Source organism: Hyperolius riggenbachi, chromosome 4 (genome assembly GCF_040937935.1).
Source record: "Hyperolius riggenbachi isolate aHypRig1 chromosome 4, aHypRig1.pri, whole genome shotgun sequence".
Lineage (NCBI taxonomy): Eukaryota > Metazoa > Chordata > Amphibia > Anura > Hyperoliidae > Hyperolius > Hyperolius riggenbachi.
The window spans coordinates 365,611,211-365,683,299 of record NC_090649.1 but is presented as its reverse complement, the minus strand read 5'-3'; the positions used below and the strand labels follow the sequence as shown (position 1 = coordinate 365,683,299).

At 46.0% G+C, this 72,089-nt stretch overlaps 1 protein-coding gene across 1 annotated transcript; it reads right to left on the bottom strand.

Annotated features, from left to right (window-relative positions):
* Positions 1 to 14,805: 14,805 nt before the first annotated feature.
* LOC137504048 (sulfotransferase 6B1-like) lies at positions 14,806 to 57,044 on the bottom strand. Its single transcript, XM_068231971.1, has 7 exons — positions 56,834 to 57,044; positions 51,486 to 51,595; positions 46,647 to 46,736; positions 43,364 to 43,490; positions 34,134 to 34,228; positions 30,040 to 30,196; positions 14,806 to 14,936 (listed from the first exon to the last, which is right to left on the bottom strand). The coding sequence occupies exons 1-7, from the start codon at positions 57,042 to 57,044 to the stop codon at positions 14,806 to 14,808; spliced, it is 921 nt and encodes a 306-aa protein (XP_068088072.1).
* Positions 57,045 to 72,089: the final 15,045 nt, after the last annotated feature.

Below are 72,089 nucleotides of genomic sequence, written 5' to 3'. Positions count from 1 at the left end.
AAATTTTTCATTTTTATACACTTGCACAGGATTATTGGTTGTGTCAGCTGACATCTCTAGTCAGCTGACACGTAGGTAGGCTTGCTGTGTTGGTGTTAACTGTTTGATTAGTCAGCTGACACTCAGGCAGGGCTATTGCTGATCGGTTGCTGTGTGAGTGAGTGGCTGGCCACTGATTGGATGTAAGGGGTATTTAAACCTGGCTTGTCTGTCTGCTCATTGCCCCTGATAGCTTTTGCTTTGCTTCTAGCTGGGTATACATCTTTGCCTTTGTGGATTGTTACCTGGCATTTGACCCTTGCCTGTTATCTGGATTTCCCTTATCGATGCCTGGACCGACCTTCTGCTTTGTTATCTGACCACTCTGTTTGCTGCCTGGACCAACCTCGGATACCCTATTGAGGGTATCCTAAGAGACTGCCATTACCCTTCTGTACTGCGATATTTCTGATACCCGTGTTTGACCTTGGATTGTTCTGGACTACTTCTGTTTGCCTCTGATTGGCTATAAACTTGCTCTACGTTCAGCTCTTATACTTTACACCCTCAAAGGCCTGGGTGTAACCAAAGTCAGGCAGGTGTTAATTCCTCATCTCCTGTTCAAGCGGGGACGCGCCACAAAAGGTGAAGACGGTGGTGGAGATTGGGGCATAAGAGCTGAGCTGCAATTATAGCTGGTCAAGCCTTAAGGGGCCCATATACTCAGCCGATTTTCTGGCCGACCGATCGATCCCGATCGATTGATCGTTTGCAAATCGGTTGGCCAATCGACCGATCGATGGCCAATTTTGATCGATTTCGATGGATTTCCATCGAACTGGCAGGGTGGAAAATTTAGGTCGATCTGATGAGATTGCTTATCAGTTTGCATTGGCCTTAATGGAGATCTGATGGCAAAAAAATGCCATCAGATCGAATTTCAATAGATTTCAAACTGAAATCTATTGGAATTCTATCCTGGTAAAAAATGTTCTAAAAACGCATCAGATAGATCATCAGATGCATTTCTTATCTATCTGCTGCCAATCTGACGAGTGTATGGGCACCTTTACAGAGGTACTGCCATTTGATACAGCCCTGTACTGTACTGCCAGCATTACTTATTTGTGATCTCTTATCTACACCCCAGGATTGAGTGGATTATTGATCACTGTAATCTATTCCATTCCTGCCTGTGTATGCATCACTGATGTTCAGATAACTCATCATTATTATGTAAGAAATGTAAAGGTACCCATTCAAGTTCTGTCACTCACAGGGATCGGTGTTCGGTCCCTTGGGCAGCAGGTTGAAGCCCAATACTTTACAGGCATGTTGCTAGCCAGCACGCTAGTAATACGTTCTGTTGATATGGAGAGGGAAAGAGGTATAACAGCGAGGCATACAATGAAGTTGAGTGGATGAGGTGAGTAGGAAAACCGTGCCTTTGGCTTGCCCTCTACCAAGATGATCCACCAGAGCTGATTGCTGTCCAACAGAGATCAGAAGCTGCTGTATACACACTAAATTCTAAGCAGAGGTGGACCCGACTGACCCCTTGGCCAAGAAACATCTAGTGAGTGTACAAGGCTTTAGCCATGAGTAGCTGTAGGCACTTGGAGAGAACAAGAATACCCGCCAAACTAATAAAGTGCAGATGCACCAGCTTAGATATATAATATCCATAGTGGTCAAGCCACTTGTAAATGGGAAACATATATAAACAATAGAAATCTAGGAGGTTCTCAGAGCTCTCCTTCCTTATGGGACACGATTAGAAATGTTAACTGGGTTTTTTGAGATACGCTCCTGAATTATTGTACAGTATAGCAATATACTGAATGGTCAATTTATTCAAAGAAGATAGATACAAATACAAAGTTATGCAGTTAAAATGAAAAAATAATAGTAAACAGGAATTCATACACCCTCATACTACACTCTCCCGCGGTGAGACAAAAAAAGGTGTCCTTCCAAAAAACCTTCTGGAAAAAACCTTCTGGAAAAAGAATGTGGTCTTGGAGTTATGAACTAATACGGTTATACTGACTTTGAATATGAATTGGCAAAGATCATTGCTATATCCCTAAGGGCACCGGCCATCTCAATTGTATGATGGTATAGGTAGACAAATAGAGTCTGCAGGGAATGCATCACTATCAATACATTTTACTTATTATGCACCAAAATATCAGCGGACAATCTAAAAATGGCCCAGTATTGGATGGGTGCAGTCTGTGCTAATATGAAAAATGCTTAAGAGCAGTAAAGTTCAATAGTTGTTGTTCTTAACCTCTTGAGAACTACAGTGTTGAACCCCCCTAAAGACCATTTTGCTTAAAAAGGGCCAGTGCAGCTTTAAGGCATTGCTGCAGGGCCGCACAACACAGCACACAAGTGATTCCTCCTCCCTTTTCTCCCCACCAACAGAGCTCTCTGTTGGTGGGGTCTGATCGCTACCCCAGTGTTTGTTTTTTTTATATAAATATTTTTGTATTTATTTTTAAATATATTTCCTTATTTTTTTTCCCCAAACCCGCCCTCCCTCCTCCCGCCAGCCAATCACTGTGATCGACTGACATATGCTTCAGCCTATGACAGCCGATCACCCCTGATCCCCTGGAGGGGACAGCCATGTCACACGGCTGTCCCCAGTGCAGCACTGCCGTAGATCGCAGCGCTGTACAAGGTAATTAGACAGCGGTTTCGCCGTCTAACAGTCTCCGAGTGGCGATCGCCACTGGGAGGCTGAAGGCAGAGCCTACCTAGCGGAGAAGCGCACACATCAGCGCGTGCGATCTCCTGCAAAGCGAGCCCCTAGGACTTAACACCGATCGGCGTTAGGCGGTCCTGGGGCTGCCGCCGTGTCCTCCCCCATCGGCATGACGCAGTCGGCAAGCAGATAAAGGACCACTATCGTAAAAAAAAGTAGGCAGTTAAAATCTGACAGAACCGACAGGTTTTGGGCCAGTCCATCTCTTCATGGGGGATTCTCATGGTTCTGATGGTTTTCTTCATTTTTAACAGCATTTCCTGCACAGCAGTTGCAAAGTCTAACTGACAAAATAGTGTGCAAGTGAATAGGGAGGCTGGTATCTTACTATTTTGGCAGTTAAACTGCTGTTCAGAAAAAGCTGTTGAAAACAAGCAAAACCCTGAGAATCCCCTATAAGGAGATGGGCTGGCCCAAAGCCTGTCGGTTCTGTCAGATTTTAACTGCCTACTTATTTCACGTTAGTGGTCCTTTAAAAACAGTCTAGTGCAATGATTAGCAACAAGTGCGGAGCTTACTACATCCAATTTATTTTAAAATTTGTATCTATCTTCTTTGAATACATTGACCATTCAATATATTGCTGTACTGTATAATAATTCAGAAGCGCATCTCAAAAAAACAAGTATTATTTTACCATTTTAGTGTGAGGAATCACTAGTTTTAGATTGCAGCTGACTAAAAAATTCTTGGAGTTTATATATTTTTCATAATGCAGGCCTAAAACTTTCACCATAAAATTAGAAATGTGTTATACTTGCATTTTTATTAAAAAATATACAGTATTTTAATTAAATAAAATACCATATTTTTCAGACTATAAGATGCTTCTAGGTTTAGGAGACAAAGCACAGGGCAAAAAAATATATACTAAACCTGGTTCATCCATGGTGAAGGGGCATCTTGTGCATTATTCCTCCTTGTGTCTCCCTGTGTCCCCCATGTATCTGCCCTGTTCCCCTTGTGTCCTCCTCTATGCTTTTTTTTGTGTCCCCCTTGTGTCTTCCTCTATGCTCCTTTGTGTCCCCCCTTGTGTCCTCCTCTATGTTTCTTTGTGCCCCCCTGTGTCATCTGTTTGTCCCCTTGTGTCCTCCTCTGCATGGGCACAGTACAGGGAGTCCCCAACATTGTGGGCTGGAGGATCATATTGGCAGGCGTTCACAAGGCAAGAACTCCCTGCATTTTGACTATAAGACGCAGTGACTCTCCCCCCCCCCCCCCCCCCACACACACACACACACAGATTATTATATACTGGCTGTGCTGGGGAACATGTATTTCCCTTCACTGATAGGAAGTAGTAGGTGGAATTGATTAGTAACTCCAGAAAAATAGGGAATACGGTACCCAGCTATCTCTACAGATATTGTATTCTCCATTTTTGTCTACTGAAAAATCATTTTTGTTAGCTTTGGGAGTATATTTATAAATGACTGCTGTTCAAATAACTTATTGACAGTTCTTTCATATCAATTTATGAAAATATGAATGCTCTCCATAAATCTTACAAACGTAATGGCTTTTATCTGTCAATACATTTTGGCAATAGGCTATTTAAAATATCTGATGATCCTATAACCTAAATAATAGGGCTCAACTTCATACATGTATGCATATCATGCACTAGTCTTAGGGGCCTTTCACACTGGGGTGGTGTGGTGCGGTCATTTTACAGCATCCCACCGCAGCCCAATGAAAGTCTACGGTACGGCGCGATGTGACGGAAGTGACTTTTCGTCACATCCCCGATGCGAGGACGGATCTACATTACCGTGCAGTTCTGCAGTGAAGTGCGGCAGACCGTAAGTAATCCAAGTCTATGGCGATGCATGTGTGAAAACCCGCCTCAAGTTTTACGCGTTGCGCATGCACGTTAGCGTATTTTTTGCGGTACACTTCCACGCATGTGGTCGCTTCAGCCACATGAAGTGTCTTCCTCCTTGGCCAGCTGAGAGACGGGGATTACCGCGTACTAATGCAGTAATCCTCGAAGGCCTGTTTTTGGCAGTGCCGTGGCCACACCGCTGCTGCCAACCCGCAGTGTGAAACCATCCTTACTGTTGTTTTTTAAGCATCATATCTACCATAAATTTGTTCTTACTTTTTTCAGAGTGTCTATTGTTCTTCATTTGCTGTCTCATGTTCATCCTTCTACCTATTAGATAGCAACATACACTATGACAATATTATTACAAATAGGGTTGCCAGGTCGGCTGATGGAGAAAACCGGACAGGGGGTGGAGTTAGGGGCGGAGTCAGAAGCGCACTTTTATGTAGAGTGGGGCTAAGCAATGGGCTTTTTAAAAAATGTTTTTTACAGTATTTATATCGCACTGACATCTTCTGCAGCACATTACAGAGTACATAGCCATGTCACTAACTGTCCTCACCAGTACATGCACATAGGAGACCACTTTTCACCAGTAAATGCACATAATAAGAGACCGCTTTTCACCAGTAAATGCACAAGCATTACACGTAGCAACGTCGGGAAGCGCTCCCCAGGCTTCCCCAAATCACCTCGTGCCTCCAGCTTCCCCCGTGTCACCTCTTGTCCTCTCAGCTTCCTCCTGTGTCATTAATGTCCCCTCAGCTTCCTGTGTCATCTTGTTCCCCCCGTCTTCCCTTTATCACCTTGTGTCCCCCCCCCCCTCCTCCAGCTTCCCTGTGTCATCACTCTTGTACCACAGTTTCCCGCAGTGTCATCAATGTCTCCCCAGCTCCCCATGTCATCTCTTGACCCCCCCATCTTCCCTTTGTCATATTGCCCCCCTTCCCCCCCAGCTTCCCGTGTCACCTCTATAGTCCCACAGCTTCCCCGTGTCAACAATGTCCCCTCATCTCCCTGTATCGTTTCTTGGCCCCCGGCTTCCCTATGTCGCCTTGTTCCCTCCAGCTTCCCCGTGCCATCAATGTCCCCCCAGCGCCCCATATCACCTCTTGACCCCCCTACCTCGTCACATTATCCTCCCAGCTCCCCCCTCTTGTCATCTCATGTTTCCCCAGCTTCCCCGTGTCATCAATGCACCCCCCCCTACACACACACACACACTCCCCATGTCCCCTGGGCCCCAGCCATGTCACCTTTAATGTGCCAACTTCCCCCACCCTTGTGCGCCTTTTCCCCGTCTCTCCCCTCCCTCCCTGTGCTCCGTGCCCACTTCTCCATTAACTCACATACATTGCCCCGGGTGCACGTGCCGAACCTCGCCGCTCTCCCGCTCACTGCATGGCGTCCCGACCGTCACTATGTTTACTTCCGGCATGCGCATCTCATGATGTCAAATGCGCATACCGGAAGTAACCATGGTGACGGCCAGGACGCTATGCAGGAGAGCGCCGAGTTCCGGCGCGTGGATCGGGGCTATCATGTGAGTTAATGGAGAAGGAAGCCACGGAGCACAGGGAGGGAAGGAGGGGGGATTCGGGCAGGTACAACTGGCGGCAAGTGGCAAAAGGCATAAAACCGGACATCTTAATTGTCCGGTTTAACATGCCTTTTTGGACAGGACACAGCGGCCAAAAACCGGACTGTCCGGTCTAAAACCGGACACCTGGCAACCCTAATTACAAATGAAATTAGAAAGTATTTCAGCATTGTAGCTACCCTGCTAGAAGGATGCCTCTGGATGATCTAGAGGCTTATTTAATACTCATCTATCCCACCACTGCTCACCAAGATCCTCTTTTCCTTTGTGGCCACGAGCAGAGTTTGATCATCCACAAGGAAATCCTAGGCAGTTGCCCAAGGCCTGGAGAGATTCCAGGGGCCTGGTGGATGCTAGCCACCACCAAATTTTACTTAACAAGCCAAGTAACCATCAGCAGTGGGCAAAAACTGCTAAATTGTCTCAGGCCCCATTTCATCTTAATCCATTTCTGGCCACAGGTACGAGTGCGGCGGCACTACGTAGACAAGTGGTTGTTGAATATGTTCAGAGGATCCCAACACTGGATTGGTGTGGACGAGAATGAAGGAAATCTTTGGATTATCCAGGGGCTTTCCTCTTCTGAGGTAAGTAATTATCTTTTACTGTATTTCTTCTCACAGTTTCCCTTTAAAGTGGACCTGAACTCGGAACGTCCTCTTTGGTCTAAAAGATACACAACAGCATAATAACCTTTAAACAAAAAACATTTTTTTGTTACAGCTCATACAAATCTTAAAATACATTTGCAGTGTTTCTACTTCCTGATTCATGGAGGCAGACATGTTGTTAACATCCTGTGCTTTGAAATGATCTTATCTGCCATTGCAGTCATGTGACACAGGGTAGAGATCAAATTACAGCTTGTGATTAGACACAAATGAAGGGAAATTAAACACGCTAAACTCTCTAAATACATACAGGGTGCATTCCTCTATGTTTTGCTTCTGTCCAGTTCAGGTCCACTTCAAGCAAATAATTCTAATCCAGAGAGCCAAGGTGTGGAGAAATCTGTTCTTTTATTGAATCATAATTATAGTTCACTGCTACACATACAATGGAGATAACCTAACTAGAGATGGCCCGAACTGTTAGTCGGCGGACAGTTCTCGGCAATTTCCGCTGTTTGCGTCTGCAGCGAACATTTGGCGCGTTCGACCCGCCCCCTATACATCATCATTAAGGTAAACTTTGACCCCTTACCTCACAGTCAGCAGACACATGGCAGCCAATCAGCTAGTACCCCCTGCTGAACCTCCCACCTCCCCTGTTAAAAATCAGTTGCGGTGGCCATATTGGATTCAATCTCTGGCTGCAGTTAGTGTTGGGCGAACAGTGTTCGCCACTGTTCGGGTTCTGCAGAACATCACCCTGTTCGGGTGATGTTCGAGTTCGACCGAACACCTGATGGTGTTCGGCCAAACCGTTCGGCCATATGGCCGAACTAAGAGCGCATGGCCGAACGTTCCCCGAACGTTCGGCTAGCGCTGTGATTGGCCGAACGGGTCACGTGGTTCGGACCCGAACGCGCTCTGATTGGCCGAACAGGTCACGTGGTTCGGGTAAATAAATACCCGATCCACGTCATTTCTCCGCCATTTGTCTGTGGGTTTAGCTTTGGGTAGGCAGGCAGGGTAGTTCTCTCTCCAGCCAGGCTAGCCAGGGTCCCCCCAGTCATTGTGTCGCTGCTGGGAACAGTAGTACACCGCTCACCCACACTATATAGCATTGTGTTTACTGCCACTCTGTGTACACCGCTCACCCACCACTGTATAGCATTGTGTTTACTGCCACTCTGTGTCTCTGCTGGGAACAGTAGTACACCGCTCACCCGCCACTGTATAGCATTGTGCTCTGTGTCGCTGCTGGGAATAGTAGTACACCGCTCACCCACCACTGTATAGCATTGTGCTCTGTGTCGCTGCTGGGAACAGTAGTACACCGCTCACCCACCACAGTATAGCATTGTGCTCTGTGTCGCTGCTGGGAATAGTAGTACACCGCTCACCCACTACTGTATAGCATTGTGCTCTGTGTCGCTGCTGGGAATAGTAGTACACCGCTCACCCACCACTGTATAGCATTGTGCTCTGTGTCGCTGCTGGGAATAGTAGTACACCGCTCACCCACCACTGTACAGCATTGTGCTCTGTGTCGCTGCTGGGAACAGTAGTACACCGCTCACCCACCACTGTATAGCATTGTGCTCTGTGTCGCTGCTGGGAACAGTAGTACACCGCTCACCCACCACTGTATAGCATTGTGCTCTGTGTCGCTGCTGGGAACAGTAGTACACCGCTCACCCACCACTGTATAGCATTGTGCTCTGTGTCGCTGCTGGGAATAGTAGTACACAGCTCACCCACCACTGTATAGCATTGTGCTCTGTGTCGCTGCTGGGAACAGTAGTACACCGCTCACCCACCACTGTATAGCATTGTGCTCTGTGTCGCTGCTGGGAATAGTAGTACACCGCTCACCCACCACTGTATAGCATTGTGCTCTGTGTCGCTGCTGGGAATAGTAGTACACCGCTCACCCACCACTGTATAGCATTGTGCTCTGTGTCGCTGCTGGGAATAGTAGTACACCGCTCACCCACCACTGTATAGCATTGTGCTCTGTGTCGCTGCTGGGAACAGTAGTACACCGCTCACCCACCACTGTATAGCATTGTGCTCTGTGTCGCTGTTGGGAATAGTAGTACACCGCTCACCCACCACTGTATAGCATTGTGCTCTGTGTCGCTGCTGGGAATAGTAGTACACCGCTCACCCACCACTGTATAGCATTGTGCTCTGTGTCGCTGCTGGGAATAGTAGTACACCGCTCACCCACCACTGTATAGCATTGTGCTCTGTGTCGCTGCTGGGAATAGTAGTACACTGCTCACCCACCACTGTATAGCATTGTGCTCTGTGTCGCTGCTGGGAATAGTAGTACACCGCTCACCCACCACTGTATAGCATTTCTGTACTGCCACTGTACTGCTGCCAGTCAGCGTGTACTTTAAGAATAAGTGAAATGAAGAAGAAATCCTGTGAAAGAGGGAGGGGCAAGGGAAGAGGTGTTTCCCCTGACGGTTCACGTACAGGCCACAGTGGAGCACCGAAGAAAACCCACTCAATACCGCCCATGTTGTCTAGGAAATCAACCCTCACAAATCCAAAAGAACAGGACCAGATAATTAATTGGATGACCTCTCAAGCGTCCAGCAGTGGGTTAAGCAGCACCAGCACATCACGCACGAGGTCCGAGTCCTCAGCCAGTTACAAGGAGCCAGTGGGCACAAAGCTGACACAACCGGCAGCGACACCACGCACACAACTGCCAAATAACCAGTCCGAAGAATTTCCTCAGGACACAATGGGGTATTCGCAGGAGCTTTTCCCAGCCCAACAAACTTCCACCTTTCAAAGGTCAATGGAACAGCCAGAAATGTTGTGCCCGGATTCACAACCATTTACTGTGGGAAATGCACCGCGCACTGAAATGGAAGGCGAGTCCGAAGAGGACTTTGAAACCCAAATCCCAGAGCAAGTTGGGCAGGAGGGGTTTCAATTGCAGGAGGTCGGCCGAGAAGATCTGGAAGACGACGTTGGAATGAGCTGCGCAGAGGTTGTTCTGGGGAGCTCTACTCCACGACGGCGGCCCACAATCACATATGACGAGTTTGAGGAGATGGAAGAGGAGGGTTTGGACAATGTGGACACAGACCCAGATTTTGTATGTGAAGGAGAACATCGCCATCGTAGCAGCACAGACGAGTCTGTTGAAGAACCCACTGCTGCACGAGTTCGCCTTGTGCCACAAGGTAGGCGGCGCAAAATTTCAGGCACCACAAGCGTGGAAGTTCAAGTGAGACGCAAAAGAGGCGCAAACAGAAATCGCCAGCAAGGCAGGTGCTCCAAAGTATGGCCTTTCTTTGAAGACTGCAGTGAGGATGGTACCATGGTGATTTGCAAGGTGTGCAAGACCCGGGGAAAAATATTAACAACCTCTCCACCACCAGCATGACCCGCCACATGGTATCCAAACATCCCACTCTGTGGGCAAACGCGGCAGGACAGGGTACCAGCAACACTGCCTCCCTTGGGGTCACCAGACTCACCACCAGACCCTCCTTAGCAGCAGCAGTAGCCCAGCCATTGCGTGGTTCACAACAACATTCACAAACATCAGACGACGCTGACACTGTCACTTTCCGGAATAGTGCTCTTGAGGTCTCCCAGTCTTCATCAAACACAACAACCAACAGCCCTTCAGTGTGCAGCCCTACGGTTCAGTTGTCTGTCTCGGAGACGTTTGAGCGCAAGAGGAAATTGCCAGCAAATGACCCCCGGGCCGTGGCACTAACAGCCAGCATAGCCAAGCTTCTGGCCTGCGAAATGCTGCCATATCGAGTGGTGGAGACAAACAGCTTCAAGGGCATGATGTCAGTGGCCATCCCACGGTTCCCAGCCGCTACCACTTTGCGCGCTCTGCAGTGCCTGAGTTGCATGAGCACGTGGTCAGCAAAATAACCCGAAGCTTGAAGAATGCCGTTGCCTGCAAGGTTCACCTCACCACTGACACCTGGACGAGTGCGTTCGGCCAGGGTCGATACATCTCCCTTACCGCGCACTGGGTGAACCTTGTGGAGCCTGGCAGCGATTCCTCACCTGCTACGGCGCGGGTGTTGCCCACGCCGCAAACAGCTGCACCGCCGTCCCTCCCACTGGATAACAACAGCAGCACCTACCTCTCTGACTCCTTCTCCTCCAACGCATCTCAAAGCTGTACCTCATCCGGAAACGCTAACCCAGCAGCAGTAGGATCATGGAAGCAGTGCAGCACAGCTGTTGGCATGCGTCAGCAAGCATTGCTGAAGCTGATCTGCCTTGGGGATAAGCAGCACACAGGGGAGGAAATTTGGAGGGGAATAAAGGAACAGACGGATTTGTGGCTGGCACGGCTGGACCTGAAACCGGGCATGGTTGTGTGTGATAATGGGAGTAATCTCATTCGCGCTTTAAGGTTGGCTAAGCTGACACACATCCCTTGCCTGGTGCACGTGATGAACCTAGTAGTTCAGCGGTTCCTGAGGACATACCCAGGCGTGGCCGATCTTCTGTTGAAGGTGCGACGAGTGGCCAAACATTGTAGAAATTCCAGTACTGCTTCGGGGGCACTCGCCAAGATGCAGGAGCGCTTCAATCTCCCCCACCATCGCTTGCTGTGTGATGTCCCTACGCGCTGGAATTCTACGCTGCACATGCTAGCCCGCTTTTGCGAGCAGAAGAGTGCAGTGGTCCAGTACATGATGGCGCAGTACCGAGGCGCATCCGGACAGCTGCTGTGTTTACTGAAGAAGTTAATGTTGAAAATCAAGGAAACAGCTGTCATGATGCAACTGGGGGAATCTGAAGGAGAAAACGATCAGCGTGATGATACCAACATCAGGCCATCTGCCTCAGGAAACGCTGGCCCCAGCAGCTATGACGAAGAAGAGGAGGAGGAACAGCTGGAGTTGGAGCAGGAATTTCATGCCACCACTGACGAGGGCTAGAGCGGTGCACGTTGGACTTCCACAATTCAGCGCGAATGGTCAGCAGAAGCAGACCAGGAAGAAGGTGACGACTATGATGCATCACAACTATCACAACGCTCACAAGAGGATGATGAGGATTCTGCCAGGACTCTGGCACACATGGCTCAATTCATGCTAGAGTGCATTGAACGCGACCCACGCATTGTGCGCATTCTGGACAACACCAATTACTGGGTTTATACCCTTCTGGATCCACGGTATAAACACAATGTTCCAAAACTGCTTGAAGAAAGAGTCAGACAGGTCAAAATGGAAGAATACCAGCAGGCCCTTGTGGAGACTTTAGAGAGGAGATTGACATACTCCCCCTCCTCTAGCCAGTTGTACGCCGACAGACTGACTTCCGCAAACCCAGGACGACCAGGAGGGCAGCAAACAACACAAGCCGCAGCTAGTGCCCAAAAGGGTATGGTATCAGCAGTGTCCTTGGAGTGGGAAAATTTTCTGACACCCATGCAGCAGCCCACAGAACAGCAAGCGTGCAGATCCACCTCCAACACCGATCGCCTGGAGAAGATGGTCAAGGACTACATGTCAGATGGCGTAGCTGTGTTGAACAATCCATCTGCACCCTTCAACTATTGGGTATCGAAGCTAGACACCTGGCACGAACTGGCAATGTACGCAATAGAGGTGCTGGCTTGCCCGGCAGCCAACGTTATGTCGGAACGCTGTTTCAGTGCTGCCGGAGGCATCGTCACAGATCGCCGTATCCGCCTCTCCACAGAAAATGCAGACCGTCTGACTCAAATTAAAATGAATCAATCCTGGATTGGAAACGACTACGCAACACTCCCGGACCCCAACCAAGTAACATGAACAATGAACATCTGTGATGGGTTCCGGTCCCTGTTTATTGAACCTCTCATCTGTATTACATTTATGACTGCATGGCGACAAAATGCATTGCTATCCGCACGCTTCTTGTCCTCATGCAAGGCCTGGGTTGTTGTGTCTCAAAGCGTGGCCTTCTCCTCCTGCGCCGCCCTCCTCCTGTTCCATCACGTGTGCTGCTGCTGGGTTAGCGTTACCGGTCCCATTTCCTGGAACCTCTTATCTGTATTACATTTAAGACTGCATGGCGACAAAAAGCATGTTACCTGTGCAAAGAAAAATGACATTTTCCGCATTTAAAAGACATTTTATCCTTTGAAACTTTACAATCAATTTTCTCAAAAACTATAAGCTCTTTTTCAAATATTTTTTTTCCTCTTGTACCCACTCCCAAGGTGCACGTACCCTGCAAATTTGGGGTATGTAGCATGTAAGGAAGCTTTACAAAGCACGAAAGTTCGGGTCCCCATTGACTTCCATTATGTTCGGAGTTCGGCGCGAACACCCGAACATCGCGGCCATGTTCGGCGAACGTTCGCGAACCCGAACATCCAGGTGTTCGCCCAACACTAGCTGCAGTGATAGTGAGAGCTGGGTCAGACATGCTGCAGATAGCTAGGAAAAGCATTAGCTAGGCCTGTGTTCTTGTTCCTCACTGACTACTAGCTGAACGCACACCAAATAGCCCTTTTGAGGGATAGTACATCGGTCTACTGTGGGATTTTTTTTGTGTGTGTGTGACACTCCACAGCTCACTGACACCCATAGCAGTGCACACTAATGCTATTTGTTGCCACATTAAGTTGCAGGCACAGAGTACCACTCCAGTACATTATTTTTCACTGTATTCTTATAGTACTGTTGCATTTCTCGGTGTGTGATACTCCACAGCCCACTGACACCCAGAGCTGTGCACACTACTGCTATTGTGGCCACATTAAGTTGCAGGCACAGAGTGCCACTCCAGTGCATTATTTGTAGAAATGTAATGTGATTTCTGTCCTTTAGTGATTGCAACACAGTCCAGATGTTAAACCTCTTGAAACAACTTTTCCATCATTTTTCTGGCAAGAACTTTGTAATAAAATTCGCCTGCCCATTGAAGTCTGTGGCAGTTCGCCGGGTTTGCATGTTCACAAACATTTGCACTTGCGTTCGCGAACCCAAAATTTGATGTTCGGGCCATCTCTAAACCTAACTTCTGGATTAAGATAGGATTGATTGACATTGTAAAGATGTTGTTCTTTATTCCGTGTTATCCATATGACGAAAACATCTGCAAGAATGTCAAGAAAAAAAATCTTATTTTGTATTGTATAATCAGTGTACCAGTTTAATTATTCACTCACTGAATACTTTTTAAGCAACACCTCACTTTGAAAGCAGGAGGTTTGGGTCCCAATGTTTTAGCTATACAACAGTAATATAAAAGCCTGACGCTGTTGCTAAAATAAATTTGGATGTACAGTTAGGGTATTCTTAAAGATTTTAAGGAGTAAGGGTGTGAATTAAATGCTTGAACTGAAGCCATAGGCTTAATGATGATTAGGGTTGGATGTCTAGGTGGATTAATGGATAGTGTAGGGTTAGTTTTATTAGTTGGGGTTTGGAATGTGGTGACAGAAAGTATATTTTCGGGGAAAGGTACATTTTTTTATGGACCTGTGTCCAACTTTTATGCAGTAAAACTCAGAGATGAGTTTTCAATAGAGTCCGTCCCTTCCTCCATCCCTAAACTGTTCCTATGGCTCGGTAGCTCACTCAAAAATGTGGTGAGGAAAAAGTGGTGAAGGGGGGAGAGTATGTGGAAAAAGAGAGAGGTGATATGCTTCCTGGTCTTCAGGAGTGAGGAAAGGTGGGGAAGGATAGCAGGAGGGGACAAAAGGGGATGGAATAGGGGGGAATAAAGAAAGGACTGGGAGAAAAATAATGATGAGAGTAACAGGAGAATTGGTGAGGAGATAAAGGAGAAGAAAAGAATGAGGAAAGGACAAGGATAGGAATAAGAGGTTAGGAGTGAGCATAGTACAAGTGAGAAGGGAGACTTTATATATTGGAAATATTTATGATCCAAACAAAATAGCATGATAAACTGTTAAAATGGTTATCATTGTTGATGTTACTTCAATGATATCTTATTGTTATGCCTGTTAGGAATTTATTTACATATCATTCAAATGTGATTTTTAGTTCTGAAACATCTAGAAACTGCAGTATTTATTGTAGTTGAGTAAATCTCCCAGGTTTGTTCCAGCGAGATACTTTTCAAACTCAGCATCCACTTGTTTGCTCTGTGGTTCAGTGAAAACACTCCTCCAATCTCCAATTTGTCCTGTTCAGATACAAAATAATACTGACAATTAACTGAAACTCCAGGCAAAAAAAAAACAAGAAAAGTTTTGATAAGTGAAGATGATTCATATGTCAACTGTAAGTGTTCACTGGCTCTAAAGATTAAATAAAATTATTCCATCTATTGAAAACTTAATTTACAAATTAACCACTTCACATTCTGGGGTTTTTACCCCTTATGATTCCTGCCAATTTTGGCATTTCAGCTGTATCACTATTGATACAGCATATATACAGTATTTTTTGTATTACTTATGGCATCATTCTGCTCTGCAGCACCCCTCACACTGCTCTCCACCACCCCTTTACACTGCTGCACCCCTTACTCTGCTGTGCCCCCCACACTGTTGCACCACTCACACTGCTCCCAAGCACCCTTCACTCTTCTTCCCAGCCCCCCTCATTCTGCTGCACCCTTTAACTGCTCCTCAGCACCCCTCGCTCTGCTGCACCTCTCACTCTCCTCCACCCCAAGCCTCACTCTGCTGCACCCCTTCCTCTGCACACTGCAACCCTCACTCTGCTGCACCTCTTACTCTGCTCCCCAGCACCCCTCTTGCTGCTCTCCACCACTCCTCACTCTGTTTCACCCCACACTCTGATTCCCAGCACCCTTCACTCTGCTTCACCTGTCACTCTCCTCTACACCATGGCCCATTTGCAATTCCCTTTTTCTCCTGTGTTTTCTCCTAGTGATGTTTTCATAAGCCACCAGCAAGCGAGAAAACATACTCAAAATAATTTTGATAGGATATAAAAAAAAGTTGCAGCACTTGTTTAAAAATAAAAAATATTTGTTGGCTGCGGTAAGGTCCATGAGGTTACTCCTCTCCCCCAATGAATAAAAAAGGACAGATGAGAAAAAAGAGCTCCTGCGCTAAGGAGCTCATTTTTCTAATCTGTACTAATTTTGATAGTAGCTATTCACCTGATTTTTGCTACTTTTTTCAATTGCAGAGGGATCGAAAAAAATTTTTTAATACGTAGTTGGAAATTATCTCCTAGGAGAAAACTCAGCTGTAAAATTTATTTGCATATGGGCCTATGCCTTTGTTATGATCGCTTCTGCAGCGTTTACTGCTGACTGCAGTGGTATTGCAAACCAAGCAGTTCTAATGTCATTACATGCATTTGCTTGCATAGTTTGGTTTGCACTTAAACTAGTTGCTGATTCCATCTGCAGTCGCTCTGAAGTTAATGACAGTTTAATATGCTTTTGTGTAAACAAACATTGTCTGCTGCAGTGGAGGGGCGGTCCCTTTCCTGCAGGCTGCATATCATTGTCTGCCTTTTCCTGCTATCAGCCTGTGATTAATTACCATTCACTTGTGTGGGAATCTGCAGGTCTGCTCCCATTGGATGACCTCAGTATAAAGAACTGCTTCCTGCAATGCCTCATGGGCTATCATAGTCTCAGGCTCTATCTGTTACTCTGCTCGTGCCCCACCTCGTTCCTAGTCCGTGTGGACTGTGCTGACTCCTGCGAAGGGGTCAGCGAGTCCTCCTAGTTCTGCTCTTGTTCTAGAAGTTGTTACTCTGCTTGTCTTGTGTCATATATTGGTTCATCGCCAATATATACGCATACTTGCGCATTTTGTTATTTTCCTTGTATCCGTGTTACGTTGATATATCAGTGTTGCTGATATATACGTACACGAACTGTTTATTTCCTGTGTTCAGTTAGTCAGTTTTCCAGCACGTTTTGGTAGTTTGCGCGTATCGTGAACACCCGTGCTGAGCTAGTTATCCTGTTCCTGGTCCTGTTTGTGGATTGCGTTCATCTCTGCGAAGAGATAACGAATCCTTCTGAATCCTGTTCTGTTACTGTTTGTGGATTGCGTTCATCTCTGCGAAGAGATAGCGAATCCTTCTGAGTCCTGTTCCCTGTATTACTCCAGTCCTAGTCAGCGTTCCTGCTTATGTCATATATCGGTTCATTGCCGATATATACATATGTTAGTCAGACCTTACAAATAGTTTCATTGATAGCTGTAATTGTAATACGCTAGGAAAACATACTTATTGTATATTTATCTGTGTTACGTTCATCTATCTCGATCCTGCTATTTCCTGTCTCTCCTGTCCTGTCTTTGTGAGGCACGCCATCGCCGCAACGCATTGGCTGCCTCATTCCAGTCTGTCTGGTTTTGGACGCTTGCTGTCGCTAAGTAATCGCTAGCTAGCAAGCGTTCATTCTGTCTACCTGTCCTGATCTCCTCAGTCCTGGTTTATGCGCTCAGCGCTACTTTGCGCTGAGACGTTATTACGAAAGTGTTTGTGGCTGTTCAGATCTGCACCGGCTCTGTGCACCACAATCTCCTATTGGAGTCAGTCCTCTCCTCCACTAAACTGGGGATATCCTGATCCCTTGTGCTGGTGTGTGTACCTCCTTCACGTCAGCTTATGTGTTGTATGCTGACTGTGGAGATTACACCTCCAAGCGTGACAGCCTTACCCTGTTGCACCCCTCCCTCCGCTACCAGCAATCCTTCCTCTGCTGCATCTCTCACTCTGCTGCACCCCTCACTCTGCTCCCCAGCACCCCTCACTCTCCTTCCCAGCTCCCCTCACTCTCCTTCCCAGCATACATCACTCTGCTGCACCCCTCACTCTCCTCCACCACAAGCCTCACTCTGTTGCACCCCTCACTCTACTCCCAGAACTCCTCACTCTGTTGCTCCCCTCACTCTCCCCAGCACCCCTTACTCTGCTGCACCCCTCACTCTGCTCCCAGTCCCCAGCACCCTCACTCTGCTCCCCAGCACCCCTCACTCTGCTGCACCTCTCACTCTGCTCCCCAGCACCCCTCACTCTCCTTCCCAGCTCCCCTCACTCTCCTTCCCAGCATACATCACTCTGCTGCACCCCTCACTCTCCTCCACCACAAGCCTCACTCTGTTGCACCCCTCACTCTACTCCCAGAACTCCTCACTCTGTTGCTCCCCTCACTCTCCCCAGCACCCCTTACTCTGCTGCACCCCTCACTCTGCTCCCAGTCCCCAGCACCCTCACTCTGCTCCCCAGCACCCCTCACTCTGCTGCACCTCTCACTCTCCTCTCATCACCGCTCATTCTGCTCCCCAGCACCACTCACTCTGATCAATCTCTCCTCCTTAGCACAGTCAATGTATTTCTTTGGGGGATCCCTGCCTAAATAAATTTTGGGGGTCATGCCTAATTATGTTTGGTACTTTGCATAATTATGTCTGTGGATTTAGGGGATAGTCTGCCTCATTATGCTCGGAAATTTAAGGGGGGGCCTCTCCCCTCTACATCCTTGAACAATTAGTCATCAGCCATCCCGTAAATCCCATAGCATTATAAGGCAGAGTCCTCCTTCAATCCAAGGAATTGATACATAATATGGCAACCGAAATTGTTTTTGTCAAGGGGTGCCTTTATTAAAATGTCAGAGTATTCAAAGTTGCCTTGACCCAGAAATGTTTGAGAATGACTGGACTACCACTGGACAAAAACTTGTCAGAGCTGTTAGATTGATACTCCCTTCTGTGACGTTGACGTAGGAAAAAAAGTTATTCATATTGCATTTCATGTTTGGAGAAATGTACGTTATATGTATTTAATTGAACTGATGACTTTAAAGTGATAAAATTGCTTTAGAAAATTTGTTGAGACTGTATTAAAGTGTATCTGTAGGCAAAAAAGTGGCCCATTTAGATACTTAACTTAGTAGAGAGAAGCCTCTGGATAATCCAATGGCTTCCTTTGTCCCCCTCACCTCCACCGATCAGAAATTAGATCCCCCAAACCTCATCGACAAGGGCTTGTCGAGCAGCATGGAGCCATGCTCCCTCCGGTGAATGAGCGCTGCTGCACTGCACAGATGCAGAATGCGTCACACCTGCGCAGTAGCACAGGTCAGCTCAAACATGGATGGGAGTGGAGTTGCGAGTGCGCTGGATCGGTGGAGTCCAGAAGGATGTGGGATCCAGGGGCTTCCCTCTACCGACTTGTGTATCTGACTTTTTGTTTAAAATACAGGTTTACTTTAAAGTGGATAGTTTAGGAAGATTATATTAAAATGTGTGGCCAGCATTAGAAACTTTGTCAGGTTTTGCTGTCCCTCTATGTCCTCATTGAGGAGACTTCTCTCATACTCCTTGTGGCACACAGGGCTCTCTGGAGTGCGCTGCATATGTATTGCAATAAATAATCCATTTTGGACTTAATAGCACTAGAGATCGCCCGAACGGATCGACCGCAAACTTATTCGCGTGAACTTCAGTGGTTCACGGTGAACCGCGAACTATATGCGAGTTCGACCCACCCCTATACTACATCATTAGGGTCAACTTTGACCCTATACACCACAGTCAGCACACACAGGGTAGCCAATCAGGTTACACTCCCTCCTGGAGCGCCCCCCCCCCCCCCTTATAAAACGCAGGCAGCATCAGCCTTTTCACTCACTCGTGTGGCTGCAGTAATTAGAGAAGGGAGAGAACCTGGAAGCATAGGGAAAGCTTAGTTAGGCTCTTGTGTTAGGTTAGGTTGCTCCTTCTTGATGATACTTATTGCTAAAAAGCACTCCTCATCCTCAACCGCTCTTTTGAGAGCTAATGTTGTTCTTGTGATCTATTTTTTTTTTGTGTGTGTGTGTCCCACAAACACTTTTGTTGCATATACAGCCCTGTCAGTCAGTCGCAGCTGCTAGACCTTGGCCCCTTGGTAATTCCTACTGTGCCACTGCCAGGCCCAGCACATTCAGTGACTACCTGTGTGTGTGACAGCTGCACATTTGTAATACCAATCACTGCATACCCACCTGTTCAGTGCACCTACCTACCTACCTACGTGAGCACACGCACTGTTATATACCAGTCAGTAGCTGCACCTGTTCACAGTACCTGTGTGTGTGACAGCGGCACATTTGTAATACCAATCACTGCATACCCACCTGTTCAGTGCACCTACCTACCTGAGTGCACGCAGTGTCCCTGCACCTGTTTACGATACCTGTGTGTGCGACAGCTGCACATTTGTAATACCAATCACTGCATTCCCACCTGTTCAGTGCACCTACCTATGTGAGCGCACGCAGTGTCACTGCACCTGTTCATGGTACCTGTGTGTGTGTGACAGCTGCACATTTTTTTGTAATACCAATGACTGCATACCCACCTGTTCAGTGCACCTACCTACCTACGTGAGCGCACGCAGTGTTATATACCAGTCAGTCACTGCACCTGTTCACGGTACCTGTGTGTGTGTGACAGCTGCACATTTTTTGTAATACCAATGACTGCATACCCACCTGTTCAGTGCACATACCTACCTACGTGAGCGCACGCAGTGTTATATACCAGTCAGTCACTGCACCTGTTCACGGTACCTGTGTGTGTGACAGCTGCAAATTTGTAATACTAGTCATTGCATAATTGTTCACAGTACCTGTGTGACCGCACGCTGTGTAATATACCTGTCCGTGCATAACTGTTAACTGCACCTGTGTGACAGCTGCACATTGTATTATAATGACAGTCACTGCATACCTTTCACTGCACCTGTGTGACTGCACGTTGTATTAGTCAAATCAGTGCATACCTTTCACTTCACCCCCCCAATATGGACATAACAACAGGCAGAGCCAGAGGCAGAGCCAGAGGCAAGCCACCCGGCAGGTCTGTTTGAGGTCATGCTGACGTGATTTCGTGCGGCCCTGGCCCAAAGTATAGTGCTCTGAAGAAGGCACATCCCATCAACTACCAAGATTGTCAAACACCACATCCGCTGCATTTGACACTTCGCAGGAGTTATTTGGTGGGGAATTAACTGATTCACAGACATTATTGTTACAACAAGATGAAGGCACTAAGCAAGTTACACCACCTCATACGTCTGAGTTAGGCGACACTATGGACGTGAGGTGTGAGGAGGAGGATGCAGTACCTGCTGTTGGTGGCTTAGGCAATCAAAGCTGGGGAGGATGATTATGATGATACGGATGCCACGTGGGATCCTAATAGACAAGATGACCAAGGGGACAGTTCAGAGGGGGAGTCAGAGAAGAGTAGGAGGAGAGAAGTTCCTGAAAGAAGCAGGGGGAGCTCGTCATCAGAAACAGCTGGTGGCAGTGTCCGTCGCCATGTATCACCACCTTTTGACAGCCAGCCAACATGCCCTTCAACATCAGCTGCTGATGCCACCATAGTGCCCACACCCCTGGGCTCAGCGGTGTGGAAATTTTTTTGTGTGTCTGCCTCAGATCAGAGCAATGCCATCTGTTCTCTCTGCCGCCAAAAACTGAGCCGTGGAAAGGCCAACAGCCGCGTAGAGACAACTGCCTTACAAAGGCACATGGAGAAAAGGCACAAACAGCAATGGGAAGACCACCTGAGGAAAAGCAGCACACAGAAGCAAAGCCACTCTCCTTCGCCTCTTCCTCCATCAGGTGCATCAACCTTCAGCCGCTTACTCCTTTGCACCTTCACAATCACAGCCACCCTCCTCCACTCCGCCTCTCACCTTGAGCAGTTCCTGCTGCTCTGCCCACAACAGCAGCCAGGTGTCCGTGAGGGAAATCTTTGAGCGGAAGAAGCCAATGTCTGCCAGTCACCCCCTTGCCCGGCATCTGACAGCTGGCTTGGCGGAACTGTTAGCTCGCCAGCTGTTACCATACCAGCTTGTGGACTCTAGGCTTTTCGAAAATTTGTGGCCATTGGGACACCACAGTGGAAGATACCAGGCCACAATTATTTCTCCAAAGAGGCGATACACAAACTGTAACATGAAGTTTAAAGGCAAGTGGTGTAATCTCTGGCACACAGCGTTGGGTCAAGGGTTCATCTGACCACGGATGCCTGGTCTGCCAAGCACGGCCAGGGCAGGTATATTACTTACACAGCCTATTGGGTCAACCTGGTGACCACTGGCAAGCAGGGAGTACGTGGCTGTGCAGCGGACCTAGTTGTGACACCTCCACGACTTGCAGGCAGGCCTGCTGCCACCTCCTCTCCTCGTGCTACATCCTCTTTGCTGTCGTCGTCCTCCTCCTCCTCGGCTGAATGGCAGTTGAATTCTACTGGTGCTGCGATCTCCTCTCCAGCTACACAGCCCCAGCTCCCCAGGGCCTATGCTGCATGCCAGGTACGACGGTGTCAAGCCATCTTAGACATGTCTTGCCTCACAGCGGAGAGTCACACTGGAGCAGCTCTCCTGGCTGCTCTGAACTAACAGGTGGATCAGTGGCTGACCCCGCACCAACTGGAAATCGGCAACGTGGTGTGTGACAACGGCAGCAATCTCATTTCGGCTTTGAATTTGGGAAAGTTGACACACGTACCCTGCATGGCACATGTGCTGAATCTAATAATTCAGAGAATTGTGTCTAAGTACCCAGGCTTACAGGGCGTCCTGAAGCAGTCCAGGAAGGTGTGTGGGCATTTCAGGCGGTCTTACGCGGCCATGGCATGCTTTGCCGATATTCAGCGGAGAAACAAATTGCCGGTGAGACGCTTGATTTGCGATAGCCTGACTCGTTGGAATTCAATGCTCCTGATGTTCAACCTCCTGCTACAACAGGAGAAAGCCATCAAACAGTATCTCTACAACTACAGTCAAAGGACATGCTCTGGGGAGATGGGGATGTTCTGGCCGAAGTACTGGACACTCATGCAAAATGCCTGCAGGCTCATTCGGATGTTTAAGGAGGTGACAAACCTGGTGTGTCGCAGTGAAGGCGCCATCAGCGACTTGATCCCATATGCTTTCTTCCTGGAGCGTGCCGTGCATAGAGTGGTGGATCAAGCTGTGGAGGAGCGTGAACAGGAACAGGAGGAAGAGTTGTGGGATCAATTCTCAGCAGAAGCAGATGATTCCTCAACACCTGCGGCAGCACAGGGGGGGGAGGAGGAGGAGGTAGAGTCATGTGGGGAAGAGGAGTCAGATGAGGAGAAAGGTGGATTTTTTTGGAGGAGGAAGAGGCGGAAGAACAACCGCAGCAGGTGTCGCAGGGGGCTTGTGCTGGGGGGAGGAGGAGAACTTCACTGACATCACTGAGGAAGAGCAAGAGGAGATGGATAGTACGTCTGCTTCCAACTTTGTGCAGATGGCGTCTTTCATGCTGTCCAGCCTGTTGAGGGACCCCTGTATAAAAAAAACTCAAAGGGGAATGAGCTGTACTGGGTGGCCACGCTACTAGACCCTCGGTATAGGCACAAAGTGGTGGAGATGTTTCCAAATCACCAGAAGGCAGAAAGGATGCAGCACTTGCAGAACAAGCTGGCAACTATGCTTTACAGTGCGTTTAAGGGTGATGTCACAGCACAACGGAATAAAAGTGCCACTGCCAGTAATCCTCCTCCTCCCATGTCCATGCAGACAAGGACAGGATGCTCTAGCTATCTCATGGTGATGTCGGACATGCAGACATTCTTTAGTCCAATGTCTCGCCTTAGCCCTTCCGGGTCCACCCACCATCAATGCCTCGACCATCAGGTAGCAGACTACCTGGCCTTAAGTGTGGATGTAGACACTGTGAGCAGCGATGAACCCCTGGACTACTGGGTGCGCAGGCTTGGCCTGTGGCCAGAACTGTCACAATTTGCCATCCAACTTCTGTCTTGCCCTGCCTCAAGTGTCCTGTCAGAAAGGACCTTCAGCGCAGCTGGAGGCATTATCACTGAGAAGAGAAGTCGCCTAGGTCACAAAAGTGTTCAGTACCTCACCTTTATCAAAATTAATGAGGCATGGAGGGCTACTGCCCACCCAAAGACTAAGTCAGTCCCCACACACAGCATCTCTTCCTGCACGCCGTGTGACCGCCTGCCCCATGACTAAGTCACTCCCCACACAGCATCTCTGCCTGCAGGCCGCTTGACTGCCTTCTCCGCCACCACCAACAGGGTACAGGACTCCAGGCGGATTCCTGAATTTTTAAGGCTGCTGCTAGCAGTGTACATGCCTTCCTAATTTTTCTGCCTGCACTGCAGCTGCAACAACAAAACAAAAGGCATGCGCATGGGTCAATTCCCCCTCATGATCATTACCTTGCCGCGGTGAAGGGGCTTGTGTATCACAATGAAGCAATGACCGACGGCTATATGAGTGTCTCGGGGGGGGGGGGGGGGGGGGCACACCCAAGATAATAAGGTTGTTGCTTCATTGTGGACAGACCAAATTCAAACAGCTGGACAGTCACTGTTCTGTCATTGAGCTACCTCAGCTCGGTGACCATATGGGCTGGAAAGCCGCAATCGCCTGCACTCTCATCATGGTGCGCACCAGTCCAGCACGGCCGTCACTACACAAACAGCTGTGTGCTGTGCAGTGCGTTATACAGCAAGTTTGGTCTGTCAGTGTGAAGCAGTACACTGATTACATGACCTGATTGATGTATCCACATGCAATATGTTTTAAAGCACTTTAGGCCTCAATTTAGCATGCAATGCGATTTCTGCCCTTAAAACGCTGCTGTGCGTCAAATCCAGATTTTTCCTGGGGACTTGTGGTGTGTATCCCACTCCTCCATGCAAAAACTCAGATGTTAGACCCCTTGAAACATCTTTTTCATCACTTTTGTGGCTAGCATAAATGTTTTTAGTTTTCAAAGTTCGCCTCCCCATTGAAGTCTATTGCGGTTCGAAAAGTTTGCGCGAACCGAACTTTTTGCGGAGGTTCACCTTCGAGGTTCGCGAACCTAAGATCGGAGGTTCGAGCCATCTCTAAATAGCACAGCCTTTTGGCACCCAGCAGGATTTTACATAGAGAAAACACAAAGTTCAGTGTAAAAACAAGACCAAAGTGGTAAATTACTTCAGCAAGGACACTGACTGCAACAAATTTTCAAGCATTGTGGAATCAGTCAAATACCTACCTGCTGTTGCGTCTGTTGTGTGTTTTGAGAGACCCTGTTCTGGATTGTGGGACACCCACTAACGACCCTGTTGTAGTATTTCTAGTGGTAATAAACATGGAGAGGTGTGGCTTTGTGGGATCAGAAGTGTAAATCCCATGACCTCCAAAGTTTAAGCAGATATATATAAGCATGATGGAGATTTTGGAGGATGGAACAGTACATTTTTTTACCTATTAGAGTGAAAATGAGTGTGGACCTAGTTTTTATAGTACTGGGAGTGACTATTAGTAAGAGTAACCTATTAGCTGTAAAAAAAAAAAGAAAAAAAAAAGTGTTCAACAGACACCCTTGTGGTTATGATGCTGTTTCCAATACATTTTTAAATACTGTAATCTACACCACAAATGTAATTAAAAAATAATCTTGTTTTTAATTTACCACTTTTATCACTTTTTCCCACAAGTGCGTTTCGAAAAAATATTTGTTAAGTGGCATAGCAATATTGTGACCACGTCCTTTTTTGTGGCCCTTTCTTCAGATGCTGAATTTGCTCTCTATTGGTGCTATAGTGGAAATATTTGCTTCTTTGGGCTTACACCTTTCCTACACTGTATAATGAGGGGAGAAGACACAGTACAACATGTGTGCTGAGGACTATTGCTTGATGTATACATACCACAACAGCTAAGTGATGGGATGAATGTGGTGTTATAAATTACCGCTTACCGCTAAATTACCACTTACTATTTATAATATTCCAGCAAGGACCTGTGACATACTGTTAATATGGCGCAAGGGACATTGCGCTCCGAGTGATAGGCTGAGAGGTGGGTGTCAAAAGTGCCAGGACGAGCCCAGCACATTACATATATACACCTATCCTGAGACCTAAGGTGCATAATCAGACCTAAGTCTGATTATGCAGCTGTGAGCTGCTGCAGCCAGCTTCCATCACGGCGTCAGTTCCTAATTAATTCCGGCTTCCTCCTGTGTCCGCATTGTTGCATGTTGGGACTGGGAGTCGCTGACCTGGAAGCAGTAAGTGGAGTGGACGCCGGGCCTGAAATGATTGATTAGCAGCAGCCATTGTAATCAGCGGCAGTGTGGTGCCCGAGACACACACACTTTCTCCTAGCTGGCCACATGTGTGGGCACTGTGACTCACGCAATGCCTGTGCTGCCTGCGTGACTACGCGCCAAATGGGGGCAACTGGTTTGGGCTAGCTATACTGGGGGCAACTATTCCAGGCTAGCTATACTGGGGCCAACTATTCCAGGCTAGCTATACTGGGAGAAACTATTCTATACTGGGGGCAACTGTTCTAGGCTACTTATACTGCAGGCAACCAGTCCAGGCTACCTATACTGCAGGCAACTATTCCAGGCTACCTATACTGGGGGCAAATATTCCAGGCTACCTATACTGGGGGCAACTATTCCAGGCTACCTATCCTGCAGGCAACTATTCCAGGCTACCTATACTGGGGGATTCTAATCCAGGCTACTTATACTGGGGGCACCAATACCTGGCATTACCTACCATGGCACACTTAGCACGCCGCTCTCACTCCTTTTCTGGGGGAAGGGGATGTCATTTAATACCCAACACTGTGTGTCAAATGCCCTAGGTACACCACTGGCAAGGACATTCTTCTTTGATACTAACATATAACTTTAACCACTTTTTTCACTACTACAGTATATGTATGTCCTCTGTGGTTTCATCCAAGCCACAAGGATCTAGATATACAATTTTTATTTGGGTGACAGCTGTGCACGATCAGGCCCACTCCCGTGTGCACCCCCAGCACTTTAAGTTGTAACACTAATTGGTATAAGGGAGAATAAGGTCCCTTAGCTAATCAGTAACCCCCCCCTCCCCCTCCCTACGAATGAATGATCACCGCTGTAGCCAATAGCAGTGTTCATTCAAACCTCCCTGTTCTGCAGAGATTGTGGCAAAAAAGCTGTGGAGAAAGCCTGTCTCACCTCTCTTGGTTCCATCGGGCGATCATCCTGCAAGAGCCACTGTGCACAGCTTCTTCACTCAGCCCCACACTGCTGCATACACCGGGTCACAGATTGATGACATCATCAAGCTGAGACTTGGGTATTCGGCAGCTGAGTGCAGAGCTGTGCCTATACTGGGGGTGCACATAATGGTGAGGGCACATCTGGCTATCTAAACTTGGGGGGGGATCTAATATTGCGGGCACATCTCGCTACTTATACTGGGGCGACCTACCTAATACTGGGGGAATGTCTATCTATTATGGGGCAGGCAGAATTGGAGGGGGGAGGGGCTAAGTTTGAAATATCTGGTGTTGGAGAATCTTGGCTGACCCTGCCAGGGGAGCATATGGAGACGCTGTTAGGCTTTCAGTGAAAATATTTTAAGGGAGGGGTCAAATGGGGAAATGTAATAGGATAAAATGTAATAATGGCGATGCAGTTAATATTATAATAAAATATACTGTTTAACCATGCCCACTTTAAAACCACACCTTCTTTTCAGACCAGATCTACCGTACATAATACAATTATTAACCTCCCCAATAACCTTTTCTACCTAGTTTTTACAATGAAAAATACTTTTATTATTTTTGAATTTCAAAGTGAAAAGTAAACACTGTAGCAAAAACCCACCTTTATTTCAGAATCAAATATCATCGTAATAAATTGTGACAGGAACATCATTTATGTTTTGTGATAACTGTGAGAAATAGCCAAATAAAATTAGTGGTTTTTATCTACAGTAGCACTATTTATTATTGTACTAGAATTGGTGAAAACGGAGAAATAATGCATTTTTTCTATTTTATCTTTCCTCTGTTTCTGTAATGATCCGCTCAGCTGTCTGCACAGGCAGACAGCTGTTTGACCATTCCTTGAGTCTGAGGGCTGCAGGTCTCTGGAAAAGAGACCTGTCTTTGCTTTGCAGGTTTCAGACTTGCTCTGTCACTGAGGAATTTGCATACACTTGTCATGCAAATTGCCTAGCCGCCTCCTTTGAAGGTTTTCAGTATAAATACCATGTTCTCCCAGGATCCTTTGCTGGTCATGATGGTTTGTTACTGCTAAAACACTCCTGGAGTGTCAGCCTTGCTATTGTTGCTAATAGATTATCTTAGAGTATTTCTGGGAACTGCACTAGGCATTCCTTCTAGTGTAGTCAGGTTGTATTATTTGTATTGCCTTGTTCTCCCTCTCTGTCTCGTTTGCCTTGTCGTCAGCGGCGGTTGACAGGGAATCGTTCTGTCTGTCTGGGAGTGTAGGCCAGAGCTGCGGTTGCTACTGGCTGCTCCATCTGTCTGGATTGCATTCGCACCAGTGGTAGTGGCAGTGCTTCCTTTTGTGTTCTGTCTTAGGGGTGCTAGCCAGAGCTGCGGTTGCTACTGGTTACTCCTTCTGTCTGTCTTGCCGTGTGGATCGCACTCGCTCTGGCGGAAAGAGCAGTGGATCCTGCTAAGCCTATTCCTGTACTCGGATCACACTTGCTCTGGTGGAAAACAGCAGTGGATCCTGCTAGTTCTGTTTCTGTACTTGGATCACACTTGCTCTGGTGGAAAAGAGCAGTGGATCCTGCTAGTTCTGTTTCTGTACTTGGATCACACTTGCTCTGGTGAAAAAGAGCAGTGGATCCTGCTAGCTCTGTTTCTGCACTTGGATCACACTTGCTCTGGTGGAAAAGAGCAGTGGATCCTGCTAGCTCTGTTTCTCTACTTGGTTCACACTTGCTCTGGTGGAAAAGAGCAGTGGATCTTGCTAGCTCTGTTTCTGAACTTGGATCACACTTGCTCTGGTGGAAAAGAGCAGTGGATCCTGCTAGCTCTGTTTCTCTACTTGGTTCACACTTGCTCTGGTGGAAAAGAGCAGTGGATCCTGCTAGCTCTGTTTCTGTACTTGGTTCACACTCGCTCTGGCGGAAAGAGCAGTGGATCCTTTCTGTCCTGTCCCTGAACCCGGATCGCACTCGCTCTGGTGGAAGAGCGGTGGATCTTATCTGACCTATTCCTGTTTTCCGTTCGTCTGTCTGTCTGGAGCAAACGCTTGCGGTTGCCTGAGGTAAGGCAGCCGTTTAGCAAGCGTTCCTGTTATTTGTTCATTTGTGTTCATTCGTTAGTCAGGGTGGCGTGCTTGTCTCTGTTGCGCTTATTGTGCGGAGACCGCACCGTAAACGCGCTTGTCGCTGTTGTGCCCAACGCGCGGTGACCGCATTTAGGTATTGCGTTTGTTATTTTCGTTGTCATTCTCATTGTATGATATGCTGTGCCTTTCACTCTGCTCCTGTGTTTAACCTTTACTCTGTCTTGTGTCACTGTTGGCAATCGCCACTCTTGCGCTTGCATTCCCACTTTGATCTTCGCTGTTGTATGTCGACCGTCGCCGGGTGGCGACTAGATTAGTAGACATACATACATTCTATCTCTGTGCTCTCTCCCTCGAGAGAAACTATCCTGCTCTGTATTGCCCCATTACGTACAATCCTTATCTGGCATCTGTGGCTGTGCAGAGGATCTGTTCATCTGCACTCCACAGCTCCATCTCCCGGCAGGAATTCCCCTCTACAGGAGCATAGCACCATTGCTGGGTCCTCTCCGATTATACGCTTGTGGAGGATTTCCGCAGTGTCAGCGCGCGCATCCTGTGCGCTAACCACGGAAATAATTACACAGTCGTTACAGTTTCCCATTAAAATGTGTAGAAAAGTAGTCTTGGAAATGTGTGTGTGTGCGTGTGTGTGTGTGTGTGTGTGTGTGTGTGTGTACGTATGTATGTATGTATGTATATAAATATATATATATATATATATATATATATATATACATACATACATACATACATACATACATACATACATACATATATACATATATATATATATATATATATATATATATATATATATATATATATACATACATACATATATACATATATATATATATATATATATATATATATATATATATATATATATATATATATATATATATACATACATACATACATATATATATATATATATATATATATATATATATATATATATATATATATATATATATATATATATATATATATACATACATATATATATATATCTCACTTAGGTGTCATAAGTAGGGAAAAAGTTATTGTTGATTAAATAGGGACATAGCTGAACCGTCAAAACTGCTCGGGTCCATAAGGGGAAAACAAAGTCTGGTTGCGATTTGCGAAGTGGTTTTTTAAATAACATCTGTTGAACTTGAACGCTCAATACCTTTTCTAAAAAAAGCATTTCCAAGCTTTCCATGCGTAGCTTCAGATTTCTCTTTCATGGATGTAAAAGATGTCTGCTCTTCCACTAGAGAAATTTGCTCCGGAGACAAAGAGAGTCTGAAGAAATCCGATATTTTTCTCAGCTGTGTTGGAAGATCCTTAGAGTGAAATAAAACTGATGATGAGCCAGGCTTGAACAAAACATTATTTTTTATTTACTATATTTATGAGGCTTAAAATAAAAAAAACGAACAGAAATCCCTTGTTTATGATGTCTCTGACCATGTATTGACACATAGAGACGTCATAGAGACTTCCTTGGCTTCCCACACAGGGTCAGATCGCAGGGTGATCCCAATCAGGATCAGTATTCCCCTATTATAGTGCCAATGAGAAAGTGCATGGATCCATGCACTGCACTGCAGCTTTAGCAATAATTTGATCAGAATTATTTAAACCTCCTGAACCTTCATTGATTTGTAATGGTCGGTGTACTAAAAAGCCACAACATAGAGATGCAGAAAACCAGTGTATTCATTTATATCCAGTGATTAGCCATTGACCAGATAGTACAAAGCCAATGTATTTATTGGGATCTAGTGAATAAACACAGATCAGACTATAATAGCTATTGTTGTTTGGTCTGTGTCTATTCACTGGATTCCAATAAATGTATTGATTTTTAGCATATCGATTTAAAGGGAATCTGAAGTGAAAATAAACTTATGAGATAATGAATGGTATGTGTAGTACAGCTAACAAATAGAACATTAGTAACGAAAAAAAAGAGTCATATTTCCAGTACCGGAAGAGTTAAGAAACATCACTGGTTATCTATACAAATGAGCTTCTCTGAGCTCTTAGACTAATTTAGTCAGAGAGCAGTGCTATTTTCTGAAGCACTTATCTCAACCTGTCTCTCGCTGTTTCTTGTTTGTTTAAGGTTTTTTTCTGCCAGTAAGTTCAAAAGGATTATTAGCTCTGCTCTGTTTTATCATTTAAAATACATATGGCCTCAATTCACTAAGGTTCACTCCTGTCTTTAATAACTCTTCAGAGCTGTTTTACAGTTATCACAATTATATCACCATGGTGATAACTGTAAAACAGCTCAGAAGAGTTATTAAAGACAGGAGTTAACTTTAGTGAATTGAGGCCTTAAATTGTGATTTGTAAACTGCAAATATTAGATAATGATACAATGCTATAGAAAACCAGCTATATAACTGAAAATAAAGATTTATTTGCTACTAATGTTCAATAAATTATCCATACTACACATACAATTCATTATATCATAAGTTCTTTTTTGGCTTCAGTGTCACTTTAAGTTGCAGAACACTCCTTGCAATTCCATATTTCTGGAGTTGCCGGTGCTGGCATCTACCTGGGTCCTGCAGCAATGGAACTGATGTGGGGCTGTGAATGTTTCTCCTGTAAAATCATTTCAGGTCGCAAGTATCCCACCCTCACTGAGCCACAGGATTGCATGCAGACACAAACAGATTTATTTGCAAAATGGACCACTATCACAAAAATGTTAACATTTAAAATACATGTAAACACATACAAATAAGAAGTACATTTCTTCCACAGAGAATGAGCCATAAATTACTTTTCTAGTATCTTGCAGTCAGTTTCAGTTGGTAGTCGTGATCTGATAGGACAGGTTTTGGACTAGCCCATCTCCTCAAGAGGGGTTCTCGAGATTTTCTTTATTTTCAAAAGCACTTAGGCCCGGTTCACACTTGCGGTGGCCCTCCGGAATCGCCGTGCCGGAGCCGCACCGCCTGCAGAACGGACGGAACGGACGCACGGCATAGCAATTAAAGCCTATGCGTCCGTTCACATGGGTCCGTTCTGCAGAACCGGAGCCGGACCGGATCCGGGCCGGATCCGGACTCCGGCCTCCGTTCCAACATGCGCTATTTTTTCATCCGGCCCCTCCGGCAGCCGTATCCGGGGCGGAGCCGGACTGCACCATCCGGCCAATACAAACAAATGGGAACCGGAGGCCGCACAACACACTGGCTGAGAAATCCGGATCTTCTACCCCACTTCCTATGCGGATTTTTGCGGCGATATTGGCTGGGGACACATGGGCAAGCATTTTGGAGTGGAGCAGCACGAGCTGGAGGTGTTGGCAGGATGTTGGCAGCATGTCGGAGGTGGAGGTGAGTGCTAAACAGCAGAGGGCCTGATTCCACAGGTCCCCCTTCTGCTGACCTCCCAGACCCCAACATTTTTTTTTTTTTTTACGTATATTTTGCCAAACGGATCCGGATCGCATCCTGATTACCACCTGATGCAACCTGACCGGATCCGGATCGGATCCGGATCAGAACCGTACGGTTCCGATCCGGATCCGGTCCGGATCCGGTCAGGTCATCCGGTCCGTTTGGCAAACAACCGCTAATGTGAACCGGGCCTAAATGAATGGCAGTTGCTCAATCCAACTGCTAAAAAAGGGTGCAGGGAGGCTGGCCAGCATCTTTACATAAATCCTTTTCAAGGAGTGTTTTGTCAGATTTCTACTAGCTACAGTAAGTGACAGCAAGATGTATTTTAAATTTTACAATTTTTCGCAATAGTGGTCCCTTAAACTGTAGAACACAAGAGAATATGTAATATGTTCTGACATAACTCTGAGAAGGGCACAAATGTTTGCATAACTAAAAAAAAAATCTCATCCAGTAGTGGAGCCTTCAGGTGTACTAAATTGATTCTTAATCAGTAATATAATTCTAATGCATCCATTTTACCCACCTGCACAGATTTTAAAAAGGCATTAGCAAGTTGCAGCTGCCAACAGGACCTGATAACTTCCCAGAGTATGGAGCTGCACATCTATCAAGCTAAAAGAAGCCAATAACCCTGGAATTATTATCATCTCTATATATAAAATCGGATGTTTGTGTGTGTATGTTAGGGTTGCAACGGTATGAATTTCCACGGTGTGATAACCGTCAAAAGAAATATCACGGTATTACGGTATACGGTATTACACAATTATTTGGACCCAGGCCGCCTCCTTAACCACTTAACGGCCGCCTAACGCAGATAGGCGGCGGCTGGTCGTAAGTGGATTTACATGGAAACGTTCCATGTCAGTTCACGGAGGGTGTCTCCGTGAACAGTCTACGAGACTCCGATCGCGGCTCGCAGGCGAAATGTTAACACGCGGGGAAGAAATCCCCTGTGTTTACATCCTACAGCGCTGCCGTAAAAACACTGTAATTTGGCTGCCAGCAATAGCTGGAAGCTGAATTACATCTTTCACCACTATCCATGATCTCTGTGGACATACACTAGGGTTGCTGCATATGTATTGTATGTGTGTATGTACCGCCATTACCCGAAATCGCCCTGACCGATTTCAACGAAACTTAGTATATAGAGCCTTTACTACTTGGGAAGATATGTTCTGGGATTCTGATGTCACTCTTGCACACCTTGGCAGAACCACAAACCACCAATCAGATTTCACCTATTCACGTCAAAACACAATTAATCACATTTCTTTAGATAAACTGCTTCCATTCACTCCATTCCATAAACTGCATTCCATTCATACATTGTTGATGCCAGGAACCTGAAACCTCACAAACTTGGCTATTGAGTAACTGCTTGTCAAGGTTACAAAAAATCACTGGGAAAATGTAAATTGCAGCCATTCTTACACTGTTAATGGCAGGGTTCTCAAACTTCGCACAGGAAGTCACTGGGTGGCTGAGATTAATATTCAGGAAAGTGGGTGGGGCCTCTGAAAGCCCATCAAAATCCACCTATTGATTTTCAAGGGGTATATAATTCTTACACTGTTAATGGCATAGGCCACAAGCCTGGTACAGTCGGGGTGAAGCCCAATCAAATTTGTTTCATTTAAATGTGAAATTTTAAATTATTGACACCAAGGACCCCGAAGTGGGCAGAGCCAAGAACAACCAAATACATACCCGGGCAACTGTAGCTATCCCAAAAACTGTGCAATAATGGTAAAACACATCATGGAATCAGTGTAGAACAATAAATGCATTTATTCCAAATTACAAAAATAAGGGTGGGGTTGATGGGAAGCTTGGAAACCTAACTTACCAATTTCATCTCTTCAAATGTTACAGCCATTACATTGTGTTCTTCAGTGTGTTTGTTCCATGCCACTAGATAGTCAAAGTAGGATCCATACACAACTAAAACACACAAATGAAACCAGTGATCAGTATTGCAGTGAGAAGTCTCAGGTACGGACTGTGAAAATAATTTCAAGAGTATGAGATCAGAATCAGCTTAAACTGCAAGCGATAATGTGCTTTAAAAATGTTTCCTCAAATTCAAATCTGCACTGATTTACTAATTTACTACTGAAAGCCAAGTTAGCAAATGAAGGCAGCAACGTGTTTGGGGACATGCCGCACCGCAGGAGCTTTAACCATAAGGGTCCTGTCCAATGCTGCAATAGGGGACTCCCATTAGCAATAGGGTGGTGTGGGCTTGCCGTTTTGTTCAGTGCCAAACTTTGCATTAAAGTGACACAGAAGCGAAAAAAATGATATAATGAATTGGTTGTGTAGTACAGATAATTAATAATACATTAGTAGCAAAGAAAATAGTCTCATATTTTTATTTTCATATAGTTTTTAACATTTAGTTTATAACATTGCATAATTCTCTAATATTTGCAGTTTACACACTGCACTAAGACTACTATCCCACCAGGACGTTGAGTTTTAGGGGACGTTATGGTCGCATAACGTGCCCCTGGTGGTGTTGGATGTGGACGTCAGAGCGAGCCGCGTTGTGCAGCTCGCTCTGGCGTCCGTGATGCCGCGATGCGTACTCTTGGACGCATGCGGCATCATGTGGTCCCGCCAGTCAATCGCTGCACAGAGTGACACCTCCTGCGTCATCAGCCGGAGACTCTGCCTGCAGGCTCTCACTCTTTTCCCCTCTCGCTCCGCCATCAGCTGGGTGGGGGGAACACTCCGCCAACAGGCTCTTGCAGTCGCTCTCTTCCCCTACGCGATGGGAGGGGGCGTGGCAGGACGGCAGCACGAGAAGTTCAGAAGATCTCCACGGCACCATCCACAGGAAGTTCAGAGGGCCATAGTCAGCAGCAGCCACACCAGGTGACTTGGTGCCGCTGCACGGGGATCTCTGCTTGGGGTTATGAGATGGGGTTATGTAATGTGGATAAGAGGGTGCAGAGAGTGTGTCACGGGAATAAAGAGAACATCTGTCTGGGATACAGGGAGGAACAAAGCATACGTTGTGGTTACAGGATCAGCAGAAAGAGTGCCTCAATGGGTTGCAGAGAGTGTCTGAATGTGGTGCAGAGAGTGCCTGAATGGGTTGCAGGGGTGCTGAGTGTCTAAATGGGTTGCGGGGGTGCATAGAGTGCCTGAACAATTTACAGAGTCTGCCCGCAGGCTGTCGCTCTTTCCCTCTACCTCCGCCTAGCATGTCATCAGCTGGGTAGATGGCAAACTCCACCCACAGGCCTGTCAGTCAAGATGAGTTTGCCAGTTATCAAGCCTTTAGGGCTAGGCTTAGGAATTATAAGAGCCCAGCCTCCTTTGCACAGATAAAGTCTCAATGAGGTGCACGCCATGCGCATGCCATAAAAAAATCGTGAACAAATCGAAATCGCAATTTATGACAGAAATTTTGCAATTCAATCTTTTTCTAAAATCGTTCAGGCAGGCCTACCAATCAGGATCAAGATGTAAATAAGTGGACCTGATGGGAGAGTGCTACTCAATATGCAGACCACTCCCCAGGTATCCACATTCCACCTCCTATTGGTCGGCAGAGTTCGCGAGTAAAATTCCTCCAGTGCAGGGGACGGTGATACAGCCCACATAATATTTGCCACAAGGGCACTTTAACATACAGACTACCCAACTAGAATCGCATGTAAATCTATCATTATTTTGTATTTCTTACCACTAGAGGGGGTGTGAAAATGTGTCATCTTTAAAGAAAACCTGAACTGAAAGTTAAAAGTTAAAATAAACATACACAAGTCATACTTACCTCCCGTGTAGTCTACTCGTCCACAATCTCTTTCTCCTCTCGCGCATTTTGTTTGTCCATTGTGATCAAGGGAATTCTCCGTACTCCATTTTGAAAATGGCCATTACCCCATAACAGCTTTCTGGTCAGCACACTGTTAAACTGTAACATCTCCCACTTGAGCCATAGGGAAACATGGACATTACGGGGCACATCAGTTGTCCACTCAGCTATAACTGACAGCAACTGATATATAACTGACAGCAACTGATATATTTCAGTTCTGACAAAATGTTGTCAGAACTGCAAGGGATCTGTGAGGCTTGGTGGTGTATTCTCCACAGTCAGCATGCAACGCATGCGCTGGCGTGGAGGAGGTACACACACTAGCACAAGGAAACAGGCTATCCCTAGTATAGTGGAGGGGAGGACTGACTCCAATAGGAGATTGTGGCGCACAGAGCCGGTGCAGATCTGACAGCCACAAACAATGCTTTCGTTATAACGTCTCAGCGCAAAGTAGCGCTGAGCGCATAAACCAGAACTGAGGAGATCAAGACAGGTAGACAGAATGAACGCTTGCTAGCTAGCGGCTACTTAGCGACAGCAAGCGTCCAAAACCAGACAGACTGGAATGAGGCAGCCAATGCGATGCGGCGATGGCGTGCCTCACAAAGACAGGACAGGATAGTCAGAAAATAGCAGGATTAAGATAGATGAACGTAACACAGATAAATATACAATAAGTATGTTTTCCTAGCGTATTACAATTACAGCTATCAATGAAACTATTTGTAACGTCTGACTAACATATGTATATATCGGCAATGAACCGATATATGACATAAGCAGGAACGCTGACTAGGAATGGAGTAACACAGGGAACAGGACTCAGAAGGATTCGCTATCTCTTCGCAGAGATAAACGCAATCCACAAACGGTAACAGAACAGGATTCAGAAGGATTCGTTATCTCTTCGCAGAGATGAACGCAATCCACAAACAGAACCAGGAGCAGGGTAACTACCTCAGTACGGGTGGTCACGGTACGCGCAACCTACCAAAACGTGCTGGAAAGCTGACTAACTGCACACAGGATATAAACAGTTCGTGTACGTATACATCAGCGACACTGATGTATCAACGTAACACAAATACAAGGAAAATAATAAACGTGCTGGTATGCATATATATTGGCAATGAACCAATATATGATGCAAAGACCAGCAAAGTATCTTTATAACAAGAAACACGATCGGGGGCTAAAGCGACAGCAAGGCAGGCTTAAGCTGAAGCTATGAAAACCCAAGGAAACCCTGCAGGAAGCAGATCTTTATACTGAGGTCATCCAATGGGAGCAGACATGCAGATTCCCACACAGGTGAATAATAATCAGTCACAAGCTGACAGCAGGGAAAGACAGACAAAGCTATGCAGCTTGCATGGAAATAGATCAGAACTGCCTGAGCTGCAGCACTACTACTTCCAGTAATAGCTGCTGCAGCAGCGATCATTACAGTACCCCCGCCTTTAAAAGCGGATTCCAGACGCTTTTCAAAACTGAAATTCCCAACAAAACAGTCTGACTGATAATTCATGATGACCGGGACAGAATCAGTCCCCACAAGACTGGACCCATCAGAACCAGAACCTACAGAACCATGCCCATCAGTACTACAAGCTCCAGTGTGACACCCATCAGAACCATGATTTCCAGAAGAAAGCCCTCCGAAACTCCCTGAGCGATACCCACCGCCTTCCAGGAACCGTTCAGAAACGCCAAAGCCTTTGCAATGCCCACCGTCACTGTCTTTACCAACACAAAACCCACTGTTGAACCAGTCCAAGGCACCAGGACAAGTTTTCTCAGAGACCTCCCAGAACACCTTGAAGCTCCAAAGAGATCCCCATAGGTCAGAATGCCCCTTAGGCTCACATGGAGAACCATCAAGAACCCCTATGGAACCTAGGGCAATTCCCGAGTCAGGGCCACAAGGACAAACATCAATATCAGGGCTTTCAGGGACCAGAACCATCTCTGGGCATGCAGGCAGACTGGCAATATCAGAACGTGTTCCCACTAAGGAAGCATCAGAGCACGCTAACACCTTAGACACACTTGGGCATTCTGGCACACAAAGAACATCTGGGCACACCGGCACAAGAGAAACCTCTGGGCATGTCAAGGAACTGTGAGCCTCAGGGTCAGCCAAGACAGGACCAAAACCAGGACTGGCCAAAAAAAAATCATCATGACTAAACTTCGCAACTACTGGACTTTTACACGAGAATGCTGGATCAGACTTAGATGTCGCTGATTCCAGCAAAGTCAGTAACAAATCAGATTCAGGGGCACTAACAAGACAGGACAAATCTTCTGATGTATGCACTGAACCAGATAGGGACTCCACAACTACCTCTGGACTGGGCAGAGACTCATTTAATACACTGGATTGGAGCTCATGAGGCGCTGCAGAACAAGTCAGTATTGCAGCAGCCCCCACTGGACTAGGCAAAACTGAGGAATTCCCTGGACAGGAAGGGGACTCTGGAACCTCTGCCACAGCGGCCAGAGAACCAGAATCTTTCAGGATACAGGGCTGGGTTTCAGGAACACTCATCAGACCGGACTGAAATTCTGAGATTTCTATTATTTTGACCAGAGAATCAGAATTATCCATGTTACAGGGCAAGACTTCTGAAACATTCAGAGGACAGGGCTGGAGTTCCTCGGCTGTTACAACACTGGAGAGGGACTCAACATTGGTTAAATCAGACTGTGTACAGGGCAAGGTATCTGACACACTTGCTGACGAGGACAATATTTCAATGGCTTCTGCTTTGCTGGGCAGAAATTCATCAAGTTTTATTAGAGCAGACTGTAATTCCAAAACAGCTGCTAGACAAGTGAATATTACTGCAACACCAACTGAGGTAAGCAGTGCTTCAGCCTCCTCTGCTAGAGGGTTTAAAGTATCCAAAGTACTGGGTGAAGCATAAGACTCTGCGACCACAGCTTCACTGGACAGGATCACTGAACAGTCCATATTGCAGGGCAAAACCATGGAAGCACCTGCTGGACAGCATAATGATTCTGTGACCTGAGTTTCATTGGAGAGATCTACTGCACAATTCATGGTACAGGGCAAATTTATTGGAAAATTTTCTGAACAAGGTAATAATTCTGCGATTTCAGGTTCACATAGCAGATGCTCTGAGCTATTCACAAAACTAGAGCGAGGTGTAGAAACAGGAAGATCAAGACACAATGTTTGCGCATCTGAATCACCATTCATTTGTAAAATTGGAAAATTCAGATGCTGGGGTTCTGAGTTTACTAGACAGGATTGCTGGGACTCGGAAACTGATGTAGTGCATCTATTGGCATCTGCTGGATCAGACAGGAGTTGAACTTTATTAACACAGGTAATTTCTGCAGAAGTGTTTGCAGAGACAGGCAAGATTTTTCTGGTGTCTGTTTCACTAAACAAAGAGTCATGAGTACTGGCTAGGCTGGACTCGGAAGTCAGCAGGACCTCTGGATTCTCTGCTGAGAAATTTGCGCAGGGCAAGGTTAAGAATGTATCAGTGGCTTCTGTTTTACTGGGAAGTAACACTGAGTTATCCATGGTACAGGGTGGAATTGCAGGAACTTCAATTTCACACAAAAAGAGCTCCGAATCACCTGCTGAATCAGCCAAAGGTGCTGAAGCAGGCGGGTCAGAACGCCAAATTTGCGAATTCGGAGTCACATAAAAATCATCCAAAATCAGTTCCCACACATCAATCAAGGGAGCCACACAGTCATACCTACACACACCAGCCTCTATTAGGTTATAGGCTGACTTAATGCATGCGTTCAATACCATTTCACTTTTTGCACTGTAAAATTGACAAAATGAACTTGAATCATTCTTCCATTCACAGACCAGGGCTTCCATCTCTCCCCTCTCGAATGGAGGATCCCATGCATACTTAACAGCGAAACATTTAGGCTGATCACAGTCTGCAGATATGATTGTGGCAGGCACATGTATAGGGTTAATTAGCAGGTGATTGGCAGATTCCTTATTCTTAAGAATCTCCAATACCTGTAGCAAGTGTTGAACTGTAGTGTATGCAAACTTCCCTTGGTTCACAAATAAGTTGATTTGTTCAATACTCTGTAATATCTCATCATAATCATACTCAGATAATTCTTTTAAACAAAAATCTTTATTTTCCCTAGCCAGGGAGGAAAGTTCATTAGTAGTTTCATAAGTCCATTTAACTCCCCTGAAAGACAATTGCATTTCATTATCTGTTAATGGCAGAATCTCATTATAGGTCTCAGTCGCTAAGGATAACGATTCTGCAGATTGGACACGTTTCTTAGAACGTTTGCGTTTTGCCTTTGACCTTGCGGTTTTTGGTGATTTATTCAAAGCTGCAGGAAAATTATCAGTAACACTTTCTGCTTGCTGCTCATTCTTGCAAGCAATTGAAGGAGCAGCTGATTGGCCTGCTGCCAGGAGTTCATTAAGAGGAAAAGGCAATGGATCTATGCGCAACCAGTTATGGATCACAAACGCTAGAAATTCCAGCGGTCTATCTTTCAAATCGGAATGATTGAGAACATCAAATGCCCACTGGAATAATTCCCCTTTAAACAAAATATAACTTAGTTGGAGTGCCCAGGTTGAAACAGGAGTCGCTTGGAGATCAGGATTGGTCAGGAACCTGGCACATTCAGAGAAAAACTCATTTTCTGTTTCAGAGCTAAGTTCTTCAAATTTCTTAAAGGAACAGGAACCATAATTAACAGTGTCATACTTTCTGGGAATCCCCCCCACAATGGGGATTGGTAATGGGGTTTTCATAATGTGAGGCTTGGTGGTGTATTCTCCACAGTCAGCATGCAACGCATGAGCTGGCGTGGAGGAGGTACACACACTAGCACAAGGAAACAGGCTATCCCTAGTATAGTGGAGGGGAGGACTGACTCCAATAGGAGATTGTGGCGCACAGAGCCGGTGCAGATCTGACAGCCACAAACAATGCTTTCGTTATAACGTCTCAGCGCAAAGTAGCGCTGAGCGCATAAACCAGAACTGAGGAGATCAAGACAGGTAGACAGAATGAACGCTTGCTAGCTAGCGGCTACTTAGCGACAGCAAGCGTCCAAAACCAGACAGACTGGAATGAGGCAGCCAATGCGATGCGGCGATGGCGTGCCTCACAAAGACAGGACAGGATAGTCAGAAAATAGCAGGATTAAGATAGATGAACGTAACACAGATAAATATACAATAAGTATGTTTTCCTAGCGTATTACAATTACAGCTATCAATGAAACTATTTGTAACGTCTGACTAACATATGTATATATCGGCAATGAACCGATATATGACATAAGCAGGAACGCTGACTAGGAATGGAGTAACACAGGGAACAGGACTCAGAAGGATTCGCTATCTCTTCGCAGAGATGAACGCAATCCACAAACGGTAACAGAACAGGATTCAGAAGGATTCGTTATCTCTTCGCAGAGATGAACGCAATCCACAAACAGTAACAGAACAGGATTCAGAAGGATTCGTTATCTCTTCGCAGAGATGAACGCAATCCACAAACAGAACCAGGAGCAGGGTAACTACCTCAGCACGGGTGGTCACGGTACGCGCAACCTACCAAAACGTGCTGGAAAGCTGACTAACTGCACACAGGATATAAACAGTTCGTGTACGTATACATCAGCGACACTGATGTATCAACGTAACACAAATACAAGGAAAATAATAAACGTGCTGGTATGCATATATATTGGCAATGAACCAATATATGATGCAAAGACCAGCAAAGTATCTTTATAACAAGAAACACGATCGGGGGCTAAAGCGACAGCAAGGCAGGCTTAAGCTGAAGCTATGAAAACCCAAGGAAACCCTGCAGGAAGCAGATCTTTATACTGAGGTCATCCAATGGGAGCAGACATGCAGATTCCCACACAGGTGAATGATAATCAGTCACAAGCTGACAGCAGGGAAAGACAGACAAAGCTATGCAGCTTGCATGGAAAGACATCAGAACTGCCTGAGCTGCAGCACTACTACTTCCAGTAATAGCTGCTGCAGCAGCGATCATTACAGGATCATTGTCAGAAGAAAATGGTGAGCTTATGAGAGGAACTGATGGCAAGGTAACTATTTAATGTTCATTTGAAGTTACCTCATGTGTTTATTGTAAATAATTTTACTCAGTACAGGTTCCCTTTAATCAAGCTATTACAAATGTGATAATGAAGACATCGAAAAGTGCCACAATGTTTAGGCAGTCTACGTTTTGTACTAATTTCAGAATACATCAATTTACTACACATTGATGGGGCTCTTTTGTGACATTGTAAACATCTTTAATATGTGTATTGCATGATTTTCAAGCATTTAATAAACTAAGATTAATATTTGAAGCAGTACGGATCTCTTCAAATCATTTGCCGATAATTAATAAGATCGGGGATGCCCAAGACTCCAAATGGGAGCCTTTTTGCTGCAATTTACAGTGAAAGTAACAAGGCACCCAATTTACTGAGGTAGCGTTTGGGCCCAAATTACCTGCTTCGCAATTTACATGCACAGACAGCATACCCGCCATTAGTAGACCCCAATGTATCAGTCACTGAGACATTTGAGTTGCCTACCAACCCTATATTATGCACACTGCCTGTATTTACAGTATGTACCAATATATGTTTCTTACTTTGTACAGTGCCATGGAAGAGGTTGGTGTTATTTAAAGGGACTCCAAGCAGTGCAGTAACTATGGAAAGATGCATATCATTTTGAAGCTCTCTTTCTCTTCTTTCCAACGATATATAAACCACTGCCCTACGCCTTTTCGTTTTCACGATTTCGATTGCACAATTAACGAAAACTGAAAGGCGTAGGGCGGCGGTTTATATATCATTGAAAAGATGAGAAAGAGAGCTTTAAAATGATATGCATCTTTCCATAGTTACTTGTATTACACAGGACGACACTTTCTCCAGTGTCGGCAGCTCCATTCAGCACAATGCAATGAAATACAAGAAACCCACAGGGATATAATTACAAACATCATGCTGGTAGGTGTGAGGATATAATTAATTAGTTGTGGGTATGCTTAAAGGCATACCCACAGGCACTGCTCAGAGTCCCTTTAAGTCAATAGTAATAGCAATAATGATAGTAAAGTGGTTAACAGTATTTCGGCAAGTAAGACGTTTCAAATATACCATGTAATCGGCTGTCTACCCAGAGTTCACATTTAATACATTAAAATATTTAAATATATTACCATTTCCCTGTATAAAGTCCTTGAAAAATAAATCCCAGGATTGATAGGTGGGCAGTGCAGGCATACTGTTATAAAAGTTGTAAAAGGAGACTGCTGCATCTTTAGGGTTGCGAAGAACCAACAATGTCTGAAAAAAAAAGTAAAGATAAACTTTAAATTCTTCATAATATGCTATGACAAATGTTCCCAATCTGAAAATTATAGCCCTAATTCACGTAACTGGATTTTTCATCCAGGTCAAAAGGGGACCTTGATGAAGCTATTAAAAAAAACATATTTTTTAAATAGTCATTTACATGACCCAGAGATCTAATTCTAAGCACAAAGCCTGGAGATGCCAGGGGAGTGGGGATTTCTCTTGACAATGACCACCTCCTCTCTCTCCAGCTGAGAATGATTAAAGGGAACCCAGTACCCCTTTTTATCTGGTTTCTAATAGCTATAGGAGCTGCCATGTTTCAAACCTCTTCTAGCTGCCCATTATTTATCCAGGGGAAGGTGTGACGATGGCATCTGTGACCTCTGTAAACCTTTCAAAGAACAAAAAACTTTCATTAGCAAGGGGGGGGGGTGGTTTACTGTAAACCACCACCCCCCCCTTGCTAATGAAAGTTTTTTGTTTGCTCTGCTAATGTGTTCAATAAAAGAATTTCATCAGTTCTTATCTGCCTATCTGCCTGAGACTTCTGTGGTTGGGCAGGCCTTGGAAGTAGGCTGATAAAACCATCTGCTAAATGTTTTTAAATGTAAAAAGAAGAGGTAAAATTGAAGTTTTTTTTATATTAATGAGCCACATTGTTGATATGCATATTAAATGTGCTAATGAGATGTCCTTGGTAATAAAAATTGTGCTTGGTTCACTTTAACTTTGAGCCCAGTGCTCAGTGATAAACATTTATACCTACACAGTGTATTTAACATAGCCACTAGCTGGATAGTGTATTAGTTAAGGGTTCTGCCTCTGACACATGCGATCAGGGTTCGACTCTTGACTCCTACTGTCAGCACCTATTCAGTAGGACACCTTGGGCAAGACTCTCTAACACTGCTACTGCCTATAGTGAGCACCCTAGTGGCTACAGCTCTGGCGCTTTGAATCGGCCAGGAGAAAAGCGCAATATAAATATCTTGTCTAACATGCACCTTTGCTCAGCCTGCAATAAGATTCCATTTCTCACTGCTCTTATTTAACTTTTTAAAAAGATACTGTAGGAAATGTAAATGTATTATTACACAACACATAGGGCACAGAGGAACTAAACAGGAATTGATTACATTTTTGGACTGTAGTTACAGTGCTGGTCACAAAGAGATAACCTCTAAGCAGCAACACAGAGGAGGTGAGCAGAGTCTGCTCAGTGCTCATAGTAAATGATTGGCTAGTGGATCTCCCAGCTGCTCTCTGACTACCTCACGTGGATGATGATGGGACAGGATAAATAATCTGGATGGAATATAGATGGCTGCAGTCCAGCCAAGCAGCATCTGACATTTTTGATTCACAAAACTTTTTTCTCTCTTTATCTGTTTTATACAATATCTACTTAAAAACTATTTAAGCATTTAAAAGCAAAAACTAGAACAACTATGGTGAGAACAACGTAATATAAGGTAATATCATAACTTATTCAGGTACAACTTTTGTAACTGATTTTTTTTTTTGCTTAAAGGAGTTGTCAGGGGAAATATACTAAAATGAATGGTACTTACCGGGGGCTTCCTGCGCAGTCCGCTCCGGCCCACGTGGCAGTGATTGACAGCGCCGATCGCGCAGGCGCAGTACAGAGCGACCTCCAGGTCGCTCTGACGTCATTGCCAGGGACCGGGTCAGAGCTCCGGCGAACGGCTGCGGGCAGAGCTGCGGCGAGGGAGGTCCTGGGTACTTGGGGCTGGAGGAAGCCCCCGGTAAGTACCATTCATTTTACTATATTTCCCCTGACAACTCCTTTAAGGGGGGGGGGGGATTATTTTATAGTTAAGGTGAAAAATAAGTAAGGACAGATAACTCATGAGATAACTGTTGTGAATCAGCCCATGAAGTCAGCAATGAAAAACCAGCCAGGTAATAAAACATGAATAATGCAAAATGCTTTTAGTGCAATGTATAGCAAATTATAATAATTTCCAGACAGTATGAAGTAAAAAAAAAAATTGCCTGAACTATCGCTTTATTATTGTGTTTTAATGTAAACATCATTCCGACTTAGAACTAAGGAAGTGGCCTACAAACAGAGGATGCAACCATGACCAGACTTCAGTCCAAAATGCCTGGCTGAGGTCCCTTTTCAGTTACCGATACCACTGCCTTCCTCCTACCACTCATTTGAGAAACCCACAGAGGGAGGTGGATGAGAGGGTGGAGGGGGCTAGAGAAGGAACATTGATGGAGCACAGAATACCTAAATCTATGTGCTCTCTGTGATAATCATTAGCATTAGGATTTAGGAAAACATGGCTGTACTTTTGGGAAAAGATGAAGGGCAGAGCTATGAGGCGTGAGGCTCCACTCCCGACCAATACCAAACTAAGTAGCTTTTGAAATTCACCAAGCAAATAAAAGTAGGCAAGGCTCCAATGTAAGTTTTAAACTAGCAGTGTCTGGATAGTTAAGAGCTCTGCCTCTGACACAGGAGACCTGGATTCAAATCTCAGCTCTTCCTGTTCAGTAAGCCAGTACCTACCATATTCAGTGAGGGGACCTTTGGCAAGACTCCCCAACACTGGTACCACCTATAGAGCGTTCCCTAGTGGCTGCAGCTCTGGTCTGTTGAGTCCACCAGGAGAAAAGCGCAATATAAATGTTATGTGTCTTATCTTGTCGTGTTCTCCCCTCAAGCACTTGACACATAATTGATATGGAGCAGCAAAACAAACCAAGGACAGCCAGAGTACCAGAGAGGTTTAAGCAGCAGGGAGGAACAGTAAGTTGAGGATTAATGCTATTCCAAGCACAAATAGAAGTGATCAAAAACAGCATAGCAGCAATAAAGAGTTAATACAGCAGATGAAGGAAAGCTTCTGTTGGATCTGTCTTAGCTATATAATTGTCGAGCCCTGGCAACCTTTCCACATATTACATTTAAAGTGGGCATCAGCACCAGTTTCAATGACTCACATTTCCAGTACGGAGCCCATGAAATGCATATTTTTTAGTGTTACTGATCATTTTGATTTCCACTCACCATTTCCAGCTGGAAAGACCCAGATATTACTGCAGCACATTACACGATTAGTTCAGCAGCCAAAGCTATGTCAGTGTTTTAACACTGACAAAAACACTTACCTTTACCTTCTTCTGAAAAAAAGACTTTGGAATACTTTGAACATTCAAGTGTGTTGAAATTATTCTTGGTGAAGGTCGGTCTTTAAATCTCTATAAGAATTTGAAAACGTAAATCCTGTGAATGCATACCATGGCATACCATTATTTTACCATTATTATTTTACCATATTTGTGAGTCTTATTAGAATCCACAGATTTAGCTAAACTCCATCCAAACAGCTAAATATGCATTGGAAATACATAGTTACAAACTATAGTTAGTTGGGTTGAAAAAAGACATACGTTGGGTTGAAAAAAGACATACGTTGGGTTGAAAAAAAACCTTACAAGGCTTGGGCCAAATAGCCCTAATGGTGCCCATACTTGATACAATTTTTTCATTTTTTTCAATTAGATAATTTTGTTCAATTATTCCATTAGATCGAATATAAAGATTTTTCCAACATGCCTGATCAGATTTTTATTGAAAAAAGGGTTAATTGATTCCTTTTCTTTTTTTTTTTTTTTAATAAAAAAAAAGGTTTTTTTTTTTAAACTTTCATTTGATTTGATCGTTTTGGTCGAATAAACGGGAAAATTGAAAGATTGTATTGTACTGTGTATGGATGGATACAAAAAAGGGGAACAAAAATACTTTCCCAACTCCAGGTGGCAATCAAATAAATTCCCTGAATCAGCATTGCTGGGTATTACCTAGCAATTATACCCATAAACGTCCTTTCATGCAAGGACGGCATCTAAGCCCCACTTATACACAAATCTAGAATTTGCCATAACTACTTCCTGTGGTAATTACAGTACAGGGAAATATCTAACCTGCCCAAATATACACCTAGTCTTGTGAATGACATGGCTTCTTCCAAAGCAATCACATCTTAAAGGATACCCGAGGTGACATGTGACATAATGAGATAGACATGTGTATGTACAGTGCCTAACACACAAATAACTCTGCTGTGTTCCTTTTTTCTTTCTCTGCCTGAAAGAGTTAAATTTCAGGTATGTAAGTGGCTGACTCAGTCCTGACTCAGACAGGAAGTGACTACAGTATGACCCTCACTGATAAGAAATCCCCCTTTTTATCTCTTTCTTGCTCTCAGAAGCCATTTTCTCCTAGTAAAGTGTTTTATAGTTGGAATTTCTTATCAGTGAGGATCACACTGTAGTCACTTCCTGTCTGAGTCAGGATTGAGTCAGCCACTTACATACCTGATATTTAACTCTTTAAGACAGAGAAAGAAAAAAAAAGGAAAACAGCATAGTTATATGTGTGCTAGGCACTGTGCATACACGTGTCTATCTCATCATGTCACATCGGGTATCCTTTAAGGCCCGAACACCTGGGAAACATTGTCCAGGTCTTCTGCCAAGTACCCTATGTGTTATGCATTGAACATTAAAGTTTTAAGTTTTTGTTGTAACTCTTCAGCTGTCTTCCTGAAATGTGTCTTAATGTGATTAGTTGCAGTTGCCTGAAACTGCCGGTATTAAGAAAGAAGGTAGACTATAATGACGTAGATATACATGCCATGTAATTTTCTAACCTTGCAGCTTTGCAAGCAACTTTTTTTAAAATTACTTCTATGGTGCCTGTTATTATGTAACTTGGCCCTGCTTACCAGTTTAAACTGCAAATGCTGCTGTAAATGGAGATAGGTGGGTGGTCACCATATGCAAAAGAGCAGAGAGACCATGCAGTTTTAAAAGGCTTGAAGGTGCAAGACATTGGAAATTTTATGGTGGAGAGGTCAGGGGAATGAATAAAGAAGACACTTCTGCAACCATTTTATGCTATGATCAAGTCCCCCAACACATTTTTGAATATTGCTTTTAAGAATTTTGTGCTAAATACTGTAATTTGTTTGCAGAAACAGCAGCTACAGAACAATCTTCCCACTGTTTGTATACCTCTAGGTACTCTTTCGAAGGTCTATAGGGTTAAATTACTGCATTTTTTCCCTTGGGCTGTAAAAATTGAAAGGATGCCTAGCCAGTATGTTTTGTTTTAGCTTCTCTTCTCAAATGGTCATTAAATATGGTACTGTAAGGCATACATACATTGCAGTGTGAGTAATGAGTCACAAAAAGTTCTGTACATTTTTTAGTATGGGGGATAGAGGTCCCCAAGGAGGGATGGGGACAGGGGCGTATCTGGGTAACATGGAGCCTATGGCAAACACTGAAATTGAGCCCCCTTCCCCCAGGTCAGCGCCCCTTTCCTTCTAAGAACAGCATCCCTTTTCACATACATCTTATGGCTGCTTGTGTTTTTGGGCGTGGGATATTGCTGGTTACTTTTTTGGAAATATCTCTTCTTATTCCCTCTGTCCTCTTTTCTAACACTAAGCTAAGTGCGCGCTACATACATAAGTTACGGTAAGTAGCCATGTTCCCCAGAAAACAGAATACATTTGATCTGTGGTCTGAGAGATGAGGAAGGCACTGGAGTAGGCATGGGGGCACAGCACAGGGGCAGTCATGGCGCACATGGTGCTGTGGCGCCCATGGCATTAGCCATGCATGCACCCCGCTAGATACGCCTCTGGATGGGGAGTATGTGGAGTAATTAAATTATAATAATTGCTGTAGGGGAGAAGCATTCTGTACTGGTATTGGTGCGTGGTCACCTAAAAACAAAGCCCAGTTGCTTTATAATTATTATTTTTTAGTTGTTACACAGCTCTGACATCTTCTGCAGTGTTGGACAGAGTATATATAGCCTTGTCACTAACTGTCCCTCATGGGGATGCACAACTCCCTACGAAGATATTGGGGGTGCAAAATACTTCAATTTTTTTAATACTATATAGGGGTGGCTGGATAGTGTAATGGTTAAGGGCTCTGCCTCTGACACAGGAAACCTGGGTTCGAATGTTGGATCTGCCTGTTCAGTAAGCCAGCCCCTATTTGGTAGGAGACCTTGGGCAAGTATCCCTAACACTGCTACTGCCTATAGAGCGCGTCCTAGTGGCTGCAGCTCTGGCGCTTTGAGTCCGCCAGGAGAAAAGCGCGATATAAATGTTCTGTGTGTGTGTGTTTTTATTATACTACTTGGCTTTTATTTGGAGGACATGCTGCTACTACTTGTTTTGTTAAATTTTGGGAGGAACAAGGTACCCAGTTGTTGTTTGGAAACATATTCGCTGACTGATTACCATGATTAATTTCTTACATGCCATGCTTCATTTTATCTTGCACACAACCATTTGTAATGTTTGCCATAGGCACCGATTTCCCTAGGCAAGCCACTGGGGAGGGGCTGGGGTTCGTGGAAGACTTCATTATTTTAATTGTTTTTAAAAGTTTGTATACTCTCTGTACTTTTTCCAAGGATTGCAGTAATATATATATTTATGTCACTCTACCACATATCAGAGTTCTTGCTCTTTCTTTTTCTTTCTGCTACATTTCTCTCTGGTTGGTTTCTATTTGCATCGCTAATCAGTTGTATACATGTGTTCTGCTTCCTTTTACCATATTGCCATAGCATTATTGATCAGAACCCCATTGTAAGACATTTTAGGCACATGTAAACATAAGTACAAGGTAAGAAAAAAATCTATTTTTCATTATTTAGAAGCAAATCAGTTATCAAAATATACTGGTACTTTTTTTCACATCTCCCAGTAACCTTAGATACATTTTTAATGTAATCATATTACACTCACCTAAAGGATTATTAGGAACACTTTCGCCTTCAGAACTGCCTTAATTCTATGTGGCATTGATTCAACAAGGTACTGAAAACATTCTTCAGAAATGTTGGCCCATATTGATAGGATAGCATCTTGCAGTTGATGGAGATTTGTGGGATGCACATCCAGGGCACAAAGTGGTGACTGTCGGGGCCATTTTAGTACAATGAACTCATTGTCATGTTCAAGAAACCAATTTGAAATAATTTGAGCTTTGTGACATGCTGCATTATCCTGCTGGAAGTAGCCATCAGAGGATGGGTACATGGTGGTCATGAAGGGATGGACATGGTCAGAAACAATGCTCAGGTAGCCTGTGGCATTTAAACGATGCCCAATTGGCACTAAGGGACCTAAAGTGTGCCAAGAAAACATCCCCCACACCATTACACCACCACCACCAGCCTGCACAATGGTAACAAGGCATGATGGATCCATGCTCTCATTCTGTTTACGCCAAATTCTGACTCTATCGAGACTCATCAGGCCAGGCAACATTTTTCTAGTCTTCAACTGCCCAATTTTGGTGAGCTCGTGCAAATTATAGCCTCTTTTTCCTATTTGTAGTAGAGATGAGTGGTACCCTGTGGGGTCTTCTGCTGTTGTAGCCCATCCACCTCAAGGTTGTGCATGTTGTGGCTTCACAAATGCTTTGCTGCATACCTCGGTTGTAACGAGTGGTTATTTCAGTCAACGTTGCTCTTCTATTAGCTTGAATCAGTCGGCCCATTCTTATCTGACCTCTCGCATCAGCAAGGTATTTTTGCCCACAGGACTGCCGCATACCGGATGTTGTTCCCTTTTCACACTATTCTTTGTAAACCCTCGAAATGGTTGTGCGTTAAAATCCCAGTAACTGAGCAGATTGTGAAATACTCAGACAGTCCCATCTGGCACTAACAATCATGCCACGCTCAAAATTGCTTAAATTACCTTTCTTTCCCATTCTGACATTCAGTTTGGAGTTCAGGAGATTGTCTTGACCAGGACCACACCCCTAAATGCATTGAAGCAACTGCCATGTGATTGGTTGATTAGATAATTGCATTAATGAGTAATTGAACAGGTGTTCCTAATAATACTTTAGGGGAGTGTATACTTTAGTACTAATAAATGCAGCTTTCACATGTCCAATTATACTGACCTCCAGCATTTCTGGATTTCCAAATTCAATCATCGTATTGTCTAATAGTAATTCTTTATTGCTAATTACACCCACTATATCATACAGAATCTGGATTATCCAGTTGGTACCTAAAAATTAAAAATAGCCATGTCAAAATATTGAATAGTAATCTGCCATTTATTTGTGCAACATCATACAGTATTTCTACTCCTGCACAGGTTTTGGAACATGAACATGCCTTTATTATTACAATAAAAGAAAGCTCAATTATGATGCATACAGTAAGCAATAACATAGAAAACATATATATTAATTGTTATGGTAAATGTGCTACTAAATATTAACTATAGACAAACACAACTTCATAAGATATACATTTTTTTTATTTATTATTACATTTTTATAGCTGTAAACAACATCACAACATACAACACTCAAAGATGTAAACATAATAAGCAAGACAAGTGAACAATATAGTGAGTATATATTATATATTATTAGGGATAGCCAATGAGATGCAAATACTTTTAAGTTGATGCAGGATTATGCAAATTGTGTATGTAAATGTATGCAGCTTAAAGAGACTCTGAAGCAAGAATACATCTCGCTTCAGAGCTCATAGTTAGCAGGGGCATGTGTGCCCCTGCTAAAACGCCACTATCTTGCGGCTAAACGGTAGTCCCTTCACCCCCAAACCCACCCCCGCAAGACTTGGTCGCAAAGTTGGTCGTGAAAAATCTCTTCCTGGAGGCAGGGCTAACGGCTGCAGCCCTGCCTCTAGTCGCGTCTATCAGACGCGCATCGCCGCCTCTCCCCCGCCCCTCTCAGTGAAGGAAGACTGAGAGGGGCGGGGGAGAGGCGGAGATACGCGTCTGACAGACGCGCGTTGCCCCAATGCGGAAGCGCTCCCCCACTGTACGGAGGGGATTTGGGGGTGAAGGGACCCCCGTTAAGCCACGTGATAGCGGCATTTTAAAGACAAAGACAAACACTTATATAGAGCTTTTCTCCTGGTGGACTCAAAGCGCCAGAGCTGCAGCCACTAGGACGCGCTCTATAGGCAGTAGCAGTGTTAGGGAGACTTGCCTAAGGTCTCCTGCTGAATAGGTGCTGGCTTACTGAACAGGCAGAGCCGAGATTTGAACCCAGGTCTCCTGTGTCAGAGGCAGAGCCCTTAACCATTACACTATCCAGCCACTGCTATCTATGAGGTCTGATGCGAGATTTATTCTTGCTTCAGACTCTCTTTAAAAATGGACCAATCAAATTTCACCTCAGCAGGATTTGATTGGTTGATTTTCAAGGTGGATAAATTTGCATGCAAAGTGTGCATAATGCTGCATGAATTTGAAATGATTTGCACCTCGTTGACCATCCCTACACATTAAACAAAGTACATGCAATAGCACCCTACAACTCCATTGAGTAACAGGGTGCTATACAAAATCAGCAACTGCAGCAATAACTGCTATGAATGGGAAGTCTGGCCTAGGGGAAACCACATAATCCAATGACTACAGATCTGGTGAACATGCAAAGCCAAGTTTTCAACTTGTATAAAAAGAGTTTCCACATGGCATATCCACCAGATCCTTTTATTAAAGCAGAGGTTGAAGGTAAGTGGCTCTTCCAGAATTTAACTAAAAGACACCTGTTAGCTACAAACGTATTCTGCTATTGAGAGACCGACATTTCTTACAGAACAGGGCTATATTTATATAATTCTGGATTTTAAGAATAGCTAAACAGGGCAATAAGAATGGAATGAGTCTGCATCAGGAGCATTACAGTGAAAATAAAAAAATAAAAGCCAGGCGATAAAAAAAAGGTGGGTGTTTTTTCCCCCCCTGGTTTTTGTCCTCTAAACCTAGGTGCACCTTATGGTCAGGAGCTTCTTATAGTACAAAAAATACGGTACACACACATACACGAGTCAATAATGCCTGGTACACAGCATGCAATTTACCATCAGGGTCAAAGCGACTTTTTATAGAAGCAATCAGAAAATTGATTAGAAAAACAATCCAAAATCAGATTGGACCTTTTGGAAATTATCAATTCAACCCGTCGATCTAACGGGTAATTGCATTGCGTGTGTCAATATCAATCATAAAATATCTAGTGAGATTTCTCTTTGATAATATTATTACTTGATACTCTAGCCATGATAGAATTAGAAATACTGATTCATTTTTTTTTAGCGTGCTGGTTACAGGGAGAGAACGGTATATTAGATGCCTATTGTCTGTTGTTTGAATTTTGACCCTTATAACTTAGATTTTGGCACACAAAAAGAACCGTGAGTCGTTATCTCTTTCATAACATTCAGGTACTATCCAGGTCTATCCAGTACTCATAGTTAAGCACTATGTAAAGTGAAAAACTATGGTAATTCATACATTACTTACATTTCAATGCACATCAAAACTGTAACCTAAACCTGTATTTTATTGCTTGTTAATAGCTTAAAGATTATTACTAAATCTACTAATTCCCAGATATATCACATTTCAGCCTTTTTCCCATGCTGTTTGTAAATAACCACACCTAATCTACAGGATTTACAAATTGCAGAACATGTTATAATATGGCTAAGGCTAACAACCACTCTATTAGCTACGAGTACTAGCTAATAACTGCACTTATTTTATTATATAAAGAAAACTAATTGTATACAATGGGGAAATATAAGAGGATAGCTAGGTTGCTTGGGGGAAAGCACTTTCCCTTGTATGGTTATGCTGCTCACCACCATGTATAGCAAATTATTTAGGTTTGTGTTTCTTCACTTTTATTTAAAGTGAATGGGAACCGCATTTTTAAAAAAAAATGAAGCAAATACACACCTAAGAAGAGGGAAGGCTCTGGGTCGTATAGAGCCTTCCGTCTCCTCTCTCTCGTGCCCTCTATCCTGTGCCGACTCACCCCCGTTTCAATCCCCCACCGAAAGGGTATTTGGAAGTCTTCAGGAGCCTTGTCCTCCCGAAGCCGTGCAGCTCCATACTGCACAGGCGTGAGCGTGCAAGAGAGCGTGCTTGCACAGGTGCAGTACAGGGCCGCCCTTCTTCAGGAGCACTCGGGCTCACTGAAGACTTCTGAAGTCTCCTTCGGCCGGGTAAAGCAGTATTTGACTAAATTAGTCAAATACTGCTACCGGGCGAGCCAGCACTGGAATGAGGGGACCAGGAGAGGAGCGGGAAGGCTCTATAGGACCCAGAGCCTTCCCTCTCCTCGGATAAGCATCTATCCTCATTTTTTGAAATGCGGTTCCCATTCACTTTAAAGGCAACCCTAACAAACAAAAGTTTAACTAACCTGGGGCTTCTTCCAGACCCTAAAAGTCTATTAGGTCCCACCCGAAGTTCCGCTGTTCTCCAGTCCGCCGCTATCCCCTCCGTAATATCGCGACCCCCAGCTGGGTTGTGATCTTATGTGAATGCTCGGGCACACGGCGTGCCTCTCATGATCTTGCTCTCATGGGAAGGACAGGAGCGCTCTGCACTTGCACAGTTAGATTTGAACTGCGGTAGCGCAATCATGAGAGGTGTGCGGAGCGCCCGAACATGCGCAGAACACCATGACCGCGATCTTATTGAGGGGACAGCAGCGGCCAGGAGAATGGGAACTTTGTCATGAGACCAGATAGACTTCTAGGGGCTAGAAGAAGCCCCAGATTAATAATACTTTTCTTTCTTTGGTTTGCCTCATGTATCCTTTAGGACCCGTTTCCACTTGTGACGCACATGTCTGCTTGACGCACGGCATCACTTCCTGGTGTGCGGATACTGAGACGAATCCCGTCAGCCATGCCATGCACGGCTATGGGAATTACAGCCTCCTGCACCATTTCGGATGGTAATGTCAGCCCTCTGAGTCCTCTGGGTCCCCTCCATTGTGCTGCTGTCACCCCAACTGGGTCGCAAATATAACGCATGCATTGTCCCAACCGGAAGCATTCTGCGCAGTTGTAAAGTCTTGTGACGGCACATATGGGAGAGCAATCAAGGAAGTGCAAAGGCGGGACAGCACATCATGCACTGTATTCTGCGGCTCAGCCAGACGCTGACTATAGTTGGCGTAACAGCAACACAATGGAGGGAACCCAGAGGACTCCAAGGGACCTCAGACAAGGATGCTCACCGAGGTTAATCACAAGCAATCACGACTGATTACTCGTGATTCAAATAAGGGTTAATTGCTGCAGGTGCGGGGCTGGATGCGACGGAATTAATTACCCATAAATGCTACCGTCCGCCCTGCGTGTCAACGAGACTGCAAGCGTCCTATTAGTCGTGTTGCAAGCCTCGCTAAGGCGCCCTTCCTCCTTCAAGCAGGAAGGAGGAAGTGCGCCATAACGAGGCTTGCTACGCGGATTTATTTTAAAAAATTTAAATTAAAAAAACTACTGTAATCAATGGATTGTCAAAAATGTAGAAAGGGATTTTCTACAAGTTTGGACCTTTTTAATTATTATTATTGATTTATAAAGTACCAACATATTCTTTGGCACTGTACAGTACAGAGCAAGTGACAAATATGAGGTACATAGTACAGTAATATTGCCAATGGTATACAAAAAATGTAGACATTGGTACATAGTACAGAATTGGTAGACAGGCCCACCATCTGAAATTTTTGGGCCCTATACTGGGCAAAGTTGCTGGACCCCCCTCATTCCCCTCTGCCCCAACATGGCAAATCACAATCTTTGAAGGCCTGATTACATTAACATCCATGTGTCCACTGTTCACGTGCTCCCATGGCTAGGAGCATCCTGCGTATGCTCAGTTCATTAAGACGGTAACTGCACTTGCACAGAATGCTCCCAGCTATGGGAGCACGATGGAGAAGGCACGTGGCCCGAAACAGCACATGTGCAGTGTGCCACAACCTAGCTGGATTGTGTGGACTTCACAGGAGCACAACGGATTGGACCAGAAGGGTACTGAAGGAGCTGATTGACTACAGGGGGTTGGAAGGAATCCCAGATAAGTAAAATTTCTTTCTGCCTATTCATTTCAGGTTTACTTTAATCACTAACTGACTAAAGTAACTGTATGAGCCTCCTAGCATCTCTCATCACATTAATGGACAGCCCATGTGTGGCACTGTTTGCCGGGCCCCAGATTAACTCGGGCCCAGACAGAAGTCCCCCTTGTGATGCCCTGAAGGCAACCCTGTTGATAGACATAGTAATTACATGACCAACCCATTTAATAGATGGATATATGCATATTATTGCTTTACCAGCGTTTGCATTCAGATAAACTGGTGTATGGTACAAGTACACTACTACACATACAGGACCCTTTATTAGCTAGAAATGGACATTACAGTTAACATTATGCTGTGTTTATGCTACTCACCACATTTCGGATAGGTGACAACTAATAAATCATCCTCCCTAGCTTCAAAGTTTTCCAGTGATTTAAAGGTCTCCTCATTGCAAAGTACTGTAGGGTACAGGACCCCTTTGTATGTAAACAGGAGGTCTTCAGATGATGTTTTGCTGGTTGAATGTATCATGTCTAGCAGCATGTTCCTGTCCGTATGTCCTGTTTGCGAAGAGTCAGTCATCTCTGAGGCCTTTGAATGTTTTGGAATAGGTAATTTTCATAAAGATCCCTGCTTATATATGCAATTGATTCATTTTTGTAAAGTGTGTATATATTATGCATATTGCACAATGGTTCTTTTCTCTTCAACGTGCCAGAAATGCTTAGCCTTTCCCGAGTAATATTATACCCAAACAATGCTAATCCTTTACTGGTGAAATATTATCTGCCACTAATCACTATACTGTAAATCACATTGCCAATATTTACACAGTTCTCATAATATGATCTGAGAAGAGAGAAACATAAACCATGTTCAATCCAGCATGTTTGTTGTTGTATCTGTGCTGTATTGTTGACTAGTAATTGCAGCATAAATAAAAAAAAAATATTGAACTGCAATATGGCTCTGTGATTAAAGGATGGGTGTATTCATGGAAATTCAACTCTTAATTACCTAGGATCCTTTACTGATTGTATCCCTTCAAAGAGATCTGAGGACTTTACAGTTAGATAATGTTCATATTACCACCCAACAGTAGTCCACCAAGGAGGTAGTCCACAATGGACCACCAAGGAGGAGAGAACAAAAATGTGTTGACACAGGTGTAACATGTTCCAAATTAAAAAAAGAATGCATATTTGTCACATGCCCCCTGGTGGCCGGACCACACAATGGATTCCAATCGGTTTCAGCACACAGACCATGCAATCTATTGTCGCAATAGGTACGCAGAAATCGCTGGGATTTTGGCAGCAGACCTACTAAAAGGGAGTTTGTGAGTTACAGTAATACAAATTACACACTATTTCAGGGTATAACTGCCACCACTCCTACAGAAGGGTAGGAGACCTCTACACTGATACTAATACCTGCAAACAAAACGGTTAAACACACTCTATTTTATCTAGCTATCAACAGTAGTAGCGACTCTTCAGAAGCTAGCGTTCTGTTTGTGCGGCTGAATAGCAGGGGTAGCTGAACAAATAAATGACTTTTTAGTCGTTTTATTATAAATGCAATATAAATAATTTATACAGAAAATCATTAAAATCAACAATTATAGAGACAATAATAGCGCAGTATGAAAATAAAAAGGGAAGAAATAAACGGATACTTGAGCCAGGTGAAAATCTGTCCTTTCTGGGAAATCTAAGTACATGGAAAATGTCCTTTGTTTCAGTTTAGGCAAATGGCCGCCAGCCACATGGTCCCCTGGCTAGCTGGATCAGGTGATGGTACACAAGGGAGGACTGCTCCTCCTTGTTTGCATCCTGGTTTTAAAAAACAGGTAATGCCATATTTGTGCGGCTGACAGATTCATATTCTTCAGAATATGACAATTCCTATGACATCAGACGTGGCTACCATATTATGTTTAGTTCCTGAGAGGTTTAATACTTTTGTCGTAGCTTATCCCTGGCCCCCCAAGCCTGGTATTAAAATGTCCTTCAAAGCACCATAAATTAAATGATATAACTCCCATAACCATCCTGGGCACTAGAGATGTAGTGAACGGTTCGCCGGCGAACGGTTCCAGGCGAACTTAGGGGGTTCGCGTTCGCCTGCACCAGGCGAACTTTTGCGGAAGTTCGGTTCGCCCCATAATGCACTATGAGGGTCAACTTTGACCCTCTGCATCACAGTCAGCAGGCACATTGTAGCCATTCAGGCTACACTAAGCCCTGGAGCCCCAACCCCCTTATATAAGGCAGGGTCCGGCGGCCATTAGCCTCACTCGTGTGCCTGCTAGAGAGAGGAAAGGGACAGCTGCTGCAGACTTTTTCTCCTAGGGACAGATTAGTTCGGTTCTAGGCTGCTTTGCTTGCTCCTGACTGATTATTATTGCTTTTAGGGCCCTTTTCCACTAGCAATCGCAATCACAAATCACAAACGCCAGCGATTGCGATTGCGATTTTTCATTAATTCTTTTATGCGATTGCGATTTGTGATTTTCATTTGCATTGCATTATCATTGTAAAAATCGCTCCAGCAAGCGATTGCGATTTGCGATTAGCGATTTCCAAATCGAATCACTGTAGTGGAAAATAATTCTCGTGATTTCTATGATAAAGTAACAACTCTAGCGATTTAAAAATCACTAGCGATTTGCGATTTTGCGATTCAGCAATCACAATCGCACTAGTGGAAAAGGGCAGTGAATGTTTACCAGATTTAAAAAGAAAAAGTCAGATACTCACCTAAGGAGAGGGAAGGCTCGGTCCTAATGAGCCTTCCCCCTCCTCTCCCGGTGCCCGGTCCCGCGCAGGATCCCCCATGGCTGTATTCGACCAGTTCGGTCAAATACTGCCACTTCCACATGCCTTCAGGAGCTTTCAGAAGCCTTCGGGAGCACTCGGGCTCCCGATGACGCGGCCGCTCCATACTACGCATGCGCGAGCGCCCTCTATGACGCACTCGCGCGTACATAGTATGAAGCGGCCCGTCTTCGGAAGCCCGAGTGCTCCCGAAGACCTCCGAAGTCCCTGCGGCGGCGGACGCGAACGGGAGAGCCAGCGCAGCACCGAGGGCACCGGGAGAGGAGAGGGACCGAGCCTTCCCTCTCCTTAGGTGAGTATCTGACTTTTTCTTTTTGAATCCGGTACCCATTGACTTTAAAGCACCCAGCAACAGCTCTTTTCAGAGCTCAACCTGTACATTTTTTTTTTCTATGTGTCAAACTCACACTTTTGTTGCATGCACAGCCTTGCTAATTGATATTGTGTGTGCCACTGCCAGCAGCCCAGCACATTCAGTGACTACCTGTGTGTGTGACAGGGAGCTGCACATTGTACTACCCAGTACTGCATAAACCCCAGTACCTGTTGTGTTTACTTAACCCACCTCATCACTGCATATACCTAGCTTTGTGTTGAGTGAACCCAGCTCACTGCATCTAACCAGTGGTGCTCGGATACCCCTTTTTATTATTCGAGTTTGGTCGAATTCGAATAGTAAATTATTCGCATTCGGTCGAATATTCGAGTCGAATATTTTTTACTATTCGATTCGACCTCGGACTTCGAGCTCACTATTCGAGTCGGTATTCGAGCTCATTATTCGAGCTCATTATTCGAGCTGACTATTCGAATTGGCCTTAAATAGCTTCCAACACTTGTTTTGAGGGTGAATGATGCAAGAAACATCTTTTTTTCCAAGTAACAACAGCAAGTGATTATGTGGGGATGTTCCTTTAAAAAAAAAAGGTGGAAAGAGAAGTTGTGTCCAAAATTCTGTTCAGTACAGTGTATATACTTCTTCTTCTTCTTATTCATCTTCTATATCTTCTTCTTCTTCTTCTATATCTTCTTCTTCTATATCTTCTTCTTCTTCTTCTTCTTCTTCTATATCTTCTTCTTCTTCTTCTTCTTCATCTTCTTCTTCTTCTATATCTTCTTCTTCTATATCTTCTTCTTCTTCTATATCTTCTTCTTCTTCTATATCCTCTTCTTCTTCTATATCGTCTTCTTCTTCTTCTTCATCTTCTTCTTCTTCATCTTCTTCTTCTTCTTCTTCATCTTTTTCATCTTCTTCTTCTTCTTCATCTTCTTCTTCTTCATCTTCTTCTTCTATATCTTTTTCTATATCTTCTTTTTCTATATCTTCTTCTTATTATTATTTTTCTATTTCGTCTTCTTCTTTTTCTATATCTTCTTCTTCTTCTCCTTCTTCTTCTTCTCCTTCTTCTTCTTCTTTTTCTATATCTTCTTCTTCTTCTCCTTCTTCTTCTTCTTTTTCTATATCTTCTTCTTCTTCTATATCGTCTTCTTCTTCTTCACTTATTTCTCTTTTATTTTTTTAAAGAAATGCAGCTATTTTTGAGCGTAATAAATAGCTGGTGGCGCACGCATGTTGGAAGCGCCATTGTATGTGCTCCCTGGCAGTGGAAACACACAGACAGCAGGAGGTAAATTCAGCAGCAGCAGCAGGAGGAGGAGGATGATTGTGTGGCAGCAGGCAGTCAATGAGGCAGGCAGCGAGACATAATAGGCTGTGGTACCTAGCGGTGGTACCAGGCCGTAAATACACAGCATGAGGTTCCAGACAGCGGTCGTGAAGCCCACATCATGTCCAACACACAACTGGGACAACACAGTTTTTAACCCGGACACCTCTAAAAATAATATCACAAAGTATTAATAAAAAGTATATATATTTTTATCGTTTTTTTAAAGAAATGCAGCTATTTTTGAGCGTAACAAATAGCTGGTGGCGCATGGTGGAAGCGCCATTGTATGTGCTCCCTGGCAGTGGAAACACACAGACAGCAGGAGGTAAATTCAGCAGCAGGAGGAGGAGGATGAGTGTGTGGCAGCAGGCAGTCAATGAGGCAGGCAGCGTGACATAATAGCCCTGGTACCTAGCGGTGATACCAGGGCATATATAAACACAGCAGAAGGTCCCAGACAGCGGTCGTGCAGCCCACATCGTGTCCAATACACAACTGGGATAACACAGTTTTCAACCCGGGCACCTCAGAAAAATTAAACCTTTTTTTTTTTAATGTTTTTTTTTGTTTTGTTTTTATAGCAAATTACACAGATATAGCTATTGTTTGACGTAATAGCTGGTGGCAGAGTGGCAGCAGATGGTAAATCTGTGTACCCTGGCAGTGGGAAACACAGACAGACAGCAGCAGCAGCAGCAGGAGGAATGGAGGAGTAGTGTGAGTGTGGCAGCAGGCAGGCAGCGTGACATAATAGCCCTGGTACCTAGCGGTGATACCAGGGCGTAAATAAACACAGCAGGAGGTCCAAGACAGCGGTCGTGCAGCCCACATCGTGTCCAATACACAACTGGGACAACACAGTTTTCAACCCGGGCACCTCTAAAAATAATATCACAAAGTATTAATAAAAAGTATATATATTTTTATCGTTTTTTTAAAGAAATGCAGCTATTTTTGAGCGTAACACATAACTGGTGGCGCATGGTGGAAGCGCCATTGTATATGCTCCCTGGCAGTGGAAACACACAGACAGCAGGAGGTAAATTCAGCAGCAGGAGGAGGAGGATGAGTGTGTGGCAGCAGGCAGTCAATGAGGCAGGCAGCGTGACATAATACACCTGGTACCTAGCGGTGATACCAGGGCATAAACACAGCAGGAGGTCCCAGACAGCGGTCGTGCAGCCCACATCGTGTCCAATACACAACTGGGACAACACAGTTTTCAACCCGGGCACCTCTAAAAATAATTTTTTTTTTTAAGGTAAATACAGGCAGCAGGGGCAGCTATTGTTTGACGTAATAGCTGGTGGCAGAGTGGCAGCAGAAGGTAAATCTGTGTACCCTTGGCAGTGGGAAACACAGACAGACAGCAGCAGCAGCAGGAGGAATGGAGGAGTAGTGTGAGTGTGGCAGCAGGCAGGCAGCGTGACATAATAGCCCTGGTACCTAGCGATGATACCAGGGCATAAATAAACACAGCAGGAGGTCCCAGACAGCGGTCGTGCAGCCCACATCGTGTCCAATACACAACTGGGACAACACAGCTTTCAACCCGGGCACCTCAGAAAAATTAAACCTTTTTTTTTTTTTTTTTTTAAAGGTAAATACAGGCAGCAGGGACAGCTATTGTTTGACGTAATAGCTGGTGGCAGAGTGGCAGCAGAAGGTAAATCTGTGTACCCTTGGCAGTGGGAAACACAGACAGACAGCAGAAGGGCAGTACACAGCAGCCCACTGTAGATGTAAAATGTGTGGCTGCAGGCAACGTAATAGTCAAAGTGAACCAGGCTGGCTTAGTGAGCAGGAGCCAGGAGGTGGTAAAGGGTGGTAAGGCACATTAACGATGGTTCTTCCGGCAGCCAGTTCATGTCCCCCTCTCGCCGACAACAGGGGCCAGGAATTCGCCTTCCACCCACGCCTGGTTCATCTTGAGAAACGTCAGTCTGTCCACAGACTTGTGAGACAGACGTGAGCGTTTCTCGGTGACCACGCCACCAGCTGCACTGAAGCAGCGCTCGGACAGCACGCTGGAAGGGGGACAGGACAGCACTTCCAGGGCGTACTGCGCCAGCTCGCTCCAGATCTCCAGGCGCTTGACCCAATACTCCATGGGATCAACAGGGGCATCGCTGTCAAGCCCGCTGTAGGACCCCATGTAGTCAGCCACCATGCGGGTCAGGCGCTGGCTGTGACCGGAGGAGGATGCTGCTGCATGCACCTCCTCTCTAGTCACTGCTGCCGGAGCCTCTACAGTCCTGTAGAGCTCATTGCTGAGAGACAGCAGGTCTGTGGGGCGCTTGCTGCTAGATGCAGGCACCTGCTGCTGCCTCTGTGCTGGCTGGACAGTGGGGGTGGAAGGCTCAGGGAAGGCTTCCTCCAAGCGCTCAACAAGGGCCTGCTGCAAGCTCCTTATTTGTTGCGCTGGCTCTCCTCCTGCAGGCGGCAGGAACTGGCTCAACTTCCCCTTGAGGCGCGGGTCCAACATCATGCTGATCCAGATGTCCTCCCTCTGCTTCATCTGGATCACCCTGGGGTCCTTGCGCAGGCAAGTCAGCATGTGCGCTGCCATTGGGAAGAGGCGGGCCACGTGTGCTGGCACATCGATGCCAGTGCTGTCCTCATCCTCCTCCTCTGCCTCCTCAGCCTCATCCTCTCTCCACCCCCGCACCAACTCAGCTGCGCTGTGCTGATCCCCCTCATCAGCAGCAAGGTCAGGGACCTCCACCAAGTCCTCCTCCTCCTCCCCCTCAGAGGTGGACTGTGCAGCTGCATGCCGCTCCTGCTGGTCCAAGGCTGCCGCTCCCTGTTCCAGCAAAGCATCGAGGGCCCTGTTCAGCAGACAAACCAGGGGCACCCACTCGCAGACCATAGCATGGTCCCTGCTCACCATGTTAGTGGCCTGTAGAAAGGGAGCCAGCACTAAGCACACCTGCTGCATGTGCCTCCAGTCGTCATCGGGGTCGATGGACGGGATGTTGCTGGTCTTGTCCCTTTTCTGAGCGGCGGATACAGTGGCCAGGGCAAGGTACTGGTTGACAGCGTGCTTCTGTTCAACCAGACGCTCCAACATCGCCAGGGTGGAGTTCCAGTGAGTTGGAACGTCAATGATCAGCCGATGGCGTGGCAGCTCCAGCTCCTTTTGCACGTCTTCCAGGCTCGCACAGGCTGCAGCCGAGCGCCGGAAGTGACGCACAACATTCCTTGCCATTTCCAGCAGTTCGCCCATCCCCTGGTAGGTGCGCAAGAACTTCTGCACCACCAGGTTCAGCACGTGGGCAAGACAGGGGATGTGGGTCAGGTTTCCCCTGTCAATTGCAGCAACCAGATTGGCCCCATTGTCGGCCACCACCTCTCCGACTCTGGGGCCTCTGGGGGTCAGCCAAATCCTCTCCTGCTCCTGGAGTTTGGCCAACACATGGGTTGCCGTCAGTTTGTTCTTCCCAAGGCTGACCAACTGCAGCAGCGCTTGGCAGTGGCGTGGCTTCACGCTGCTGCTGAGGCGGGGGGTTTGGCCAGGTGTGCCGGAGGATGGCAGAGGATCGGAGGAACCTGCTGCAGTTCCCCTGACCCTGCGGGGTGGCACCACCCACTGTGTTGCTGCTGCTGCTGCTGTGCCCGCTGCTGCTCTCCCATCTTCACCCCCTTCCACCAAGCTGACCCAGTGGACAGTGAAGGACAGGTAGCGGCCTGTCCCGAAGCGGCTGCTCCAGGAGTCCATGGTGACGTGGACCCTTTCACCAACCGCGTGCTCCAGCCCTCGCTCCACATTGGCCATCACAAAGCGGTGCAGTGCAGGAATGGCCTTGCGGGCAAAGTAGTGTCTGCTGGGGAGCTGCCAGTCTGGGGCTGCACAAGCAAGCAGCGCACGCATGTCGCTACTCTCCTGCACGAGCATGTACGGCAGGAGTTGGGAGCACATGGCCCGTGCCAGCAAGCCGTTCAGCTGACGCACGCGACGGCTGCTGGGAGGCAGAGCCCTAACCACCCCCTGGAAGGACTCGCTCAAAAGGCTCTGGCGTGGCCTTTTGCTAGCACGGGAATCAGCGGACACAGCAGAGGAGGCCACTGAGGACTGGCTGCCAGAACAGGCCTCAGTGTCGGCGGCAGGAGTTGCAGAGGGGGGAGGAGCAGTGCGTTTCCGCACTCCTGCTGGTGCTGCTGGAGGAGCAGGAGGGCAGGTGGCTGCTGTTGCTGTTGCTGCTGCTGCTGCTGAAGGCTGTGCAGTGATGGGTGTGGTGCCACTGCCAGCACTAGATGCCTTCAGCCTCTGGAACTCCTCATGCTGGTGGAAATGTTTAGCAGCAAGGTGGTTGATGAGCGAGCTGGTGCTGAACTTTAAGGGGTCTGCACCTCTGCTCAACTTCCGCTGACAGTGGTTGCAAGTGGCGTACTTGCTGAAAACTGTGGGCATTGTGAAAAATCGCCAGATTGGTGACAAGAACAACCCCCTACAGCCTGGAGCCGCTGCTGCCTGTCTCCCTGTGGTGGTTGGGGGGGGCGTGGGGGCGGCTGGTGGTGGTACTGGCAGATGCTGCTGCTGCTGCTGCTGAGCCTGAGACACCAGCAGGCTGTGGGACCTGCCTACTGCTGCCAATGCTTGCAATGATGCGCCTCCTTGCAAGGCCCACAAGCGCATCCTCCTCCTCCTCCTCAGAGCTGCTGATGATGACATCCCCAGGTGCTGGTGGTGGCGGCACCCAGTCTTTGTCTGTCACCACGTCATCATCATCATCCCCCTCCTGAAACATGTCCTGCTGGGATGATGACCCCCCAAACTCCTCTCCTGATGCATGGATGGGCTGCTTGACTGTCGCCACAGTCTTGCTCTCCAATCCCTCATCCCCCAAAGTGCCCATCAGCATCTCCTCCTCCAAATCACCAACAACAGCAGACAATACCCTGATGGTGCCTGGGGTAAAAATACTGCTGAGTGACAGGTCGCCAACTTGTGACAGTGAACTGGCCTCCTCCCCAGGCCCTGCTGGGCGGCTGCTGCGAACAGGGGTGGTGGTGGTGGTGAGGGTGGAGGCCTCGGATGCAGAGCTGATGGCGGGCTGCTCATCCTCCGTCATCAGTTGCACCACAGTGGCTGCATCCTTTTTCTCAATGGGACGTTTCCGACCCGGCTGGAGGAAAATAGGAGCAGGTACTACACGCTGCTGCTGCTGCTGTGTCTCTGCAGCGTGAGTTGCTCCTGCTGGGCGGCGCCCAAGGCGTCCACGGCCAGTGGCTATAGGCGGAATGTTAGCCACTGACGCAGCTGCTGCTGCTGCGTAACTGTGCATGGTGGCACGGCCGCGGCTTGCCACAATGCTGCTCCCTCTCCTCTTGATTCCCTTGCTGCCCTTCCCCTTGCCCAAACCGCGCTGGCTGCCACTTCCAGACATCTTAGATGTTTTGGGCGTAAACAAAAAAGTTTTTTAAAAGGGCGGGTGAAAAAGTGGGGTACTTTAATGGAGTGGGTTGGTGGGTGAGGTGACACTAATCACTAAGTGATTAGATCGCTAAGTGATTACTAGTACAGTACTAATACAAAATACAATAATCTGTAATCAGTAAGTGTGAACAGTGAACAGTGAGTGTGTCCCCTAGTACACTAACTAGAAAATACAATAATCAGTAGTAATCAGATTAAGTAGAAGGAAATAGAGTGTGTGTACTGTACAGACAGTGCACGCACACACACACGCAGGAGCTAGCCTATGAACAGTGACTGAGTGTCCCTCCCTAGTAGTAAGTAGTAACAGTAAGTACAACTAGAAATAACAATAATCAGTTGTAATCAGTTGTAATCGGAAGGAAATAGAGTGTGTGTACTGTACAGACAGTGCACGCACGCACACACACACGCAGGAGCTAGCCTATGAACAGTGACTGAGTGTCCCTAGTACAGTAAGTAGTAACAGTAAGTACAACTAGAAATTACAATAATCAGTAGTAATCAGAAGGAAATAGAGTGTGTGTACTGTACAGACAGTGCACGCACACACACACGCAGGAGCTAGCCTATGAACAGTGACTGAGTGTCCCTAGTAGTAAGTAGTAACAGTAGTAAGGAAATAGAGTGTGTACTGTGCACGCACACACGCAGGAGCTAAACAGTGTCCTAGTACAGTTACAGTATAATAACTACAAAATACAATCACTCAGTAGTAAAGGACAGCAGAAACACTGGTATAGATAAGATGAGAAATAAAGTAACAGAGGACAGGAGGACAGCTGCCCACACAGGCAAGGCCCTGAGGCCTAAAGCTGTGTAAGCTTGCCTGCAGCAGCTGCCTGTCTCTATGTAACACACAAGCTACTAACTAAAATACAATGTCTATCTAAATAACAACAATATAGGTGTGTATAGGGTGGTGTATGTGAGCAAAAACGCTAGGTAATTGACCACTATAGAGCTCTTGCTAAGCCAAAGCACAAGGGAGCAGATCTCTCTCTGTACAAAGTCAGGCAAGGACGGAAAAACGGAACATGGCGGCCGCTATTTATAGGGTAGGGGCTGGCCAGGGTCCCCCTCTGTGATTGGCTGCTGTCAGAGGGCCTGGGAGCCCTCTGATTGGCTCTAAGGACATCAATCTGGGCTATGACGCTATTCGAGCTCGGTATTCGAGCTCGAATAGCGCTGTTTGCTCGAATAGCTCAAATAGTGAGTGGGCTATTCGAGTTCACTGATCACCACTGCACCTAACTACCCAGTACCTGTTATGTTTACTTAACCCACCTCATCACTGCATATACCTAGCGTTGTGTTGAGTGAACCCAGCTCACTGCATCTAACTACCTGTTGTGTTGAGTGAGAACCCACCTGGCCACCTCACTGCATCTAACTACCGGTTGTGTTGAGTGAGAACCCACCTCACTGCATCTTAAGTACCTTTACTGTTCAGTGAACCCAGCTCACTGCATCTAACTACCCAGTACCTGTTGTGTTTACTTAACCCACCTCATCACTGCATATACCTAGCTTTGTGTTGAGTGAACCCAGCTCACTGCATCTAACTACCCAGTACCTGTTGTGTTTACTTAAAGCGGATCCGAGATGAAAAACTAACTATAACAAGAAACTTGTCTATATATCTTAGCTAAAGTTTAGATAGTTTACACAGCAAATCTAGCTGCAAACAGCTTTAATACAATAAGAATATTTCTTCCTGTGATACAATGACAGCAGACATGTTGTTTGTAAACATTACACAGAGGCAGGCTTATCTGTATCTTGAGCAAAGAAAACTAATCCCCCTCCCTCATCCCTCCTCCCCTCTGCCTCTGAAATCAATGGCTAGTCACACCTCCCCCTCCTCCTGCCCAGACTCAGCTCCCATGAGCCCTTGCTACTGTCTGAAAGTGCCTTGGCTCTCTGAAAACCTGTGGGAGTGGTTTATTTAGTTTATAGGGAATTAGAGCATTAAAACAAAAACAAAAAAGTATTTGGCTTGAGGAATGCCTTATAAACAAAAGGGAAGGAACACAATTATGCAATGAGTAAAAGTTCGTCTCGGATCCACTTTAACCCACCTCATCACTGCATATACCTAGCGTTGTGTTGAGTGAACCCAGCTCACTGCATCTAACTACCTGTTGTGTTGAGTGAGAACCCACCTCACTGCATCTTAAGTACCTTTACTGTTCAGTGAACCCAGCTCACTGCATCTAACTACCTGTTGTGTGGAGTGAGAACCCACCTCACTGCATATAGCTAGCATACCCCCGAGATGGACAAAATGGACAAACCAGGTAGAGGAAGAGGTAGAGGCAGACCCAGAGGAAGGCCACCATGCACCGGCAGGTCTGTGGCTGTGCGAGGTGGTGTTGCTGTGATTTCGTGCGGACCTGCCCCAAAATACAGTGCTCAGAAGAAGGCACGTGCCATCACTTCCCAAAATCGTGAGGAGGTGATTGAGTATTTAACACAGAACACCTCATCTCCCGCAGCCACCAGCGCTACAACAAGCACCACATCCGCTGCATTTGACACTTCGCAGGAGTTATTTGGTGGTGGTGGTGAAATCACTGATTCCCAGCCACTACTACTACAACAACAACAAGAAGGCGCAGGTACACCACCTCATACGTCTGAGTTAGGTGGCGATAGTATGGACGTAACGTGTGTGGATGGGGATGATGGTGGACCACCTGAAGTTGGTGCACTTGAGGAGGTGTCTGAGGAAAGCGCAGCTGGCCAGGAGGATTATGATGACGATTATACAGATACCACATATGTTCCCGGTAGAGGAGATGACCAGGTGGACAGTTCAGAGGAGGAGTCAAAGAGGAGTAGGAGGAGATGACTCGATGATAGAAGCAGAGGGAGCTCGTCCTCAGAAACAGCTGGGGGCAGTGTCCGGCGCCATGTATCACCAGCTATGGCCGGCCAGCCAGCCAACATGCCCTTCAACGTCAGCTGCTGATGCCACCCTAGCGCCATCACCCCAGGGGGGTTCAGCGGTTTGGAAATTTTTTAACGTGTGTGTGTCTCAGATCGGAGCAAAGCCATCTGTTGTCTCTGCCAGCAAAAATTGAGCCGTGGAAAGGCCAACTCTCACGTAGGGACAAGTGCCTTACGAAGGCACCTGGAGAGAAGGCACAAACAGCTATGGCAAGAACACCTGAGGAAAAGCAGCACCCCTCGAAAGATAAGCCACCCTCCTTCTCCTCTTCCTCCTTCAGGTGCATCGTCTTCATCCACTTTCTCCCTTGCACCTTCACAGCCACCCTCCTCCACATCGCCTCTTCCCTTGAGCGGTTCCTTCTCCTCTGCCCACAGCAGTACCCAGCTGTCCGTGAAGGAAGTATTTGAGCGGAAGAAGCAAATGTCTGCCAGTCACCCTCTTGCCCGGCGTCTGACAGCTGGCGTGGCGGAACTATTAGCTCGCCAGCTATTACCATACAAGCTGGTGGAGTTGGAGGCTTTCCGTAAGTTTGTGGCCATTGGTACACCGCAGTGGAAGATACCAGGCCGCAATTATTTTTCACAAAAGGTCATACTCAAACTGTACCGTGCAGTTGAGAGGCAAGTGGTGTCATCTCTGGCACACAGCGTTGGGTCAAGGGTCCACCTGACCACGGATGCCTGGTCTGCCAAGCACGGGCAGGGCCACTACATTACATACACAGCCCATTGGGTCAAGCTGGTGACCGATGGCAGCAAGCAGGGAGTACGTGGCTGCGCAGAGGACCGACTTGTCACACCTCCACGGCTTGCAGGCAGGCCTCCAGCAACCTCCTCTACACCTGCTATCACCGCTTCGCTGTCGTCATCCTCCTCCTCCTCCTTGGCTGGTGCCGCCATCTCCTCTCCAGCTACACAGCCTCAGCACCCCAGGGCCTATGCTCCATGCCAGGTGCGACGGTGTCATGCAGTGTTAGACATGTCTTGCCTGAAAGCGGAGAGTCACACTGGAGCAGCTCTCCTGGCTGCTCTTAACAAACAGGTGGAGCAATGGCTGATGCGCACAAGCTTGAGATCGGCAACGTGGTGTGTGACAATCTCATTGCTGCGTTGAATTTGGGAAAGCTGACACACATACCCTGCATGGCACATGTGCTTAATCTGGTCGTGCAAAGATTTGTGTCCAAGTACCCAGGCTTAGATGACGTCCTGAAGCAGGCCAGGAAGTTGTGTGGGAATTTCAGGCGCTCTTACAAGGCCATGGCACGCTTTGCGGACATTCAGCGTAGAAACAACTTGCCGGGGAGACGTCTGATTTGCGATAGCCCGACTCGCTGGAATTCCACCCTGCTGATGTTCTCTCGCCTGCTAGACCAGAGAAAGCCGTCACCCAGTACCTGTATCATTACAGTACAAGGACACAATCTGGGAGGATGGGGATGTTGTGGCCCAACAACTGGCCACTGATGCGAAATGCATGCAGGGTCATGGAGCCATTTGATGAGGTGACCAAACTGGTGAGTCGCGATGAGGGCACCATCAGCGACTTGATCCCCTACGCCTACTTCCTGGAGCGTGCCGTGCGTAGAGTGGTGGATACAGCTGTGGAGGAGCGTGAACAAGAAGAGTTAGGGCAGCAGGAGTCGTGGGAGCCATTTACACACGAACCCGATGTTTCCACAACACCGGCGGCAGCACAGAGGGGGGAGGAAGAGGAAGAAGAGGAGTCGTGTGGGGAAGGAGAGGAGTCAGACTCTGTTGATGGTGATGATGAGGAAGGTGTTTCTGTGGAGGAGGAAGAGGCGGCGGAAGGAGAACAACCGCGGCAGCCATCACAGGGGGCTTCTGCTGCTCCACGTTCCCGTGGTATTGTTCGTGGCTGGGGGGAGGAAGAGGAGTTGCGTCCCGTCACTGAGGAAGAGCAAGAGGAGATGGAGAGTACGTCTGCATTCAGCTTTGTGCAGATGTCCTCTTTCATGTTGTCCAGCCTGTTGAGGGACCCCCATATCAAAAAACTCAAGACGAATGACCTGTACTGGGTGGCCACGCTACTAGACCCTCGGTACAGGCACAAAGTGGCGGACCTCTTAGCAACTCAACAAAAGGCGGAAAGGATGCAGCACTTGCAGAACAAGCTGTCGATGATGCTTTACAATGCATTTAAGGGTGATGTGGCTGCACAACGCAATCAAGGTACCACTGGCAGTAACCCTCCTCCTCCCAAGTCCACGCAGGCAAGAACAGGATGCTCCAGCGATCTCAGGGTGATGTCGGACATGCGGACGTTCTTTAGTCCAACTCCTCGCCATAGTCCTTCCGGATCCACCCTCCACCAACGCCTGGACCGGCAGGTAGCCGACTACCTGGCCTTGAGTGTGGATGTAGACTCTGCGAAAAGCGACGATGAACCCTTGGACTACTGGTTGCGCAGGCTTGACCTGTGGCCAGAGCTGTCCCAATTTGCCATACAACTTCTCTCTTGCCCTGCCGCAAGCGTCCTGTCAAAAAGGACCTTCAGTGCAGCTGGAGGCACAGTTACTGAGAAGAGAAGTCGCCTAAGTCACGACAGTTTTCAGTACCTGACCTTTATCAAAATGAATGAGGAATGGATCACGGAGGGCTACTGCACGACCGAAGACTAAGTCAGTCCCCACACACAGCATCTCTGCCTGCAGGCCACTTGACTGCCTTCTCCGCCACTACCAACAGGGTCCAGGACTCTAGG

Bases quoted from the DNA above. Each gene is read 5' to 3' on its own strand.
- LOC137504048 (XM_068231971.1), bottom strand. From the start codon at position 57,044: ATGACTGACTCTTCGCAAACAGGACATACGGACAGGAACATGCTGCTA. The intron at 46,737-51,485 runs GTCAGTATAATT...AAATTCTTATAG, and splicing joins GAAATCCAGAAATGCTGGAG to AGATTTAAAGACCGACCTTC. The intron at 14,937-30,039 runs GTATTGAGCGTT...GTATCTGAACAG, and splicing joins AAATGCTTTTTTTAGAAAAG to GACAAATTGGAGATTGGAGG.